This window comes from Danio rerio, chromosome 1, assembly GCF_052040795.2.
Source record: "Danio rerio strain M-AB ecotype USA chromosome 1, GRCz13ab, whole genome shotgun sequence".
Taxonomy (NCBI): domain Eukaryota; kingdom Metazoa; phylum Chordata; class Actinopteri; order Cypriniformes; family Danionidae; genus Danio; species Danio rerio.
The window spans coordinates 52868406-52940494 of record NC_141021.1 but is presented as its reverse complement, the minus strand read 5'-3'; the positions used below and the strand labels follow the sequence as shown (position 1 = coordinate 52940494).

The following is a 72089-nucleotide window of genomic DNA, read 5'->3' as shown; positions in this document are numbered from 1 at the left end:
CTCACAGACCCCATGTAACCTCACTCATATGTTCTGGTCGTGCCCTAAATTGTCTGAATTCTGGCGGTTATTTTTCAAGGCAATCTCGGATATCTTGGACATTAATCTAAACCCAAACCCTCACATCGCTATTTTTGGAAAACCCCCTGATGATCTTCATGTCACAAACATTCAAAATAATGTCATTGCCTTTTCCTCCCTTGTTGCTCGCAAAAGAATTCTTTTAATGTGGAAATCGAAACAACCACCCTCAATCAAAGTCTGGTTACACGACATCTTAAGTCTTTTGAAATTGGAGAAGATTAAGTTCTCTCTCAGAGGCTCGCCTCACAAGTTTTATATTCATTGGAGGCCACTACTAAATTATTTTGATGATTTAACGCCTCTGGAGGTGATTATTTAAGAAATCATTTTATGGTCGGAATTACTATTATTATTTTTTTTCTTTTAGTCTAGCATTTTTTTCTCCGGAACAGTCATGCCCTAAACTAGACGCATTGGTTTAACCTCAGCACAACTAAAACCATAATAACCAAGAAGTAGGTAGCACATCATTATTATTGATGTAACTAGCTAATGTATTTATTTTGTTTCATTTATTTATTTATTTGAAAGCATTTATGAATGTATCTTAAATTGTACTATCATCATTATTTTTGGTTTATTGTTAATATTTTATTTTTATTTATTTATTTTATTTATTTATTTTTTTTTCCTCCGTTTTCTGTTATACGTTTTACAAGAAAAGTGTTTGGATGGGTGGGGGGTTTTGGGGTTGAATGTTTACAAAAGTGTTCAAAAAAGAAAAGCAGAAATTGGACATTTGTATACGAATGCTTTCCACTTGTGTTCAATAAATAAAGTTTATAAAAAAAAAAAAATTCAAAGAGAAAATTCAATTTTTTTTTTCTAAAAAAAAAAAAAAAAAAAAAACTGCTGGTGCGTTAAGCAACATAAACTTAAATCCAAAGGAAAAACTAAATTATTTTGCTTACCTCATTGGCAGATTATTTTGCTTTTTTTAAAGGGGTGGTCCAGAGTGTATTTCAGGGCTTGGTTGTGTTTATAAGATGCAAAGCAATGTGTGCTCATGCTTCTCTTGTAGAAAATAAGGTTATGTTTTCATCTATGTTACTTTGATTACATACAGCTGCTCTGCTAACATGAAAATGACTCTGTTTGGTCCACTCTGGCCACGCTCCTGCACTGCGTAGGGCGTATGCGCGAGGTAAATACCTGCAACCGGAAGCCCTTCTGATTTCACTAGCCAGCATGTATTTTTTTGTAGTCTCCAATTCATTCGCTGTAGGCTTTGCTAAGCTAACTCTGTAAAAACAATTTCTCTCTTTGCCTTGAGCTTTGAGCGTCTTACATTCAGAGATGCTGTTTATGTTCACACAGCTACATTACACATCAACTAAATTTTAACATATAATATTGGACCACCCCTTTAAAGAAAAACTCACTTCATTTTGGCATATTATCTCTTAAAACAAGACAATATTTTTGGTTTATCTATAAAATGCTTCTTAATTTAAGAATGTTTAGATATTTGGACTATAAACAAGACAAAAACTTGTGTGTGTGTGTGTGTACTGTATATATATATATATATAGGTTTGGCATGTCGTCCCGGGCAGGGCCGGAGTGGGACTCTTTTTCAGCCCTGGAGTTTCAAGCCTTAGACCGGCCCACCTCAGTTCACCACTGACTATCTTAAAATAAGGTCATTTCCAATTCAGTTTCTAATTACACTATCATGTCTTTTTTTTTTTTTTTTTTTTTTTTTTTTAGAAAACAGCTGTTTTGGAACTTCAAATGTTCAACAACCCTTACAGTATTATATGTCTTAACAATAAAAATGAAAAAAAAAAAAAACCTTCATAGACGAGGACCGAACCCTGGGTGACCGCGTCTTAACCTAACGTGCTAACCACTGTACCACAACAGCTGAACGTTAGTTAGTGACTTATCTAGTTATATTATCATTAACCTGCAGGCTGCATCTTGCTCACGAGTTTACGAGAAAATAGATAACAAGAGCAGAGCTGCGGTAAAATAATAAATAAGAAGGCTGTGGTCAAGTAAATAAATAAATTATATTTAAAAAGTGTGACTGCTGAGAGCAACAGATTCTGGAGCTAGGGACACCGGCCCTCGCAGCCAAAAAACGGACCGGCCCACCGGGAATTCTCCCGGTCCTCCCGATTAGCCAATCCGGGCCTGGTCCCGGGAGAGAACCCTGAGCTTTGGAGATAGTTGAGCTCCCGCCTGGTCAATATAGCATGTAAGAGGAGTAGGAGACCAGGTGGTTCTCGAGAGCTCCTTGTGGTAAAGGAGGAAAGGAGGAGAAGGGGTGGATGGGGGGTTCCTTCGGAAAACGAAGGTAAGGGAGTAGTTCTAGCTAGGCTACTTATAGTGAGTTTGGATTAATCTGATTGGCTAACTAATGATTGTAGATGGGTGACCAGCTGCAGTCAATCATATCATGTGCTCCTCTCGAAATTAGTTTGTGAACTTCATTTAAATAAGATGCACTTATTTGTATGAAGTTGCAACATCTATTTATAATCAATGAATGAAAAAGGACTGCCGTATAACCAGTGCGATCACGTGCAGTTCACTAAACGGCCACTAGTACTCGCTATAAACAAGACTTTCCTTTAAATCATTCTGAAAAGCTTCAAACACATTTGGCATGTTTATAAGAATTCCACAGATTCCTCCATAAAATCAGCATGAGCAGCACAAATATATAAGCATCAGACTTGATAAAATTTGATTGAGCCAAACTGATGGCCGCTGATCACATACTTGATATAAGAGAAATGCACAAAAACACATGCAGTGCTAGTAAAAAAACAGAGCACACATAACCATGAGCGTATGCCTGATCTACATTTAAGGATCTGTCTGTCTGTCTATAATTAAAACCCTATTCCTGACAAACCCAATCAGCAATGTACACTGCTATAATTACACAACAGCAATTGCGCTCAAGTATGTTGTGTTCTGGTGCACTTCAGCATGCTATTAACATACCGACACGATAGCATTATGCTGTTTTATGGTTGACTGGATTGATTTAGTGGAATATTTGTAAAATCACAGTTTATCATGAGATCGGTTTGAGGATTTCATCGTAAATCCAAACTAACGAACCAACTCCAAGCTACAAGTCATATAAATGTCACTTCCTGTGATGGTCATTTATGTAGAGATGCCTGCTAAGTCCGAATTAACCTAGATAAGCCTTTAGATGTCACTTTAAGCTGTATAGAAGTGTCTTGAAAAATATCTAGTCAAATATTATTTACTGCCATCATGCGATAAAATAAATTAGTTATTAGAGATGAGTTATTAAAACTATTATGATTAGAAATGTGTTAAAAGAATGTTCTCTCCGTTAAACAGAAATTGGGGAAAAAATAAACAAACGGTCTAATAATTCAGGGGGGCTAATAATTCTGACTTCAACTTTACAAGTTATTAATATTAGTAGTAGTAGTAGTAGTATTAACAGTGTTCTGCAATTTAAAGGAACGTTAACATGAAATCTAATGTGAATGATGAGTTTCGGATATTAATTTTTGTATATGAATGTGTAAAAATGTTTTTGGTCAATAAAGTGTTTTTGTCTTTTGTTGGTTTGTTTTTATTTTTAAGGATGCGTTAAATTGCACAGAAGTGATGAGAAAGACATTTGTAAAGTTTCAAAAGCTTTCAAATGAATGTTCCCCTCTTAAGCTAAGAATTCAAAAATCCCAAACTAATAATTTATATTTTAGCATTTATTATTATTATAGTATGTATTTATTATTATTTAGTATTTATTACTAATAATTATACATGATTTTTTTTTGCATCACAGGAATAAATTATATTTTATAATATATTTCCATTAAAATACATGCCTTGATGAGCAATCATATACACAAACACATTTATATGATTTTTTTTTCTATTTTAAATATTTTCCAAATGATGTTTAACAAAGCAAGGTAATTTTCACAGTATGTCTGATAATATTTTTTCTTCTAGAGAAAGTCTTATTTGTTTTATTTTGGCTAGAATAAAAGCAGTTTTTAATTTTTTAAAAGTCATTTTAAGGTCAAAATTATTAGCCCCTTTAAGCTATATATTTTTTGAACGTCTACAGAACAAACCATTGTTATACAATTTCTTGCCTAATTACCCTAACCTGCCTAGTTAACCTAATTAACCTAGTTAAGCCTTTAAATGTCACTTTAAGCTGTATAGAAGTGTCTTGAAAAATATCTAGTCAAATTTATTTTTATTTTTATTTTATTTATTTAGTCATCATGACAAAGATAAAATAAATCAGTAATTAGAAATGAGTTATTAAAACTATTATGTTTAGAAATGTGTTGACAAAATCTTCTCTCTGTTGAACAGAAATTTGATTGGCAGCAAACATAAAAAAAGAGCTCTTCAAGGGATTTTCACAAAGTCCAATACAGAACTAAAATATGCAGCGCTGAAATCAATCTGTGTGAAACTCATGGAAAATCCCCACTTTATGCATTCTAGATCTTTTGGGATAACTCACCGAATATTTCCCAATATCTGGCACTTAAAGGTGACTTGCGTCTCATTGCATCTTCAAAGCCTGAGGCGAAGTGGTATTAACTGGATTGAGCTGCTCGGGTTTGAGTCAGAGACGATGCCTTTAAGGCCTGTAATTTAACAGCAGCTTTCCTTCATGTGGTTAGCGCTTCACTAAAGAGAGGTCACTGTTATCAATTAAAAAATCTGAGTCATTAAGAAGTCAAGAAGCAGCATTCATGCTTCAACCATTCGGTGACTTCTAGAGGAATGACCCAATCCATCTTCCGCAAACAAGGCGACACTGTTGGAGAGCTTATCAGATGGAGTGACCCGGTTTCTTCATGCTCAGCCTCCATTCCATTGAAACATTCCTACAACAAGAATTTCCTGGAATTGAGGAATTTTTAAAGGAACAAGTGATCTGAAACTGCTGACTGAGTCTGATGGAGGTTTGTGAAGTCGGAAACGCAACATATTGATATGTTAAATCAATTAGTTGCACAAAAGAAAATAAGAAAAAGGTATAAACTAATATATTTTTATTCATCTCTTTAGATGAGCTTAATTTAAAGCTTAATGTTTTCATCAATAACAAAATATTTATTTTTTAAACTGAGTATTTGATATATTATTAGTGTTGTTGTTACCATCATTATAAATATGTTAGTACAATATTTGGTATTTTTTATTTTATATATTTTTATTTCATTTAGCTTCTTAATGGCTAGTCTAAAATCTTAAAATTGATCTCATCTACTGGGATTTTTTTAGGGTTTACAGAGATGCCAGACGTCAAAGGAGAATGGCCAGACTTGTTCGAGCTGATAGAAAGGCAACAGTAACTCAAATAATCACTCGATACAGCTGAGGTCTGCAGAAGAGCATCTCTGAACACACAACACGTCCAACCTTGAGGCAGATGGGCTACAGCAGCAGAAGAACACACTGTGTGCCTCTCCTGTCAGCTAAGAACAGGAAACTAAGGCTACAATTCACACAGACTTATCAAAATTGGACAATAGAAGATTGGACAAACGTTGCCTGGTCTGATGAGTCTCCATATCTGCTGCGACATTTGGATGGTCGAGTCAGAAATTGGGGTCAACAACATGAAATCATGGATCCATCCTGCCTTGTATCAACGGTTCAAGCTGGTGGTGGTGTAATGGTGTGGATATTTTCTTAGCACACTTTGGGCCGATTAGTACCAATTGAGCATTGTGTCAGCACCACAGCCTACCTGAGTATTGTTGCTGACCATGTCCATCCCTTTATGAGCACAGTGTACCATCTTCTGATGGCTACATCCAGCAGGATAATGCTCCATGTCATAAAGCGTGAATCATCTCAGACTGTGTTCTTGAACATTACAATGAGTTCACTGTACTCAAATGTCCTCCACAGTCCACAGATTCAATCCAATAGAGCACCTTTGAGATGTGGTGGAGCGAGAGATTCACTTTATGGATGTGCAGCCAACAAATCTGCAGCAACTGCGTGATGCTATCATGTCAATATGGAGCAAAATGTCTGAGGAATATTTCCAGTACCTTGTTGAATCTATGCCATGAAGGATTAAGGCAGTTCTGAAGGCAAAAGGGGGTCCAACCTGGCACTAGTAAGGTGTACCTAATAAAGTGGCCGGTGAGTGTATATATATTAGTATTTTATATATTATTATCATCATTACTACGTATTTATTATAATAAATTTTATTATCTTTTTTGCCTCAACTTTAAGCTTAAAATAAAAAAACGTTGACTGTTTCATATGTGACTAATACTCCTCTGCTTGTTTAGTCATTTAAAGTTTTGTTTATGGAATGCAAATCACAGCTTCAGCTTTTCTTGTTGTTTTACTCTTGGCAAAAGATAAAACGCTTCTTTTGCGTATTCGCTTATCTAGATTCGCTGACTTCTATCAGAATTTTATGGGTAATTGATTTACAGAAATAAAACCAGAAACCGCACACCTGTTTTTCATCATTCGTTGAAAAATACATGCGGGAAACAACATGGTTTGAGAGCAGGATTTTCAAACAATTCAAGATTCTAGACATTTTCTGCGGTGACATTTTCGATGAATAAGAGATTGTTTTCATGCGGTTCTTCACACGTTGCCAAATAAATACCACAAAACAACTTAACTGTCCATAATTTCTTTTACACTATCAACTGAACCCCTGTGAACAAAACCAGGACCCCCTCTTCTCTCCCCCCACAACAACCCCAAACTGAGTGTGCCTCACACAGGTGAGTGGACTTGAGAAACCACCTGTAGAAATCACACTCTTTCATCTCTCTGTCACTTAGGGCCCTATCATACGCCCGGTGCAATAAGGTGCAAGACGTGTTTGGCGTGATTTGTTGCTATTTTCAGACCAGCGCAACTGTAATTTTCCTGTTTTCCGCAACGTTGTTTAAATTGCAAATCCATTTGCTCCGGATTGTTCCAGTCTAGAAAAGAGGTATGTTAAAGCGCATTGTTGCTATTTTGAGGAGCTAAAATAGACTGAAAGCAGGTCTAAAGTCTTGTGCGCCTCGCTTACACATTGCTTAATACACGCAGGATGTACAGCAATACACAAATATATTTACAAATGAAAAAGAATTAAAGGATTAAAAAATTACAAAAATTATTACTCTCATATAAAAGCAACTGCTTCCATGCCTTTCATCTTGGGGGGCTTTTTTTCAGTTTATTCATGACTATTTGCTTTTGTATCATGTTATTATTATTATTGCTATTATTAATATTATTTTTTATATTATTATATATTTATACATACATACATACATACACATATATATATATATATATTATGGAAAGGCGTCCGCTGCGTAAAAAACGTGCTGGATAAGTTGGCGGTTCATTCCGCTGTGGCGACCCTGGACTAATAAAGGGACTAAGCTGAAAAGAAAATGAATGAATGAATGAATGTTTATTTGTTTTATTAAAACAGGCTTAGATTTGTCCACCTGTCAGGTTTTGCACCATGTTGGGCATAGCATGCGCATTTGGATGGCACTAATTTTAATTTAGTAATGTAATGTGCGTTTTAAATAGCGCATTTATCATGTATACTTCTCTACTCTTTGGGATTTTTAAATACCAAAGAAAGTCAGGACCTCGGTTTAATATCATATCTGAAAGATAGCGCTCACTGACAGTATAGTGTCCCCTTCACTATACTGGGGCATTAGGACTCACACAGACAATAGGTTAAACGCCCTCTGCTGGCCTCACTAACACCACTTCCAATCAAATCAAATCAAATCAAATCAGGCCTTCATTTTTCACATACACTTTCGCATAGTGAAATTGAACCCCCCGACCGTACACAAACATCACAATTTTCAGGGGAAGACAGGTCACAGGAGGTAGCATTTAGAAAGGCAAGTATAAGGGTGCTTTCACACCTGTGAATCGATTCAGTTGTTCCGAAACAGAGATTACAATTGTTACATTGTCCCGCTCAGCTGTCAGGTGGTGGTTTGGTGGTGATTGACAGGGTGCGCGCGTGCGACGTGTCTGAGGAGAGATGCGGTGGGGAGGGGTGAGAAGGGTGTGCGACGTTGAGGACCGGGAGGGAGACGCGAGATTACCGGGAGATCATCACTCGTTTGCGGGCATCCGGAGACTCGCGAAACTTCCCGCCATACTTATGATTCTCTCTTCGTATAGCCGTAAGCCTATTACATGTTCATAAATAACTGTGATATAACCGCGCTCGGATCGGATCGCTTTCTCACTGCAATCGAACCGCTCCAGGGTTCATTTCAATGGAGCCGAGACCACCTCATTCAAGCAATCTCGGAGCGATTACTTTGGCGCGGAACAGAGCGCGATTGCCCTGTTCACATATGCCAAACGAACCGGGCTAACTGGGCAAACGAGACAGGTTCCGAAACAAAAGTTTGTGTGTGAAAGCACCCTAAGATACATCAGAAAGGTTAGACAAAAAAAAAAAATTCTCTAACCTTGCTCTTGATTAGAGCAAAGTGAGACAGGGAGAAAACACAGCCCATCTAGCACAAGAAAGCACATGCTAGACACAACATTGACAAATGGGATGGGAACAGGGGATATGGATGTAGTCCGGTGAGGGCTGGCTGCCGTCGGGTCTTGCAGCCACAGAGGCGCTGGTCGCAGACCCGCCTACCCCCTCCAGTGGGTGAAAGCACATGGAGGCGTTTGGATGAGGGGATCGGTGGTGACTGTTTATCTGTGGCTGTGTATGTGTGTGTGCGTGAGCCTGTAGAGTCCAACAGGTGTCCTAGACAGGGAGCAGGAAATTCAGTGCGACCTGGTTTACTAATTTTTTGACTAAAATAGTTATAATGTGACCCTAGATTACAAATAATTGTCAGTTGTTGTTTTTTTATTGATTACTCACATCATCTGTAAGCTGAACTAATACAGTTTTTAAAAGATAGATTAGAAAATCTGTCTAACTATTAGAAAATCTGGAACCTGAGGGTGCAAAACATGTTAATAATATGGAAAAATCACCTTTAAAGTTGTGCAAATTAAGTTCTTACCTATGCAGAATATTAATCAAACATTAGGCTTTAATATATGTACAGTAGGACATTTACTAATTATCTTAACAGGATATGATTGTTATTTATTGTTCTCATGATTTTTGCATATAAAATCAACCATTTTGCCTTATACAGTGTACTTTTGGCTATTTCCAAAAATACACCTGTGCAACATAAGACACACATACACAGTGTTGGAATATCTATCTCTATTCCATGCGTGTTCAATAAGAAAAGGTCTGGAGAGGTTTTTCTTCAATGTCAAAAATCGTAACAATTTATTAGATACAAATAAATAATTCGATGACAGAGCTCTGGGTTACATTACCCCAATGCAATACAAGAATTACATTCAAGAGGTTCGCAACTAACATACATTTCCTGACTTCAGCATATATACACAACCGATCTTAACAGGTGGAGTTTTGGTGTAACGTCACTTGTCAGTCATTGTTCAGTCCTCCATTGGCCGCACCTTCGACATACTTCCTCTTTTTCTACGAATTCTCTGCCCAACAACAAAGTATACATCTTTCTGTGTTCTGTGTTCAGTTTTAACGCCTCTCTTCAGACAGGAAGTTTCTGCAGAGCTGAATTTAATTTTGGACCCGCATCTATCTACTTCTGCAAAAATGCTAATTAGTATGCACAGCACTCACCCACAACATTAGAAGTTCAGTTAATATATGACCCTTACATGACCAATACAAACAATTGTTTGATTAAAAGAAAAAGAGACAAACATAATAAAAAATGGTTCCTATTATCCAATAACAGACAATGAAAATGCAGAATCATCGCCAACCAAACATGCACATTCTATACCACATAAATAACAGCAATGTTGTTTTGAACATTGTGCTTATTTTGGACACTCCAAATATCGTCAATGATTTTAGAAAATTCAATGGAGTCTTTGTTTTAGTTAGTGCTATGCAAATACTGACCTACAGTGTGCTTCTGAGGTATAAAATAAGCAGAAGCGACTGCAGTTTTGACGCAGAGAGAACGTGGTGGACACACATGTGATCAGAGTGAGGAGATAAGACACAACAGATGAATGATGTGTTTTTAATATCCCTCTCGCGGCATTATTTCTACTGGAATCAATCCAGTCATGATTAATACCGATATGGGATATTACTTGACATTTGAAATGAACTTCTGGGCCACTGAATTTGAATAATAATGATGAATTTGTCATACGATAAAGTTGTAATGTTGTCCATTCAAGCAAAACATTACATGGTTGCGATCAAAACCCTGCTGGCTTATTAACACTGCGGCGATGACAGAATTTCAGAACGCCACCCAGAGCTCTGCGTTAACCTCATTGGAACGTTTATTTTTCCACTGCTTATTCTCCCTTGAACCTGTTCCTGACTTTCATGTCTCGTATTTTCCACTCAGCTTACATTTTTGTGAGGTTTTGTTTTCAGCTTTATATATGTCGGCTGCCAAAAACACCATCCCTATGATTTCATCATCATAAAGCGTGACTGCATTACGGCATTACTATATTACAGTTCACCGACTTCCATTTAATTTATTTTAATTTAATTTATACCTCAAAGATCAGCAGACGCATGGAGCATACATATGTAAAGTGTAGTTTTCGTGTCAGTTGTCTTGATTCATGCTTCTTTTTTTAACTTTAAGAAATAGCATGTCTCTCCTCCTTTGCAGACAAGTGTTCTTGAAAGTCTTGGCTTTAAACAGCTGAGAAACTCACCGATTCCATCTTCTCACTGTCTGTGAGTTTAAGCGAGGACTTGTTCTAATATGACATATTTATATATAAAGTTTGTTTGCTGTTAAAACTATAGAAATGTCAACACTTTTTTACTTGAATAAAGCTAAAGGGTTGGCACGATGGTTCATTGGTTAGCACTGTCACCTCACCGCAAGGTCGCTGGTTTGAGTTCCGGCTGGGCCAGTTGGCGTTTCTGTGTGGAGTTTTATGTTCTCCCTGAGTAATCTCTCCGGGTGCCCCGGTTTCCCCCACAGACCAAAGATATGTACATAAGTATTCACAGCCTTTGGCATGAAGCTCTTAATTGAGCTCAGGTACATTCTGTTTCCACTGATCATCCTTCAGATGTTTCAGCAGCTTAATTAGAGTTCACCTGTGGTAAATTCTGGTGATTGGATATGACCGAAAAGGCATACACTTGTCTATATAAGGTCCCAGGGTTGACAGTGCATGTCAAAGCACAAGCCAAGCATGAGGACAAAGGAATTGTCTGTAGACCTCAGAAACAGGATTGTCTGCTCTGAAAGTTCTAATGAGCACAGTGGCCTCCATCATCTGTAAGTGGAAGATGTTTGGAACTACCAGGACTCTTCCTAGAGCTGGCCGGCCATCTAAGCTGAGTGATCAGGGAGGTGATCAATAACCCGATGGTCACTCTGTCTGAGCTCCAGCGTTCTTCTGTGGAGAGAGGAGAACCTTACAGAAGGACAACCATCTGTGGAGCACTAATTAGGCCTGTATGGTAGAGTGGCCAAGCCACTCCCTACCTGGAATTTGCCAAAAGGCATCTTAAGGACTCTCAGACCATAAGAAACAAAATTCTCTGGTTTGATGAGACTAAAATTGAACCCTTTGGAGTGAATGCCAGACATTACATTTGAAGAAAACCAGACACCGCTCATCAACCAAGCTAATACCATCCCTATAGTAAAGTATGATGGTGGCAGCATCATGCTGTGGGGACGTTTTTCAACAGCAGGAACTGGAAGACTAGTCAGGATAGAGGGAAAGATGAATGCAGCAATGTACAGAGACATCCTGAATGAAAACCTGCTTCAGAGTGCTCTTGACCTCAGACTGGGGCAATGGTTCATCTTCTAGCAGGACAATGACCCAAAGCACACTGCCAAATTATCAGTGGAGTGGCTTCACAACAACTCGATGAATGTCCTTGAGTGGCCCAACCAAAGCCCAGATCTAAATCCTATTGAACATTTCTGGTGAGATCTGAAAATGGCTGTACAGTGTTGCTTTGCATCCAACCTGATAGAGCTTGGGCGGTACTGCACAGAGGAATGGGCAAAAATTCCCAAAGACAGGTGTGCCAAGCTTGTGGCATTATATTTTAAAAGACTTGAGGCTGTAATTGCTGCTAAAGGTGGTGCAGGGCACTTGTCAATCAGGAAGCTATCATTAAAATTGGATGGCATTGGTCAGTGACATGATTCTGACTAGATTAAATGTTAAGGAAATGAACATAGTAGGCGACGCAGTGGCGCAGTAGGTAGTGCTGTCGCCTCACAGCAAGAAGGTCGCTGGGTTGCTGGTTCGATCCTCAGCTCATTTGGCATTTCTGTGTGGAGTTTGCATTTTCTCCCTGCCTTCGCGTGGGTTTCGTCCAGGTGCTCCGGTTTCCCCCCACAGTCCAAAGACATGCGGGACAGGTGAATTGGGTAGGCTAAATTGTCCATAGTGTGTGTGTGTGTGTGTGAATGTTTCCCAGAGATGGGTTGCAGCTGGAGGGGCATCCGCTGCGTAAACATGTGCTGGATGAGTTGGCGGTTCATTCCGCTGTGGCGACCCCGGATTAATAAAGGGACTAAGCCGACAAGAAAATGAATGAATGAATCTATTCTAGTAACTAAATAAGAATTAAAGTGTTGAAAACATTTTTTTTTTTTTTTTTTTAGATTTGTTTTGTTGTCCCACGTTATCAAATATGATTGATAATTTGGGACAGCATTGTTTGGGTGATCTGGGACTGCCTTCGAATGGTTAAAATATGCATTTAGAGACTTAACAGAGACTTTTAGAGACATTTAGAGAGTTTAGAGAAATTACGAAGTGACCAGATTACGAAGTAACCTGTCCCAGATGATCAAATTCAGGCAGAATTTTTTTATTTTTTGACACAAAAATGCTAATAGGTGTGGCTCATTTTTGTACAATATCTACATTATGTTTTCTTGGTTAGAAATCATCTTAGGGATTTCAGAAAAGTCTAAGATGTTGTTCTAATTAGTTAGATAGACTGTAAAACACAACACATTAAGGTAACTCAAACCATTTGATAAACCAGATCGCAACAAACCATTTAAAAAACCTAATGAGTACTGTGAACTTACTCCATTTGAGTAAACAAAGCAATTTGAGCACAGTAAACCCCAAAAAATGAAGAGAACTCAAACCAACTGAGTACAGTACAACCCAATAAGTTAAGGCAACTCAAACCGTTTAAGGAAACCGATTACTACAAACCATTTGAGTTAAACTAATCTATATGAGTACTGGGAACTTACTCCATTTAAGCTGAAGTAATGAGGTATTTAATTAACTCGTTACCTTCAACACTGAGTTCAAAACTCTTTTCAGGTGAGTAGAATTAACTTTCAGTACATTTTGAGTTAACTACACTCATTTGATTTGATAAAGTTGATTGTCGAGTTTTACAGTGTAGACATTGAAATACAGAGCTGAAGTCAATATGCGCAAAAACTGTCCCAAATTACTTGAATTCACCCTGCATGCTCAAACTGATGGAAAGAAAATGCCATCATTTTAAACGAAATCTCTTAAGCATCAATCTCTGCAGTCTGAGCCAGTAGGCTAGAACGGGGGCGGATCTAAACACAGACATCCTATAAAAAGAAGGTATCCCACATCATGCAACGCCAGCTTCACCAACACTCACACGGGCACGAGTCCTCCTCTCCTCTCTGCTGCTCTGATTTTTTTTCTCTTAGTGCAGCATCCTGGTGCCTTTTACATTCCTTCAGTTTTTTGTGTATTTTAAATTGTATTGCATTTCAAAGCTCCTCTGCAACAGCTATATACTTTTTTTCCCACATTTGATGTGTGATGGACACTGTTGAGGGGAGTTTATGCCTCTTTTAAGCCGAAGTGCACTGATCAAAGCGCATACAGTAGTGGTTTAACAAATATTTCGCCAAGAAAGCAGCACGTTCTTGTTCAGAGCAAGAAAACAGACTGAAAGGATGCTCACTGTTACGAGGAGTCGGTGCTGTTGGATGTTGCCGCTGATCGTCGCGTTTGTGCGGATGGGAGAAACTCAGGGGATCGAGAGCCAGGCTCAGGTGAACTCCATCAAATCTCTGGAGCCGCAGCCCGCCGCCGCTAACCGCTCCGGGGCTTCATACAGCGGCATCCCGAAGAAGAGCAACATCCCCGCTCAGGTAAACCTCATTCATTCACCAGTCAACTCCAAAAGCTTTTCATCACCACTTATTTATGATTAATGAATCTTTCTGTCGTGTTGCTTTGTACAAATTTGTTGATTTAGCTTGCGTTAGCTCTGAGGAGACAAACAGTTTGTCCAAAGTAAGTCTCACACATCTAAGATTAAACACGTGTTTTCCTACTAAAATTGTCCTACTAAATAAAAAATGTATTCTAAGTAGTTAAATATGTCGAGTTAATTTGTTATTGTCGATGTGATAAACAGAAATCACACTTTACATGAATAATGATGTATTAGTATAGACTAAACATTGCTTTATCATGAATTAGTGACCTAATCATGAACTAATATTCAGGCTAAGAGTTCATTATTAAATAATGGCTTCCTTATTAAACCTTCTTGTTAGTACATGTTGTTAATTAATGTGTGAATTGTCATTTAAAATGTAACCAATATGAACCGATGAGCTGTTAATGTATGATTATGTCATGATTTTACTTAGAGGGGCACATTATCATTAACTCATGCTGTACTACTTATGAACTCCTGTGTTTAAAGCTATACCAGAACACTTGTATATTGTTTATTCAGTGTAAATGAACTCGACAGAAGTTCAGAAGGAGTTCATAAGTTGTTAAGAATGGGTTAATGATGTTGTGCCCCTCCAAGTAAAGTCATGATATAATTATACATAAACATGTCATGAGACCATAATGGTTCAATTATTCATTAACTTATGTGGTAATTAATACATTAATTAACATGCATAAACAAGTGATTAAGGTAGTAATCATGTGAATCATGTTGAAGTTAAAGTTAGTTCATGATTAGCGCATGCATTAACTCATCATTAGTCCGTAATAAAGCAATGTTTAGTTTACATATTAATGCATCATTATTCAAGTGCGGTTATTGTATTATGTGTCACCCAGAAATCTGTATAGCGGCAAACTGTTGTTGCTAGAGTATACATCCTCATGGATTTTTTTATTGATTAAAAATATTTTTTTATGATGGGCATACTTAATTCATTTTCAAATCAGACTTTACTGAGCGCTTCTGTACCAGGGGTAGATCTCGAAAAAATCTGAAAGTATTGGTTGGGAGGTTTAATTCTCATAATTTGATTTGTTGTGCAGGTTTTAAGGTGTATATCCAACCAAACTAGCTTGGCTGTGGAGTCTTAAGCCCTTTACAAATCCAGTTTAATCTAGTTACATCATTTTATCATTGATTTAAAAAAAGCTTTTTAATCTAACTTTTTCCTCATTAGTCTACTTACTTCCTTTTCAAATCAGACATTATTGAGTGTTTTACTTGTATATTACACTGCAAAACGTCTTATTTTGCTTACCTGTCCATAAAAGGCTTAAGGGCTTGACATATTGTTGATTTACCTTGATTACATCTCTTACTGTACGTTTAAACTATTACCCTGACAAGCACCATGTGATATACATTGCTCATCTACTATAAAAAAAGTGTGTACAAGGCTCTAACATTTGCATTTTTTCAGCATATTATTATTATTATTATTAAATACAGTTGAGTGCTGTTCTTTAAACACAAAGCAAATCTCAGATTCACAGCAAAGTTCAAGATTTCAGATATTTTAAATGCAAAATTATATGCATGTTCAGTGTAAACGCCACAATACTGATGATTCAGATTAAAGTTCTCTTCGCTTTTGGGTGTTTCCCCTCAGATTAGCTGTTTTTAATTGAAAGCAGATGCAAGTTATTGGACAATTCGGTGTAGAAAGGGGATGTGATGGGAGTTTTCTCCCTCTCGCTTCCTCTTGGATTGGAAATATCTCTCAGTTCCCTGCCAGAGCCTCATCTAAACAATTGCTCTCAACTGCACCATCTCCATAAACGCAGGTGGTCTGGATGATCAGACCGCTGCCATACATGTGGAAACCACTACAGTCCAATATTAGTTAAATGTCATGCTACATTTAGCTGCTTATCCAAATGTAGATTGCGAACAACTTTCTAGATTGCTAACAGAGCGGCTGTTGTCTCATTTGGAAGTTTCCAGTTGCAGATGTTGCAGATATTGTGGACAGATCCCAACTTTCTGTACCTGGGGCGGATGTTGAAATCTGAAAGGATTGGTCGGGAGATTTAATTATGTTTATGAATTATAACAGAATTAAAAACAAAAACAAAAAAACAAGGCAAACTTGTTCTGCATATTTTTAGATGATTTAAGGTCTAACTTGGCTGTGGAGTCATGACATTATACAACACCAGTTTAATCTGAGTGTTTCCTGGATAAGAGTTGGATGTTTTGCTGCATAATGTTTATTAATTGAACAAGGAAGTGTGTAGTTGTGTGTAGATGATATACACATAGGGTTGTGTCGGTTATGTGTACCTTCATTCATAGCTATTTTTTGCTGATAGTAACATTTAGAATTGCCACAAAATCCGCATTATTTGCATGAATAATAATGCATGAATAATAATGAAGTCATTTTTGCCAACAGTGATCAGATTACACAACCAAAGTCATACTAGATGAATTATGCTGAATTATAATAGCATTAGATACAGACAAGTGTCTACTCGTTGTTTGAAACTAAGGTGTGCATATGAATGTAATTTTATTATTGTTTATATATATATATATATATATATATATATATATATATATACATATATATATGTGTGTATATACATATATATATGTGTGTATATATATATATATATATATATATACATATATATATATATATATATATATATATATATATATATATATATATATATATATATATTTTTTTTTTTTTTTAAAATCTATCTTTAGTATGAAGAGCTCTGCTGTGACGACGTGAATTTTCCTTTGGGATTAATAAAGTCTAACAAACAAACAAAACAGTTTAGAGATAGCAAAACAATTACACTATTTCACATAGGTCATGTAGATGCAAATTTATTTCAGATGTAGCTTTGAATTTGTAGTTCTAGAGCCCTCTTATATTTAAAATCAATCACATTTAATAACCTATTAACATATTTGTACAGTTAACAGTGATATTGACTGATTAGCATTTTTGTTTTTTGTTACAACCCAAATACATTTGGACAAAGCCAACGGCTGGGTTAAGTTTATAAATGGAAAAATTTGTTCATTTTCCTTCGGGTTAGTCCCTTATTTGTCAGGGGTCACCACAGTGGAGTGAACCGCCAACTATTCAGGCAGGAATACACTCTCGCTTTCACACACACACACACACACACACACACACACACACTACTGCCAGTTTAGTCCATCCAATTTACTTATAGCGCATGTCTTTGGACTGAAACCGGAGCACCTGGAGAAAATCCACACCAACACGGGGAGAACATCAAAACTCCACAACAAAATGCCAACTTGTTCTGCCAGGACTCCTTTATGCTGTTAGGTGACAGTGCTTACCACTGTGCCACCCATTTTTGTTGATTTGTAAAAACCCAAATAAATATGGCAAAGCTAATAGCTGGGTAAAGTTCAAAAATAAAACGAATGCTACCTTCTTTTACTTAAAACAACTTGTTTTTAAATGTGTTATATTCTGACAAAATCTGTCATTTATTTCATGGTGTTAAAAGCGATTAGTTACTTTAAAAAAGTAGAGCAACAAGTTGATTTTACTTAACGTCAGTAACATTGACTTAACCTTTATAAGTAAACTAACCACTTAATACAGTGTGCAATGCTACTATCAACCTTTGTTCAAACTTTTATAGGCAGTACTTTACAAACATATAATTTAGACAAGTGGTTCCCAAAGTTGGGGTCGGAACCCCCGGAGGTCACGGGACAATGAGGTTGGTTTGCTTGTCTATTTCCAAAAATCTAATTCATTTTTATTAAACTATTAGAATGACCATATTTTATCCATAGCTCCTGAAGAACATAATAGAAGTTAATAGTAACATTGTTAAAATTATTTTAGCCTTAGTTGCTTTTTTTGTAACTTGTGGGTAAAAAAAACACGCAAACACTGGGAGAACATGCAAACTCCACAGAAATGCCAACAGACCCAGCCGAGCCTCGAATCAGTGTCCTTCTTAACATTGTTAACATGTTAAAAATAAACATTGTAAAAGTAACATGCAAATAAAAAGCCATCAGCCTTTCAATTATTTTGCGAACCCTGTGGGGGATTACGTTATATTAAAGACAAAGCAAAAGCGTCAGATGCAGCAGATTGATTTTACGGCACAGGTTAAACTTTCTAACACCATAAGCGACACTCTTGTACATTAAAAATAAACACAGGCCACAACTGAACATAAAGGATAGTCTCCAAGTGGCGATCTCCGAAATTAGACAATGAGTAGACTTGGGCCCAATGGTTATGTGTGCGCCATTGTGTGCTAGGTTGATATATTTATAACCACCTCAATGAATGCTTTGGTCTGAGTATTTGGAATATTCTGGAAACTACTTCAAAACTCTAAACTGTTAGTCTAAATCAGGGGTTCCCAAACTTTTCAACCCACAACCCTGAAAAATAACAACGCCAGTGACCCGCGACCCCCAATATTCTCTATTTTCAATAGGTTTGGATCATTCAAATTCAAATGAACTTATTGTAGTAGTAGTGATGGATCGTTCTTGAATGATTCGTTCATTTTGAACGAATCTTCACTGTGACTGGGAAACTACGAGTCCTTTCAGGTAGTGATTCGTTCATCCGCACGTGCGCACATTTGTGTAGGTGGTATCGTTCATTTCAAGTCTTTTGAGTCGTTCATCGCGGAAAGGCAGAAGCCAATCATATGCGTTTAGAGCTGGAAAAAGAATTGATCCGTTCAACTCTCGAGTCCTCAGGTTTGAATTCTGTCACGTGATGAACGAACGAATCAAGAACCAATAGACTCGAAAGGTGATTTTATTAGCATGGCTCCTATCGGCTCAGACTGTGTACATTGGTTAAGATTATATGTATGTGACTGTCAGTGTAACGTGAACGAACCACTGACATTTAAAGGCATGAAGAGATGAGCTGAGCAAAGAGACAACAATACCTTCATAGGCAAAAGAGCAGGTAAACATTGAATTATTATTTTCTCCTTCTTATAGTGTTCTTTTTATGAATTATTTGTCGTGTGATCAAGCTTTTGGGCTACTTGTAGATGTGTTTGGAAGCAATTTGTAACATTTTAATAATATTTTGGCAAATTAAATCAAATGAACGAAATGACTAAAAAAAAAGAATCGTTCATCTCGATGTACGAGACTCAAAGATCCGAGTTAGTAAGATGATCCGAACTTCCCATCACTAGGCATGGGATGATGACGGTTTTCAAGGCGGTTTTAAAATTGGCTAAATTTTCTGCTATACTGTTCCTCAGGTATTTTTAAGGAAAGATAATTAAAGATGCCATTTTAAATCGTAAAGAAATCTGTTTGAAACTAATGAAGACTGCTGAAGTCAATGACTCGTTTGAATTATTTAGCCTGACATGTTTACTGCGCCAATATATTTTAGATGTTGCTCAAAAAATTATATTGTGTTCAAAGGGGGAAAAGTAGTTTATTTTTAATTAATATATTTTAGAGAAATAATCACAATACCCTAAAATGTTATATTTTTATCCAAGGTAACCATACCATCGGAATCTTATACCAGCCCATTCCTAATCTACAGTAAGATTGATGCGTTCACACTTGCTGAAGTGGTGTGATATGTGGTCTAAACAATTTTATTGCCCAGACACATTTAGCATAGAAAAAGCATGTGGAATGATCCCTATTAAGCTCTGCAAGTGTTTAATAGTGTAAAGATATAAGCGCTGAAAAAGATTTAATGATGGCACCCAGAAGTGCGCCTGGATTTAATTTACCGCGACGTCCTTGTAGTCACTTTTCCTACATTTTTCACTCCCATCTGGCGTGAGCTGTCTGAAGAATGCTTTACATTTTTATATGTCATTACACAGCTGCTGAAATGTTTCCTCTTAAAGTCCTCTAACTGCTCAAGGATATGGTGAAGATTATAACACAAGCTCCCAATAAATCTCCCGCACTGGCGTACTCCCAAGTGCTGCAAATTAGGGAAGAGAAACGGCCACCCAGTTTCATACATCCATCCCAATCGGGGACAGGCAGAAATTCGGTTTCTTGCTGTAAGCAAAGCTGGCCCGCGGCCACCACGTCAGAGTTTTATTAGTAGCTACAACTTCATTTAACTCTTTGACAAAGTCAGATGCCGGCCACAAATCATTCCGAACCTACCAGTGCAGTCGAAACAAACCAAAATCACTCACTTTAGATGATTAGAGTAAATGTTCAAGGGGGGTTAATAGTGGTTTCCCAATTGTGGGCAACCCAAAAAGAGGGATATTGGGATTGGCAGAAGGCGTTCACCACATTAACCTCAGCACTAAAGGGGAAGAGGCTAGTATTGCGCAGGAACACGAGAGCTGTTTCACATCAGTGCCGCTGCTTTGGGACTTTTAACTTTTCCTCTTATTTAATTTGATACTGAGGGTTCGTTAACGAGTAGGGACCGGGACGGGGATTGTTTGGGTCTGGCTTGTAAAGAGGCGACTCTCCTGCTCCCTGTGAGGTTAAGTGACTGTTTAGTGATGCTAACGAGCTGAGAGGGGGGAATAAAACAGGCAAAGGTGTGGCGGAGTTTTTTTTAGCGCTTACCAGGCTAATCATCTGTGCAGACTGAAAGCTGTAAGAGGTTTATGAGTAGGATTTCAACTATGAGTAGGATTTCAACTGGGCTGTGGCATATGATATTGCAGCATTCCCAGAATTCCGATGGTTAGCGTCCAATTAGCCTTGCTCATTGAAAAGAAGCCATGTGAACATGCATTCATCCAATTTTTTTCAGCTTAGTCCCTTATCCGTCAGAGGTCACCACAGCGGAATGAACCGCCAACTATTTCAGCATATGTTTTATGCAGTTGATGCCCTTTCAGCCACAAACCAGTATTTGGTAACACCCATACACTCTCACATTCACACACACACTCATATAATATGGCCAATTTAGCTCACCCACACCGATAAGCGGAGAACGTAAACTCCACACAGAAATGCCAACTGGCTCAGCTGGGAATCGAACCAGCGACCTTTTTGCTGTGAGGCGACAGTTCTAACCGCTCAGCCTTTGAAAATCCCCAAAAAAGAGAAGGTTTTCTTACTTCAGTCTATAAATTGCTTGTGTTTGGTTTGTCTATGCTTGACCTGTTAGGTTACAACCCCCTGCATGTTTTCCAGTGTCCCCATTTATTCATTTTCTTTTCGGCTTAGTCACCTTATTAATCTGAGCTCACCACAGTGGAATGAACCGCCAACTTATCCAGCATATGCTTTACGCAGCTGAGACCCTTCCAGCTGCAACCCATCACTGGGAAACATCCGAACAATTTAGTTTACCCTATACCATATGTTTTTGGACTTGTGGGGGGAAACCGGAAAACCCGGAGGAAACCCACGCGAACACAAGGAGAACATGCAAACTCCACACAGAAACACCAACTGACCCAGCCGAGGCTCAAACCAGCGACCTTCTTGCTGTGAGGCGAACATGCTACCCACTGCACCACCGTGCAGCCCGTGTAGTTACTAAACTTTCTGTTTTTTTGTGTTACTGCATGTTCACATGGCTACTTTTCATTAAACATGGCTATTTGGGTTCAAAAGCCCAGCATTTGTGGCTATTTGGGTTATAATTAACCCAGAGTGCGTTTTTTTTTTAGCTCTTTTTCTATTGTCCATGTGAAAAACGAATAAATTTTTTTCAGGCAAAATACATGTTGAAGCTGTAAATCTTAATAAAATACATTTGGAAATTGAAAGCATATTTAATTCCACCCATCATATGCTAAAACTTATGTATGGTCAAAATGTTATTCATTCATTCATTTATTTATTTTCCTTCAGCTTAGTCCCTTTATTTATCAAAGGTCGCCACAGCGGAATGAACTGCCAGCTTATCTAGCATATGTTTTACACACCAGATGCCCTTCAATCTGCAACCCAGTACTGGGAAACATCCATACACTCTCACTTTCACACAGATAAACTACGACCAATTAAGTTTATTCAGTTTATGCCGCAGCGCCTGAGGGAAACCCATGTCAACATGGGGAGAACATGCAAACTCAACACAGAAACGCCAATTGACCCAGCTGCGGTTCGAACCAGTAATCGTCTTGCTGTAAGGCGATAGTGCTAACCACTGAGCCACTTAGTTGCCCCATCAAAATTATATTTAAAGAAAAAAAATAAATGCTTCCCATTATATTTTTAAATACAGTTGAAGACAGAAAGTCATGGCATCTTTGCCATGATGACAATAACTAATATTTGACTAGATATTTTTCAAGACACTTCTATACAGCTTAAAGTGACATTTAAAGGCTTAACTAGGTTAATTAGGTTAACTGGGCAGGTTAGGGTAATTAGGCAAGTTATTGTATAACGATGGTTTGTTCTGTAGATTATTGAAAGAAAGTATGGCCTTAAGGGGCTTATAATTTTGTCCTTGAAATGGTGTTTAAAAAATTAAAAGCTGATTTTATTCTAGCCAAAATAAAACAAATAAGACTTTCTCCAGAAGAAAAAATATTATCAGACATACTGTGAAAATGCCCTTGCTCTGTTTAACATCATTTGGGAAATTCAAAGGGGGGCTAATAATTCTGACTTCAACTGTACATTTTCGAAAGAAATCAATAACAACAGATGAGGCCTATATGAAAGAATATTTTATGCATTAATAATTTTTATTGGTACTTCACAGGTTATTTTTACTAATACAGTACAGTTCTGCTGTTATTATGGCTTAAAATTTCCTAGATTTATAATATAAACATGAAAGCACAACAAAAAACTTTCCTCCTATGAACAGATGCTCTAATATAGAATTTGCTGAGCATTTGAAATCCCACTAACACTTAGCCACTATTACACTTACAATTACAACATCGCAATGTTATAAATGCCATTAATAAACTCCAGATTTTTCCTTACAACCTCAGTCTTGGCCGGTTGAATGAATGAAGGTTATTGCTGATTGTTATTGAGCCATAATAATGTTGACCGACGAGCTTAATTTCAGTTTGTGTGCACTATTCATGATCAAAATTAGCGCCAGAGAAAATACTTAATATATACTGATTACATACTGATATTATACTGATAAATACAAAAAAATCATCAAAAAAAGATTGACAGCTGTCAGCGAGTTTCCTTAGCATGAATGTAGCTGATTTATTTGACCAATTTGTCTGTAATTCTGAACAGCAATGATAAAACACATAGATCAAGCAGCAGTTACACATTTATTGCACATTTTTATTCATCATTTTGTTGTACGAGAACTAAATTTAGCACATAAAGGAGATGAGTTTGTTGGAATGTTTTTCTCTATTCCATGCGTGTTCAATTCAAACTCAGGAGAAATTGTTCAATGCTTAAAAGAATAGTAATTTATTGAATACAAATGAATAATTCGATGTTCAGAGCTCTGGGCATACACCAAGATAGTCTAACAGTTATACAAGGCTAAGTCAGGTGCTCTGCACTTGCCCGGTGTCTAGAAACCCAGTTTTATAGACAGCGGGAGTAAAGAGGGTGAGTTCCAGGCTGCTCCTCTGCATATTTGGTATTTCCTCCTTCACCATTCTCTTTCTGCACAGAAGATTTGTATAGTTAATTGCACCTTTCACATATTTCATAACTCGTGACAACCATACCCTTCTTGTGACCCTGCACATCTTTTTTGGTAGAGAGGAAGTTTGGACCAAGGCCCCCCCTCTTGCAATATCTTGCAGCCAATTTCTCTTGTCAGCAGAACTTTGAACAAGATGTTCCAGTACATGACCCCATAATAAAAGAAGAACTTTAGTTAGTATAGCATATCACATAACGAGAAAAAGATTGGTTAATCGGTTGCTAGTCAAAACCTTTTTTCTAATGAACACAATCAATGTATTCGTGTATTAGTCTATTAGTCCATGCTTTATATATGTTCCAAAAAAAATATGAAGAGATTTAATGTGAGTACATAAGGTGTATGGAAGATTTTCTTTAGTTTTCCTCCAATAAGTTCCAGCATTAAAGGGAAAGAGAAAACATTAAGTCACACTGGTCATTGAATCAATAAATCATTCAATGAATAAACTGACCTTGTTAGTACTTTTTCATTAAATACATTAACTACTACAAGCTTATTGTAAAGCATGACCAGATTTTTATATTAATTTATTATGCATTTATCACCTTATTTAACCATGTTTATGTCAATAGTGTCTGTAAGGGGTAGTTGGCGATATGTTTTGAGTACTGCTGAGATTATCCTTCAACTTGCGCTTCAAACAGGGGGAGAACGTGCAGCTTTCCTGTGCAATTGGATACCCATAAGGCCATGCCCTTTGAGGGCGGATAAGGTTTGTTTGTTCAGTGACATAGTTTATTTTACTCTCAAAAAGCGTCTCGATTCACTAACACCATTCATGGTGTCAGATGTCAGCTTTACTTTGGCAAGGTCAAGTTAAGCTGGGCCCCGGGGCCCTAGAGGAACTTATGTATGAGACACGGGTTTTATGTGTGAAAAACCCTATTCACGATTTCAGAGGATGCTGCGGAGACGAACACGGGTTCAAAGAACTTGCAATTCTACACTACCTGACAAAGGTCTTGTCGCCTATCCAAGTTTTAGGAACAGCAAATAATAACCTGACTTCTAGTTGTTCATTTGGTATCAGAAGTGGCTTATATGAAAGGCAAAGGCCTCTAGATTACGCTTATTTTACCAAAATAAAATATGATCATGCCTTGATTTCTAATGATTTAATTAGGACAGTAAGGTCTGACTTTGCTTAGACAAAAGTCTTGTCATATAACAGAAATAATGTACAGTATAGAATATAAAGTCATGGTGCAGTGGAGAAAGAATGACTATTGTGTATGACTCCCATGAGCTTGGAGGACTGCATCCATACATCTCTGCAATGACTCAAATCACTTAATGAAGTCATCTGGAATGGCAAAGAAAGCGTTCCTGCAGGACTCCCAGAGTTCATCAAGAGTTTTTGGATTCATCTTCAATGCCTCCTCCTTCATCCTACCCCAGACATGCTTAATAATGTTCATGTCTGGTGACTAGGCTGGCCAATCCTGGAGCAGCTTGACTTTCCTCGCTTTTAGGAATGTTGATGTGGAGGCTGAAGTATGAGAAGGAGCGCTGTCCTGCTGGAGAATTTACCCTCTCCTTTGGTTTGTAATGTAATGTGCAGCACAAACACCTTGATACCTCAGGCTCTTGATGTTGCCATCACTCTGCAGATCTCTCCAACCCCAAACCATGATTTTTCCTTCACCAAACTTGACTGATTTCCGTGAGAATCTTGGGTCCACGCTGGTTCCAATAGGTCTTCTGCAGTATTTGTGATGATTGGGATGCAGTTCAACAGATGCCGGAAAAATTCCACTTTTCCAAATGATTAACTAGAAGTCTAGTGAATATTATTTATTATTATTACTGGGGTCGACGACAAGACTTTTGTTAGGTAGTGTAATTGTTGTAGACAGAATGTTGACTTTTTCTTTTGTAAGCTTTTGTGCACAATCCATTTTAGTCCAAAACAATACAAATACATTGCAAATGCAAGACCTAAGATGACTTCAAAATGGTTTATTCTGATAGTATTCTGTATCTACTGTATACAGGGCTTGACATTAACGTTTTTGATCATCAGCTACTGTGGCTAGTAGTTTTCCAACGTTACTAGCCACTCGCCATTTTCACTAGCCACAATTTTATTGTTGGGAAAAAATATTTTATATATGAATCTGACTCGGGCATGCTAAAATTACTTGATATAGATGTTGTGTTATGTCCACATGCCTCCTCGTTAATTTTTTGTGTGTGTTGCTCAATGAACATGAGCAAATTGGCTTTCAGTGTCGCATTGCAATTAGTTTTATTTCACATTTTAATAAGAGTACTGAAAAATCATACTCAATTAAAAGTACTACTACTTGTGCAACAATGTAGTGCAAGTACACTGTGAAATGAGTGTAGTTAACCTTAAAATATACAGAAAGTTAATTGTACTCAATCGAAAAAAGTTTTGAACTCAGTGTTGAAGGTAATGAGTTAATTAAATACCAACACTAACAGTTAGCTCACAGTACTCATGTAGATTATAATTTTTTGACTCAAATGGTTTGTTACAAACGTTTTCCTCAGATGGTTTGAGTTGAAATTATAATTTTTTTTTCAGTTTCTAGAAAAGTTGAAATTTAATACAGGTAGCATTATGAAAGGAAGTAGACTGCAAGTTTACAAATCCCCTTGCTAAAGTACTGCGCGCTTATCAGTTACGGCTAACAAGATAAGACTTGACGCAGTTTGGGTATTACACTGATATCAATCCTTAAATGGTTTCTGAAAGCATGAGGGAGAATACAGACAGATAGCGAGATGGTTTTTAAAGGCATGGCACGTTTAGTCTTCAAAGTTCTGCTTTTTTTGCTAGCTAGGAAGTGGTGACACAAGGGCCACTGGGTTTCCCTCATCACCGTCTGTCTCTGAGCTTATCATCCTCACACTTATCTCACACATGAATGTATGGAGGTATAAAAAAAACACAGTGTGGAATCAATGAGGGATGAGGATCAACGAGACGTAGCCAAGCGTTGGCCGGGTCATTAAAATCTTGATGCGATGGCTTTGCCAGATTGTGTGTAGACACCATTATGGATCCGGCGGGTTTATAAAAAGCAGTTTTTTTTATGCGGGTGTCTCTCAACATCAAATTTAAGTTCATCTCGTTCACTTTGTACCTTCATAATGACATGATGTTGTGGAAGAACACGTTGCCAAAGTCAATCATGCTACTCAAGAGGATGAGACATTCAAAAAAAATTAGGTTTGCTGTTTGTTCAAACCGCTTTTTTATAATGAGCTGAAACAACACAATTATTTTTTTTATTCTAATTTTTTTAGAGGTTTTCACCTTTAATGGACAGGACAGTGGAGAATACATTTAGGAAAGAGTAGGGAGCAGACAAAAAGGTAGGACAGGCAAAGGACCTTAAGCTGGGAATCGAACTCGGGTTGCTGTGAATACATTAGTGATATCTGTTGACCAGTGCCTAATTTGTAAATTGCAAGGTTTCAGAATAGGCATGTGTTACCAGAGGAGGGAGAGATGACGTAGATGAAATTGAAGAGGGTTAGGGAATCGTGAAAGAAAATGAAGAGCAGGGTAGGGTGGGGGTGCATGTGAGGAGTGGCAACTATTTTCAATGAAAAGGCCCTAAGCTCTGCCAAAAAAGTTGCTAAATGTTGCTATATTCCGTCATAATTAGCATAATACCAACTTCGCATATTTCTGTCGTTTCTGTTTGTTTAACAGCCAATGATTAATAAAGGGGTATTTCAAGAGTTCACACTTAGATATTGCTTGACAACTGTTAGCAGGTTTGGCATGCTGTCCCGGTAGAGAACCCTGAGCTCGGAGATAGTTGAGCCCAGGGCTCCCGCCAGGTCCATAGAGCATGTGAGGGGAGTACGAGATCAGGTGGTTCTCGAGAGCTCCCCTTTTTTAAAGGAGGAAAGGAGGAGAAAGAGGGTGGATGGGGGGTTTAGTAGAGTAGAGGTGGTAGAGTAATATCTAGCTAGGCTATTTATAGTAAGTTAGGATAGATCTGATTGGCTAACTAATGAGTGTAGATAGGCGGCCAGCTGCAGTCAATTATATCACGTGCTCCTCTCGAAATTAGTTTAAAAACTTCATTTAAATTAGTACTATGCTTTATGTAAGCTTGTCAGTTTAACTGAATTTATTGCTGTTTGGCGTGGGTTTCCTCTGTGTGCTTAGGATTCCAGAGACATGCGGTACAGGTGAATTGAATAAGCTAAATTGGCCATATTTTATGTGAGTGTGAGCGAGAGTGTGTGGGTGTTTCCCAGTGTTCCTTGTGGCTAAAAGGGCATCCACCGCGTAAACATGTGCTCGGTAAGTTGGCAGTTCATTCAGCTGTGGCGATCCCTGGTTAATTAAGGAACTAAGCCGAAAAGAAAATGAATGAATGTTGCTGGGTGTTAAGGGGTGAAATTACTGTATTTTCCGTGAGAAATTACAAAACGGGAGATGGGTCTGAAATACAGGACACTCCCGGGAGTGCTGGCAGGTATGGTCGCCACGGCAGAATAAATCGGCAACTATTCAAGCATATGTTTTATGCAGTGGATCCCCCTCCAGCCGCAACCCAGTACTAGGAAACATCCACACACTCTCACATTCACACACACACATATACTCATACACTACAGCAGTGTGCGAATTATACATTGACAATCAACAATCACTTTTTCAGTAATGTTACTGTAGATTGTGCAAGCTTCAGTCAATTATGTATTTACTTAAATTGCATGTAATTTAATAATAAAATGTATTTAAGCGTTCAGTGTTTTGAGGGATAGTTAGTGTCTGACCTACAGTATCCTCTGATTAGTTATTTCAGAGGTTACTCAAAGTCAAACTATACAAACTATGCATCTATTTTACTGTATTTTAAGCTATATGTTGATGATCCCAACACCAACACATCTAGTGTCTTGTGAACACTATTGTCGCTCTAAATCTGCCGGTTTCAGACTGTTGAATGATTTCTTTTTCATTGACCGATTGGCGTGATTGTGGATCCACAGTGGTATTATTAACCATTATAGGGGTGGTCAAATGGATATTTACATTATCTGGAATTTTAATCATTACATTATTATTTAAAATATAAAACTATTTCTAACTATTAAAGGGGTGACCCCTTCATATATCTTGCTTTGATGTCCTTCAGCGGGGTTCAAGCAATAGTTGAGGGGGTCAATCTCCCCCAATCCCTCCTGTGATTCACACCCTGGACTGCAGTCAATCTAGCTCATCCAATTCGCCTATACCACATGTGTTTGGACTGTGGGGGAAACCTGAACACCTGGAGGAAACCCACGTGAAAATGGGGAGAACTCCACCCAGAAACGCCAAGTGGTCCAGCTGGGACTGCCACCCTTTTTTGTTTTTTTAAACCAGGGGTGTCCAAACTTTTTGGGCCGAGGGCCAGATGCAAAAAAAAAAAGTTGTCCCGGGCCAAATTTTACATACATCACACAGTGTGCGTGTGTGTGTGTGTGTATTATGGAATTATTTTAATTATTTCAACTGTTTCTAGAAAGATTTACGTTTTTAAAATCTTGAATCTTCTTTGGGCAAATTACAGTTGCAACACTCATCAGACACTCCTATAGACTATATAAATTCTCCTTCAGTGAGGGGTTTCCTGTGCATAACTAGCCAGCGTAGAATTTTCTTGCACTTTATTAGCATGAAAAAACTGCTGTTGTTGAGCTGATAGGGCAGCTGCTAATTGTTTTACTTTTTGATCTCGTTCGGCACCAGTGTAAGAGCTGAAGGCCTGATGTTTTATTTTATAATGTCTTTTAATATTATATTCCTTCATTACTGCAACTGATTCCTGGCAAATTAAACAGACACATATTCCACTGACCTCTGTGAAGAAATAATCTTTGCCCCATCGTGACTGAAATTTCCTGCACTCAATCATATCAATATCAATTATGTTTCCTTCAGTTTGTTCGGTTTGTTTTACTTCATAACAGGAACTGCTGCCTAATTGAAGGCATGTCATAGCGACACCTGGTGGTATAGCGGGCCAGATTCTATTAATATTTATAAACAGCCTCGCGGGCCGCCACAAAACTGATTGCGGGCCGCAGATGGCCCGCGGGCCGTAGTCTGGGCACCCCTGGTTTAAACTATTTATTTTAAAATTAAGTTGTTTTTGGGAGAACTTATTTAATCCATCTAAAATTGTAAAAAACTAAGTTAACTTAACTAATCGATGATGTCTCAACACAAATCATGTGCGGGACCCAGCATTTTTTACACGTAGGCATTACATGAAACAGTAGGTCATGAAAATGTACTTGGAAGTAAAGTCATTGAATTTTAGTGGTTAAAATGTGTATGAATCCTGACAATAAAACCAAAATCTGACAGGAGTTGTATGTTTTAGCACGGTTCATGCATCCACTAATGTAATGTACTCGATAACTTTCTAATGATGCAATATACTGCTTTTTGAGGTCAGCGACTTAGTATTTAAACATGTTTTATGGGCTTCATTCATTCTTTATTCCTCTCATGAACGTATCATTGGTGGTTTGGCCGGCTTTCATCATGTGTTTTCAATGTTACCAATTGTGTTTCTTACATAAGAAAGGAAGATCGCCCAAAGGTCCGTCAATCTACGGAACAAAACCTTTTTTTTTTTTGCTGTTGTTGTTTGTTATTAGATATTGAGATATTCTTCTGTCCTTGTCAGAACAGATGTTTCGCATTTGACGCTAAACTGAAGATTGTTACGGGTGATGTAATGTTAATCTACACTAGCTGGATTCTGTTCTGGAGGTTGAGATTTGTAAAAGATTGTCATGGTCTCAGTTTCAGCTTCGACTTTTGAAGGTAATTTAAGCTTGTGTTGAGGAAGCTAGTTTGGTTTGGTTGTTCTGAAGGGATTTTAGACACCACTGTCATGGCGTAGCTTATTATTGAAATCATACTAAAGTGAAACACATATTAACACAGCTATTTAGTGTACTCTTATGTGTAATTTTGCAGCAAAGTTGTTATAATAAAACCACGAAAAATGACTTGAAATATTTAATTATGCATGCCAGGCCAGTAGATGGCAATATCACTATGTAAATGTGACAATGCGAATACGTATATGTAAATATACCCTAAATTTTAAAATTCCTATATGACTGTCGAAACTAATTATATCTGTTAATGATGCAGAATCATCGCAACTTCCTTTTATTACGCAGTTCTCTGAAATTCTCAATTCCGATTGGTCAGGATAGCACAGTCATGTTTTATATTAATTAAACTTCATGTTTTAAGCCAGTAATATGTCATGTACATTGAAAGGACTTGTATAAGATTAATTTGATTCAACTTATACAACTTTTATACTTGCACACATGCATTCATCTTTTGTATCATCTATGGATTATCAGTAAAAATGACCGTAGATTAGTTTAGAATTATTAAATGATCAATGGATTATTCTATGGATTATTCTATATTTAGTTTTTTAGCATATACAATATGATTGTTAAGATTATAAAACAATTCCAAAGTCTGAAATGATCCCAGCGATCTCGTATAACAGTGGTCCTCAACCGCACGCAAGAAATCATTAATTATTTCTGTTTATTTTTTTTATCTGAGTCTGAATGGTTTTTTTATTTTGAAAAATGTCTGTATTCTTTAAGGAACAGGTATCTTTGGTCAGCACAATAGGCTAGGGGTTAGCGCACTGACATATGGTGCAGTAGCTCTTTAGGGTGTCTCGGGTTCGAATCCTGGCATGAGGACATTTCCCACCCTTACCTCCTTTTTCTCTCTCCCACTTCACTTTGCTATCTGAATTAATGTCCTATCCACTTAATGAAGGCCAAAGATTAATCTTTAAAAAAAAAAAAAAAAACAGAGGAAAGTTGCTTTGCTAAGAGGAAAAGGCCCAGTGAAGGACCCGCGAACTGCCAAGGACTAGATCCGCAACCCATTTGTCAACAAATCAGGTTAATCCAGCATGTCTGTGCAGGAAAATCAACTGCTGGAGAATGCAAATGACGGCGGGCTTTTAGGTGTTTTGTTACGTCTTTTCTAGAGTTTGCGCAAGTTAGTTATTTCCAATGGAGGTGCACAGCTTAAAGGCTGACAGCGAGTCATGTGACAAGAACTGACCGATCAGCTTCAGCTTGTATGGAATATACACAAATCGGAATAATTATCTCTTACAAACACAGAGCACCCCAATACTACAATGCTTTGTAATTTTCTCCATAAATAACTGTTGTATTATAGTGACAGCAGTGTTTTGTCAGCTTGTCATCCTTTTAGAAAACGGTTAAGCAACCTTTGAACGACTTGCTGCTTGTTCAAATTACTTATTTAAAGTGAGAACAACACAGTTCTGGAGATTTCTTTGGCAAACCTAATTGTTTTATGTTCGATCTATTTAAGTTTGTTACATTAACTTAATGGTTTTGTGTGTGGAACCATGCTTTTTTTTTTACAGTGTACGTACTGTATAATTTCTTTATGTTGTCTTAACACAAATTGATTAAGTTAACTAAATCGTTTTTACAAATTTAAGTGGGTTGAATATAATACAGTTAAGTTGTCCCAAAAAACTTATGAATTATGTTGTTTCAACTCCTTTTAAACAAGTAGTTTCAACAAGCTGCAAAATAATTATTTTGACTGTGTGTTGCAGAATGCTGTATTTTCATCACATTACCGTCATTAATAAGCTTATTAGGGGAAGCACAGCATATGTTATGAATGTGGTTTCATCCAAAAGTTTCATCCGTCACATAAAAGATGAAATAAAATATGACTGGCGACAGAGATGAGTAATGGCTGATACTGTGGTTCCAGAGTTGGAGTAATCGAATCTAATAAATTTGATTATTTTCTGTTTTTGATGAAATTACTTCATCGCTTATCCTCTTATTTATAAGACAGTTTTTACTTCTGTGACCTGTTAGTGCACATCATGTTGACGGGTTAAAAAGACTCAGGCAGAAATCGCTTCCAAACCAAGTAGAACAGCATGAACTTAAATCTGTTTTGAAATGTGTGTGGGGAAATTCCTAATTGAGTGGATTTTGAGCATGAACATTTGCAGAACAACCGTAAATATGACTGCATCTTCAGTTGCAATGCACAATTTATCAAATATCATTATCGCGATATTAGCAATGCAATAATCATATGGCAGCAAAATGCAAGCATTTGTGTGCTGCTGAATAGGTAGTTTATCCAAGTCTAAAAAAAATTTAAAGTCGTTTCGACAGGGGAGGAAATGCTATTAGAAAAACAACACAGGCTCATTCTAAAAACGTACCCCTATATACATTTCTGGAGATCGCAAATTATGTAGCCAGAGATACATATGTCTACATTTCATCTTTAAAACGAACGCTATGTGGCGGTATGATGTTGTTTCTTTTTGCGATTACTGTTTACCTCTGTGTAGACAGCTTTTCCACCAGTACCAATATGTCCAGTCAGCCAGTCAGTCGACAGCGGCCTCTGGTGGATTTATGCGAGAAGAGCAGACGCGAATGACACTCATGGAAGAAATTTGAGATCTCAAAAAGGGTGCACAGCGGCCTCTTTGTGGAATTGCGAAAACAAAAACTGCAAAAAAATCTACCTCCATCATATAATTATCGTGATATTAGTATCGCAATAACCATATGGCAGCTGCATAGATAGTTTATCCAAGTCTAAAGAAAATTAAATGTTGTTTCGACAGGGAGCAATGTTATGATATAAGCAACATTCTGAAAACGTAGCGCTATATACAATTCTGGAGATCGCAAGGTATGTAGCCAGAGGTACATATGGCTGCATTTAAACTTTAAAACGAACACTATGTGGCGGTATGATGTCGTTCCTTTTTGCGATTACCGCTTACCTCTTTGTAGACGGCTTTTCCACTATTATCAGTATGTCCTGTGGCTCGCCGCATATTTCAGGGAACTTGTTAGGTGGAACTGAGTTGACCGCAACGATAGGGTTTGAGTCTGGCAAAGAATGGTTTCAGAAAGCAGGTAAGACAATAACTAAAGCCAAAAAAAACTATTAAACAAGTAAATAACAGGGTGAGAATGTGGTCAAATCTAAAAACGTGGTAAAAATCTGCTTATTATTGAATGCATTTGAAAACACTATTGGTTGGGTGTAGGGAAGTGTCGCCCACCACTGTCAATCGGTGCTTTTGAAAACACTATAGGTTGCGTTTAGGGAAGGAGGAGGGTGGGTCAGTCGATTGGACAGTCAGCCAGTCAGTTGACAGCGGCCTCTGGTGGATTTATGCGAGAAGAGCAGGCGCGAATGGTACTCTTGTGAGAAATTTGAGATCTCAAAAAGCATACACAGCGGCCTCGGGTGGATTCGTGAAAACAAAAATGGCAACAAAAAAAAAACATACCTCCAGTGACGTATTAAGCGATCTCCAGAAATGTATATAGGGGTACGTATTTTAGAATCAGCCTGAGGACAAATACATTTTCACAAAATAATGTAGCTTGCAGATACATACTTTAGTTTATAACAAGCATTACAATATTGATACAATAGCGGACGCAGCCGTTGGAATCTTCTTAGCTCGGGACTTCTGGTCTCATTTACTTCCATTGATATTTAGACATTAAAACGGTTTTTAGTTCGCACCCGACTCCATTTCGTATTGCTAGACCATACGTAAAAGATTCAAATTGTGGATTTGCTTGATTGATTAATGCATAAAGCTTGTAAATCAGCAGTTTATTTGTTTGTATTATTGTTTTAAAAAATATGGGTTTTCTGCGTGACTCTGTCATGACATCCAGTGATCATACGAGGCTTTATGTGAACGAGTGGGCTAATCGCACACGCGCACATGCTTAATTCTAATGCACTGCAGCAATGCAATAATTTGAATAGATGAAGATATCCGTTTCATGGAAAAGAAAACTTGATTAAGAGTGTCGACAGTTTAAAGTTGAACAGATAAGTATGAGTTCTTGGGTGCGTTTTCCAAACAACGACGTAACTCGAGGCTGAACTATCATAGTTCGATGCATCATTTGGGAAAAAGAACGATGTAGTGATGAGTGTTTCCCAAAACCACTAGTTTCTCTGTCGCAGATCCATTGCTTGAACCAAGTTAGTTATAGCGTAAAACGCCCATAGTGATGCTCCTAACGGGGTGGAATAACAACTTTAGAGTAGAACCCCATCATTTCTTTGTGCAAATTATATTGTTTTACACACACACGCATTTAAAATAAAATCCAATATTAGATTTGGTAAAAACATGCACTCACTTTCCATATAAATTGAAATACATGTGAATGGCACAAATAGGGCCTGTGTTTTCTTTACAAATATTACTGAGAACATTCCATATTATATTCTAAAACATAAAATCACTTACAAAAGCTAACACGTATTCTAATATCAAATATAAATCATATAATACATAAATAATGAGGCGATTTATTATAAATATATTTACTTTAATAACAATATTAATAATATTGATGATGATGATGATTATTAAGTAGGATATTGTTTATTTATTTTATTAGATTTTTTTAGAATATTTTTTTTTTTTTAGAAAAGTCTACTTTTACAATTTGACATGCAAACCACAGCAGAAAGTTCTAACTAACAGGTCCATGTCATATACAGTACAGACACTTAATAAATAGTCTACTATAGCTTAAAAGCATCAACGAATGATATGTTTTTTGTTTTCACAAGCTTTGGAGATGTATCATAAATTCCGCTTTTAAATAATAGGTCGCCTATAGCTTTCGTCACGAGGCTGTGTTCAAAATGGCATCAATGTTTTCGAAGTGCACTGCGAAGAGAGCACAATTGTAAACACGAAGATCGCTAAAACTGAACTGTAAAAATAGTTTGAAAGCAAATTAAAGCTAAAAGATGACTTTAATGCTTTTTTTATTTTTAATAATAGCAACTTTGAATGTTAGAATGTTCTAAATGAATACGGCATAGGGGGGATAAGTGGGAACAGAACACAGCCAGGAACTATGTTTCTAACTACAGCTCCAGAGGTGTAGATTCAAGTGCTCAAGTTTGCAACGCAGTTTGCGAATGTTCATTGGAGCGATGGATTTGAAAAAAAGGCAAATCAACGAACTATGTTTGTAAGAATGGAACTTGCGACCTTAATTGGCTAACGCTGCTTTTGGGGAAACGCACCCCTGCTTGATTTCTAATGAGACAATTGGAGTTGTAAAGAGTGGAAATGTAAAACGCCACTATGAAACGAAACACAGACATTTTGAATGGCAGTTTCCACAAAATATAGACATAAGAACCGCAAAACTACAACACCTAAAGTGTTTATTACACACCTTTTGCATTTTTTTGGAGAGAGTTCTGGATGCAGACCTGGTGCAGTTGGCCTGCATGCAATGCTTTTTAATGCCCACACCTAACCCTACCCCTCTCAGTGACATCACTAGCTCCTTGAGTGCATTGTGTCTGACAATGCATCACTGAGATAAGCAATCTCAGCTTGCATCATCATGGCTGCATCCAGATACTTTAGGCCTGGTCTAAGTGTTGTCATTAATACTTACAAATCTTTACATGTAACTTTTTAAAGGGACAAGTATGCACAAATATGAAAATTCTCTCATCGCTTAACCTCTGTTTCAAACCTGTTTGTTTCTTCACTAGAAGCAAAAATAAGATATTTTGAAGAATGTTGAAAACCAGCAGCCATCGACTCTTTATTGAATGTTTTTAAACACAACTTTGCAAGTCAATGGTTTGCAGATTCTGCAGAAGATTTTCTCTTGCGTTCAACACAGAAAATAATTGACTTAGAGGGTGAGCAAACAGGGATCCATTTTTAAATTGTATTTTGGCGAACTATCTCTTTAAATACGAGTTTTGTGTTGCAAAAAATTATTTATTAATTGGATTAAAATTAATTGGGAAAATTAATTTTTGTTGTTGTTGAGGTAACTGGTTGCAAACTCTTTATATGGGCTGAATTTAAACAAATTAAGTTGAGCATTACTACGTTTAATTTTGTTTATGTAAATTCAGCCCATATAAGTAGCTTTATTCAGTGTGCAAAAAAGCCACAGCTGATGTTTTCGTCTGCTTCTCAGGGTTATCCATGCAGCAGTGATAAAGAGTGTGTGGTGGGAACGTACTGCCACAGCCCTCAACACGCGCCATCCCGCTGCCTGTCATGCCGCCGGAGGAAGAAGCGCTGCCACAGAGACAACATGTGTTGTCCGGGAAACCGCTGCAGCAACTGTACGCTTGTTCAATTGACGTATGAATACTGCTAATGTCTTCAAACCAACCTGGAGAAAGCTACAGTGGATTTGTTTTTTTGTTGTGTTTCTTTAGACATCTGCATTCCGATCTCAGAGAGCGCCTTGTCCTCGCACAAATCCTCTATGGATGAGAACAACAAGTTTTCCATCAAAGAGAAGAACTGGAAGAAGAACGGGAAAGCTCACGCCAAGATCTCTCTCAAAGGTGAGCAGCTTCCAATAGCACAACAAATGTGGTGATGATTTTTTTGCTCTGTCGAGTTTTTTTTTTTTTTTTTTTTTTCATTTTTGTTTGTAAATTTATTCATCTTTTTTTTTTATTAATGTTTTATTTATACATTATGAAACATTACAAAAATTTACAAAGACATAATCATGTAACAATATGCAAATATACTGAAGAGTATTTTGAGCAAATAGTAATAATAAAAATAAATAAACAGTAATAAATAAAAATATGATAATAAAAATAAATAGATAAATAAAATAAAAAACAACAACACTAGTGCAATCTTATATACATAAAAAACAAGTCTACAATGTGTTGACCAGAAGTAGTTTCCCATAAAAGCTGGGCATTAGGGGGTGGGGACTCAATCAGAAGGAGCAGGGTCAAGCTGAAGAGTTTGGACATATTTGCGAAGGGGTTCCCATAAATTAATAAAAATAGTGCTAGTTCGGTGAAGAGAGTACCTAATTTTTTCTAATTTCATAAAATAAAGAACATTTCTTATCCAACAAGAGTGAGAAGGAGGGTGTGGGCTCTTCCAGTTCAGAAGAATTAATCGCCTAGCCAGAAGAGTTAAGAAAGCTACAAAGTCTACAAAATGAGAGGGTAAAGTGTGGTCGGGCGGAAGAACCCCAAATAAACCAATAATTGGACATGGTGGGATATCAACAGTGGTAATAGCTGATAGCGAGATAAATATTTGTCTCCAAAAGGAAAGCAGGGAAGGACAGGACCAAAACATATGAAATAAAGTAGCTGTACCAGAATGACACCTGTCGCACTCAGGGTCTATAGACGGATTGATGCGAGCTAGCCTGCTTTTGGACCAATGAGCTCTATGCACTACCTTGCATTGTATAAGCCTGTAACGTGCACAGATTGAGGAGGAGTTAACCCTGTTCAAGACCGCTTTCCATGTCTCCTCTGTAATCTCAATTCCCATGTCTTGAGACCAGGTGGTCCGTAAGTTATCAGAAGAAAATTGAAGATTAACAATTATATTAAATAATTTAGAAATTGAACCTTTAGCACAGGGATCTATGCCCAGTATTGTGTCTAGATCTGAAGTTGGCGGTGCATTTGGAAAGTTAACAAATTTTTTGCGCACAAAATCTCGAGTTTGTAAGTATCTGAAAAAATTGGATTTAGGGACATTAAATTGAGAGGCCAACTGACCAAAAGAGGCAAAAACACCGTCAATGTAAAGATCACCAAAAGAAGCCAATCCAAGATCTCTCCATGAGGCATAAGCACTGTCCAAGATAGAAGGGTAAAACAGAGGATTGGAGTGTATTGGGGATAATAAAGAGATATTATGAAAACCAAAATGGCGCAAAAATTGGGTCCAAATTTTGAGACTGTTTTTTACAATTATATTATTTGAATATTTAATTGGGGTCATTGTATGTGGGAGGCATAAAAGAGCAGCCAAAGAGGACGACTTATTGCACGAGACAGACTCAATGTGCAGCCAAGAGGGGGGATTCGCTAATTTGCATGAATGTAGCCAATATAGAGTAGAGCGTATATTTGCTGCCCAGTAATATATTTGGAAATTTGGAAGAGCTAGACCACCCAATTGTTTTGTTCTTTGAAGAATACTTTTACGAATCTTTGGGGTTTTTCTGTTCCAAAGAAAACTAGAAATAGAGCAATCAAGTGAAACAAAAAAAGATTTTGGAATAAAAATAGGAATACATTGAAATAAGTAAAGAAATCTAGGAAGTACATTCATCTTAATACAGTTAACCCTACCGATCAAAGATAAGGGGAGGAGAGACCATCGATTAAAATCCTGTGTAAGATTATTCACTAATGGGACAAAGTTGAGGTCAAATAAGTCCGAAAAGCTTTTTGTGACATTTATGCCCAAATATTTGAAACTTTGTAAGGAGGATTTGAAAGGTAGAGAACCTAATGGGTAATCCAAGGCTGCTGTATTAATAGGCATCAATTCACTTTTACTCAAATTTAATTTATATCCTGAGATCAGGCCGAAGTCTGCTAGCAATTTCAAAACCAAAGGAATAGAGGTACAAGGGTCAGACACGTATAACAAGAGATCATCGGCGTATAAAGACAGTTTGTGCTCCAACTCCCCCCTTTTTATGCCAGCCATTGCACTGGCTCTTAGAGCAATTGCCAACGGCTCAATGGCTATTGCAAATAGTAAAGGGGAGAGTGGGCAGCCTTGTCTAGTACCGCGACCAAGTGAGAAATATTTAGAATAATTGTTATTTGTTCGTACACAGGCCATTGGAGATGTGTATAAAAGTCTAATCCAAGTTATAATTTGATCCGGAAACCCAAATTTCTTCAGTGTGTAAAGCAGATACCTCCACTCGACTCTATCAAATGCCTTTTCAGCATCCATAGAAATAACTAATTCTGGAGATGCATTTGAAGAAGAAGAGTAGAGAATATTTAAAAGGCGTCTAATATTGTGAAAAGAGTGTCTATTTTTAATAAAACCTGTTTGGTCTGGTGAGATTATAGCTGGGAGAACAGTCTCTAAACGTCTTGCTAAAACTTTAGCTAATAATTTGACATCAGAACAAAGTAAAGAGATGGGACGATAGCTACTGCACTGGGAGGGATCTTTATCTTTTTTAAGAATAAGGGAAATAATAGCCTGTCGGAGAGAAGGAGGAAGGATACCTGAACTGTAAGACTCATTAAACATGTTAAGTAAAAGAGGAGACAATTTGTCAGAAAATGTCCTAAAAAATTCTGCGGGAAAGCCATCAGGCCCTGGGCACTTGCCACTCTGCATGAAATTTAGAGCAGTCTTAATTTCTTCCAATGCAAGTGGAGCTGCCAAATTAGAGGAGATATCAGAATCAATACAGGGTAATTTTAGAAATTTGAAAAAAGTGTCAAATTGAGCCTCTTCGACTATATTTTCCGAAGTATATAAAGAGGCATAAAAATCTTTAAACATGTCATTAATAGTTAGTGGGTTGGCTGAAAAACCAGTGGGGGTGGAGATTTGAGTAATATGATGTGAAGCTGCAGACTGACGTAACTGATGAGCAAGCAATTTACTTGATTTATCACCGAATTCATAATAATTGGAATGAGTTTTATGTAAAGCATCAATTGCCTCATCTGTGGTAAGCAAATCAAATTCCGTCTTTGTTGTGAGAAACCGAGCGAAAAGGTCAGGGTCTGTTGAGTTAGCACATTTAGCCTGGAGGTCTGACAACAAATTAAGAATCTTGACCCTACTTTCGTTCATTATTTTTTTCTTGTATGCTGCATATGAGATAATTTCTCCCCTTAAGTAAGCCTTGCATGCCTCCCAAATAGTCTTAGGTGAAACTTCTGGAGAGAGATTTGTAGAGATAAATAGATCAATACGATCATTAATAACTGCTATAAACTCAGGATCTTTTAGTAAGGAGTTAAAACGCCAGGGTGGCCTAGACATTGAAAAGCCAGGAAGAGCCAGATCAAATGTAACAGCGGCATGATCTGAAATTACTATAGCATTATAAACACATGAACTAATCAATGGAAGCAAATTATTATCAACCAAAAAGTAATCTACACGGGAAAAAGAGTGATGGACAGGAGAAAAAAATGAAAATTTTTTTGTATTCGGATTTAAAAAGCGCCAAACATCAGAAACAGCATATTGCTCCATAAAAAGCTGAATGATCCTACTAGATTTAGACTGTGCACAGAGTCTGGAAGATGAGCGGTCTAGAAGAGGGTCTAAACAACAGTTAAAATCCCCACCTAGAATTAGTTGGTTTGAGTGTAAATCAGGGAGGGAAAACAAAATTTTTTTGAAAAATGCCTCATCGTCCCAATTAGGTCCATATACGTTTGCCAAAACCAAGCGAGCTCCGTTTATTTGTCCTCTGAGAATAACAAAACGCCCATTAGGATCCGAAATAACCTCAGAGACTGAAAAGGGAATCGATTTGTGGATGAGAATAGCTACACCTCGGGACTTACTCTGAAAACTAGAATGGTAAAGCTGACCTACCCATCCCTTTCTTATCTTTAGATGATCGGCAGGCATAAGGTGTGTTTCTTGGATAAAGGCAATGCTAGTATTTAAATGTTTTAAGTAGTTAAGAACTTTATTTCGCTTCACCGGGGAGTTAAGCCCCTTAACATTCCAACTAGTGAATTTTAGTACACCACGCGTTGCTACCTTGTTACTCATGAGAGATATTAATAACAAATACTATAAGCGTGATCGAGTCTTTGAGAACCCACCCCCAAGTATGCACAGCCAACATAGCAGGTGGCTAGAAGCATTATGAGGATACAAAATGCAATAAAAGTGATTGCACACAAAAATACAAAAAGAAAAAAAAAAGCACAACAAAAACAAAACAACAGTAACAAAGGGAAAAAAAGAAAGAAAGGGAAAAAAAGATAAACCCACTCCTAAACCCACCCTTTCCCCAGCTGACAACAAGAACTGCAGCTGAACCCACTTTACCATAACAGGCAAGTTTCCTAACTCCTGGACCTCCCAAACATAATAGTTACATCAGTAATATTAAATTTCGATTTTCATTCAATGCTTACTGACAAACTTAGACTGCAAAACAAATTGGTGGAAGAGAAAAAAGAAAGGCGAAGCAATCGCACACAAAATACAAAAGGGCAGTAACACTATGCCTCACAAAATAAGCACAAATCTAAGTAGATTGCATTTTAACATAACATAAAATAGTCTGCAGTAAGTTTTTAACTAAGCAACATCAACATAGTTTTATCAAATTTAACAATGTCCAATATAAAAACCGCTGGGCCAACCTCCCAGGCTGTTCTTTAAATAATAAAAAAGGTCAAAAAGTAAATTCTGCTTGCAGTATAAAAAAGCCTGACTGAGCTTATTGTCCAAGTACTAGTCATCCCTTATTTAGATCGATATAAAAAAAACAAAGCAGCATAATATGCAATGTAAAAACAAGGGGGAAAATAAACTGCAAGCCTACAATTCAACCTACTATAAATAAAATGAGCTTTTAAGTTCAAGCACGGAAAAGTCTTTATACTGAGCAGGTTTATATCTCAAATCCACAGGTACATCCTATAGCATCCTTGGAGAGGGAGGCGGCCAGAAAGACATTAATGACTGTACATAGTAGAGTCTAATTCAACTCGTTTGCTACTAGCTCGAACTCTGGATGAAACTGTTGGCTTCCGAAACCGAAGCAAGCCATTTCTTCTCACCGTTTGGAAGTGTTATTCGAAGTCTAGCAGGGTAGAGAAGCGCAGGCTTGAGTCCTCGTTTGTAGAGTGATGACATCACGTCTTTATACTCGGCGCGAAGTTTCACAACATCAGGGCAATAATCCTCAAAGATACGAATCTTGTGGCCATCATACAGCAGCTCACCCTTTTTGCGAGATTCACGGACGACCAAATCCTTCGTTTGAAAGCGATGAAATCGCAGGATGACAGGTCGCGGTCTCTGGCCTGGTGCAGGTTTAGGCGCGAGGCTGCGGTGAGCTCTGTCCAGCTCGGGCGGCGAGGTTAACACCTGGGAGCCAAGGACATCGACCAGAAGCTGAGAGAAAAAAGCCGTCGGTCGCGGCCCCTCGACTGATTCGGGTAAGCCGACTATTCGAATGTTTTGGCGCCGGCTGCGACTTTCAAGATCGGAAACTTTAGCTTTTAGCCACTCGTTGTCCTTCTGGAGCCGCAAACACGTAGCGTTGAGTTGATCGAGTTGCTGACTAAACTCTGTAGCACCGGACTCGAGGTTTCCGATGCGAAGGTCATGATCAGCCACCGTGGATTGAATATTATAAACTTTCAAAAGATGTTTTAAAATCCTCTGCGATCGAGGCTCTAAGGTCATCATGTAGCGCGCGAATCTCGGCCAATGTGACGTTAGCATTCGGCGAAGGAGAACCTTCTTTATCGACCTGTCTGCCCCTTCCTTTTGACATTTCAAAGATAAAATATGTCGCAAAACAGTAAATAAACGAATACTGCCAGAAACGAACAAAATCACTGATGTTAATAGACAAAACTGAAAAGTTTTTTGGGAGCTGACCACGCGCACGTCTACTCCTCAGGCGCCATAACCGGAACTCCCTGCTCTGTCGAGTTTTGATGTTGAAAATTCAACTCTATAGTTTAACTGAAAAAAAGAGACTTTTATTGACATTTTAGTAGTTTGAAATAATATAATATATAAGTAATAACATAAAGAGAAATAAGTCTGTTAGTAGCTAAATGGAATGGCAGTTCATTACAGTTTATTAAAGGTGTTTGTCCAATTTTTACCAGACAATATATTGCTTTAAAGGGCCACAATACAGCAAAAGCATTTTTTGAGCTGTTGACAGTCATATATATGTCCCACGTTGCTAAAAACACTATTAGGACACATATATTTTACTAACAAGTGAATGAAATTGGTTGTTTTTGCATTGTTTAGAGAAAATTCAATTATCCGGTTAAAAAATAAATTTTCAAGCAACGTCACGGCAATGAGATTAGGTGTGAAAGGTCCTGAAAAACCATACTCAAGTAAAAGTACCATTACTTGCCTAAAAACATAGCACAAATAGAGTATCTGTAAAGTATCTGTTGTAAAAGGACTTTGTTTACTCAAAGTGTGAGTAATAAGTAGCCCTTTCAAAAGTACTCATGAGTAGTGAGTATTGAGCAGTACGCTGTAAAAAGCTGATGCATTTACATCTAATTTGTGCATGTGTGTGTAAACGTAACATTCTGTAGAGGCTTTAGTTATTGCCCAGCAGGCACACAACATCATAAGATGTTAATTATTGGATAGATTTAGGTTCTATTAAAAATATAACTTTAGTAAAAATAGAGCATTATGGAAATATATTTCAACATTTAAATCAGCCCCAGAAATAATCGGCATGTGTGTTACTCTCGATTGCTCACTGAGAAAAACCGAAAGTAACCAGAGCATATTTCCGTACTTTAAACGTCCAGTAGGAGGTGGGTCAAAACGATAAGTGCCTACATGTGACTACGCACCAATGATAGTGATTCAAAACTATATTTTTTGTGGGCCAATTTTTTACGTAAGTTGCACGGGCCGCAGGGAGGAGGAGGAGGGGCAGCAAATGGCCCGCGGGCCGGCAGTTTGAGACCCCTGGTTAATAACCATGGAAACTTGTCATTGTAGTCAGGGAAAGTGTCTGTACATCAAATTTAATTATCTGACTTTTATTTTTGTAGCTTGAAATTTATTTATTTATTCTTTTTTTTTCTTTTCGGCTTAAGTCCTTTATTTAATCAGGGGTCACCACAGCGGAATGAACTGCCAACTTATCCAGCATATGTTTTACACAGCGGATGCCATTCCAGTTGCAACCCATCACAGGGAAACATCCACACACACTCATTCACACACATACACTACGGACAATTTAGCTTTCCCAATTCACCAAAGCCCATGTTTTTGGACTGTGGGGGAAACCAGAGCATGCGGAAGAAACCCACGCCAACACGGGGAGAACATGCAAACTCCACACAGAAATGCCAACTGACCCAGCTGAGGCTCGAACCAGCAACCTTCTTGCTGTGAGACAATCATGCTACCCACTGCGCCACCGTGATGCCTTTATTATTATTTTTATTTGTATTTTTTTTTTCTATTTAATAAGGTATGGAAAGTAATAAAAATGCAATTGTGGACTTTTTAAAATTGATTTATTTTTGGTAATGTGGAAAATGGAAATGCAAAATGATATTTGCTGTAGTTTGAGCTCACCCCTATAGACGTTTAGCCAATTATGATTAAAATACTACTCTCGAAATCTCAAAAATGAGAGTAAATATTCAAATTAGCATCAACTTTAAAGATTTTAACTAATCGAACGTAAAATTATACTGAAATTGTATAAATTAAAACTATAACTAAACTATAGACTAAATTAAACCATTAATTATAATTTACCACCTATAACTTAAACTAGAATTTAATAACTTGAATTTAGCTTAGTTATAAACTAAAGTCATTCATTCATTTATTTTATTTTCAGCTTAGTCCCTTTATTAATCCAGGGTCTCCACAGCAGAATGAACCACCAACTTATCCAGCACATGTTATACACAGCGGATGCCCTTCCAGCTCTGGAAAGCATCTATACACACTTATTCACACACATACACTATGGACAATTTAGCCTACCCAATTCACCTATACCACATGTTTTTGGACTTGTGGGGGAAACCGGAGCATCCGGAGGAAACCCATGTGAACCCACCAAGAGAACATGCAAACAGAAATGCCAACTGACCCAGTCGAGGCTCGAACTACAGATCTTCTTGCTGTGAGGTGAAAGTGCTACCCACTGCGCCACCGTGCAGCCTTATAAACTAGCTTACAGTATAACTATATTTGAAGTAAAACCTTTTCGAATGTCATCCCCAATCTGTCAAACTTTCTCCAAATGCACTCACTTTGCACCTCATGTTCATTTATACCTATAATTTCCATCAAATCAGTATTATCAAAGCACATGAGCGTCAGTCCAGACTGTGTGTGCGGTCTGAAACGAACGGAGAGTGTTTCATATCGGTGCTCACTTATAAACTATGTCTGCAATGAGTTGATTCACTGGATGTGGTCGCACGCATGTGTTGAGCGACTGCGGGCCACAATTTTGGCTGTAACTACACGCAGCTCGTATATCTTGAAGACTAAACCACAGCGGGGAGGCCTGTTTAGACGGACCACAATGCACTGCTGTTCCCACACCTCTGTATTCTCACTGCAGGCTGACAGAACAGTCACGCTCAAACATAAATTACACCACACAAGATACAGACGGAGACGTTTGAGGCGGCCTGAAGGCCACTTACTGTAATTTATGGACTCCTCTGTTTATTCATGAGTAAACGTCGATGTTAAACGATATGCGGTAAATAAATAAGTGTTTTGTTATTATGTTTACTTAAAAAAAATTAAAGCTCTGGTTAACAAAAGTGTAATAAAATGCACTGTAATCAAGAAAGTGATTTAAGATTTAATTACTGTTTAATAATGTTTTCAAACAGCATTATGGGATGCAAAATCCATCTTGACAGCTTTTGATTTGTAAAATTTAATTGTATAGTTTAACAAATTGACTTTGTTTTATATAAAAAAAACATGTCTATATTCAGTTAGAAAGGGCGATTTTAAGGGCCCACGCCATTTTGGGGCCCCCAGAGTTCAGGAATGTTGCCATAGGACCCTTACTGCGCGTTTACATCGAAGCCAGCAAGGGTGTCCAAGAGTGCTCTGCCCGCCCTGCCAACAATGCTGTCTGCTTTCACAGCTCCAGTGATGATAGCGTCAAAATTCGCTACATTGATGTCGTATTTAAAAACATTGTCGTATATTAAAAACATACTTTCTAGTGTGAAAATGTTACACGCCTTTAACATATCCATTCAACTATGGAAGATCCAGTTGCTGCATGTGCTTTGGCTTTGCTCTACTTATCCAATATGGGTCTATATGTCTGAAATATAACCTATAAATATAAAATATTAATATAACATAACCGTTGGGCGACGCAGTGGCGCAGTAGGTAGTGCTGTCGCCTCACAGCAAGAAGGTCACTGGTTCGAGCCTTGGCTAGCTCAGTTAGCGCTTCTGTATGGAGTTTGCATGTACTTCCTGTGTTCGCATAGTATTCTTCCGAGTGCTCCGGTTTCCCCCACAGTCCAAAGACATGCAATACAGGTGAATTGGGTAGGCTAAATTACCCGTATTGTGTGTGTGTGTGTGTGTGTGTGTGTGTGTGTGTGCGTGCGTGCGTGTGCGTGCGTGTGTGTGTGTGTAAATGTTTCACGGAGATGGTTTGCAGCGGAAAGGGCATCTGCTGCGTAAAAACATGCTGGATAAGTTGGTGGTTCATTCCACCGTGGCGACCCCGGATTAATAAAGGAAATAAGCCGAAAAGAAAATGAATGAATAAATGAACATAACTGTTTAAAAAAAAAAAAACATATATAACATTTAATGCTCATCAGTTATTCGCCAGTAGCTTTTTTTTATTTTTTATTTGAGTCCCTGTAAATCATTGTATTTAACTGTAAATCTGGCGACTGCAGTACTTAAACCCCCTTTGGAACAAGTGTATTTGTCGAACTTTAGTGAGTTTATTGATCAGCTGTCATTCTATGTGGACGGAGTAACACAAGCGTGAAGTGTGCTGTTATTATTATTGCAGAATATTTTTTTCTTTATTAATCTGGAGTCACCACAGCGGAATGAACCGCCAACATATCCAGCATATGGTTTTGCAGCGAATACTCTTCCAGCTGCAACCCATTACTGGAAAACATCCATTCACACACATACAGTCAATTTAGTTTACCCAATTCACCTATAGCGCATGTCTTTGGACTTGTGGGGGAACCCACGCCAACACGGGACGAACATGCAAACTCCACACAGAAACTCCAACTGACCCAGCCAAGGCTCGAACCAGCGACCTTCCTGCTGTGAGGCGATCAAGCTACCCACTGTGCCACCATGACGCCCATTTATATATGATAGCCATGCTATATTCTGCAATAACAGCACACTTCCCCCTTGTGTGTTACTCCGTCCACATAGAATGACAGCAGATCAATAAACTCACTAGTTTGACAAATACACTTGTTCCCAAAGGGGGTTTAAGTACAGCAGTCGCCAGATTAGCACTACCTACTGTGCCACTGCGCCGCCTACAATTTATGTATTCAACTTTTGATCTTCAAAAAATAAACAATAAAAGCCATTTTGTCAAACGTTTTGACATCAGTAGTTGTTGGGCAGAGAATAAGATCCCATTTATTCAATCATTTTAGCTTCAATTCAATAGGCCCAATTCACCTATAGCGCATGCCTTTGGACTGTGGGGGAAACCGGAGCACCCGGAGGAAACACGCCAACATGGAAAGAACATGCAAACTCCGCATAGAAATGTCAACTGGTCCAGCCAAGGCTCAAACCAGCGACCTTCTTGCTATGAGGTGACAGTGCTACCCACTGCGCCACCACGGCGCCTAAGATCCCATAATGCTATATTAAAGTATAAACACATAGAAAAGCGATCACAGAAGACATTTCTTATATCTGTGTCTGTGTAGAGACACGTTTAAATGTTGAATAGCATAAATATGATGATGCATTTCCATAGTTGTTAGGGAAAACAATATAAGTTTGTATTTATTGCAGTTATTTCTGTTCTGAGGTATTGTTAGGCAGCACAGTGGCTCAGTGATTAACACTGTGCAAGAAGGTCACTGGTTCGAGTCCGAACTGGGTCAGTTGGCATTTCTGTGTGGAGTTTGCATGTGCTGCCCATGTTGACGTGGGTTTCCTTGGGGTGCTCCGGTTTCACCCACCGACCAAAGACATGCGCTTTAGGTGAATCGAATAAGCTAAATTAGCCATAGTGTATGAGTGTGTGTGTGAATGTGAGCGTATGGGTGTTTCCTAGAACTGGGTTGCAGCTGGAAGGGCATCCGCTGTGTAAAACATATGCTGGAATAGTTGGCGGTTCATTCCACTGTGGCGACCAGTGATGAAAAAGGGACTAAGCCGAAGGAAAACTTATTTATTGTCACAAAACACACACACAAACCAGGTGGAAGCTGATGTCCTCCTCCATCAGACTCCAAAACCAGAGAAAAGGGAGTCAGGAAACTGCGGTTCCCCTTCGGGGGGAACTTCAGCACTATAAGTGGATTTGATTGTAAAATCCACGCATTGGGAGGTTCGGTTCAGAAGCTACTCGTCTGAAAGAGTATTGAACGGGCCAATTAAGAATGAATTGGCAGCGCAAGCCTGCGCAGGTGAGCGGCATAAGCAATCAACTGAGTATATAAGCTCACCTGGCGCAGCAGACGCTATCCTTTTCGCTTCAGAGACTTTCTGATCGAGTCGATGAGGGTTCCTCCTGCTGTGACCAGCGATTCTGAGCGAACGAGAGCATTCTCCCGGTCCAGAGTGTGTACACGCAGTGGCAGACGGTCGAGCTGGGTTTCTCCCTTGCCTGGCGTTCTTTGGGTCCGGTCCTCCAGAGCGGTGCGTATAAAGTTGCAAACTTCACAGAAAGAGCAACACAGTCGTGCAGCACGTCCTTATCAGGACGGCGCTCCGACTGTGCGTTTCTGGATGCGGTGGTTTCCTGTCCTCGGATGATGGGCGCGGGCACTGTGTTACATGTCTGGGGGTCCAGCATGTTAATGCGCTGCTCGCGGGCAGTTCATGTCGTCATTGCGATGCCATGACTGTTGCGCAAGATCGCGGTTAGCCTTTGCAAAAAGGCGAACCACCCCAGTTGTCCCCTGCTCTGCAGCGGGCACTCGGGCAGATCTGAGGGTTTCAGCGAGAGATAATCCGTCGCCCACGGGCCCGCGGACCTCCCGCTCCTCTAAGCGCTCCATCCAAGCTTCGGGCGGAGGAAGCGATCCGTCTAACAGATGGTAGCCCTTACGCCCGATGACACCGGAGACCAGATGTCCACCGCGGCATCGGAGGGTGGGCTTTCATTGTCCGATGATGATCCAGACCCGCTCGCCCCCTTCGGGCTGGTGAGCGCTGTCACTACGGATCCTGAAACGGACATGTTAGCCGTGCTTTCCCGGGCTGCTTCGGCCGTGGGTTGGAGATGGTTTATCCCCCAGCTCCGCGGCCGGACCGACTAGAGGGGCGTTCCCTTCTTCCCGGAGGTGCACAGTAGGCTCACGCGGTCTTGTAAAGCACTTTTTTCTGCTCGTGCTGCGTGTTCCTCCACCCTAACCACTCTTGACGGTGAAACAGCCAGGGGGTATGTGGCGATTCCTCAGGTTGAGTGCGCGATGGCGGTAAATCCGCGCGGCGCCTCTTCTTGGCGGGGTCCGCCTCGTCTCCCATCCAAAGCCTGTAAGTTATCTACCTCCCTCGGGGCTAGAGCTTACATAGCTGCGGGCCAGGCTGCTTCCGCCTTGCATGCGATAGCCACCTACCAGCGCTACCAAGCGCAGGCGCTGGCCGAGCTGCACGAGGGTGGGTCCAACCCAGGCTTACGAGCTTCGCACCGCCGCCGACTTAGCTCTTCGGACTACTGAGTCCGCTGCGTGTGCGTTGGGGAGGACGATGTCCACATTAGTGGTCCAGGAGCGCCACCCCTGGCTGATATGCGCAAAGTCGACAAAGTCCGCTTTCTTGACTTCCCCATATCCCCAGCCAGGTTCGGCGACACTGTCTGTGAATTCACCCAGGAATTCAAGGCGGTGAGAGAGCAGTTGGTGGGTGATGTCTTATCGGCGGTCCGTAGCCCGCTCCGCCCGCCGTGCCATTCATACCTGCTCCTCGCCGAAGGCGTCCGCCTACGAGAGCTGCTCCGCCCCCGCACACGCCTAAGGCGAAGCGAGCGCGTCGGGCACCTCGGAAGCAGGCAGCCCCCCTGCCCAGAACGCCGCTAAGTCCGGCAACGGACCGCGAAGCGCCCCTGGGACAGGCCATCTGGAGAAGAGGGAACTTGCTCTTTCCCCGCTGGAGGGCGGGGCCCCATTTCCAACGGCACTTTTTACTGCCATGAAAACATTATGAAAGGGCACTTTTCACTTCCCCAGATGTGACAGCCCGAAATCTGCCAGTCTGGGACGCTATGCTTTCTAGCTTGCAGATTCGGTGCGTTTCGCCAGTGGCTCACGAGCGCTGGGAGGACGGTCTCCTTTCTCCCACCCCTCGAGCCTCCCCTCCGGAGCTCGGGTTTGGAGTGAGAGCAAATATCTCACCTCCAGCTTTTCCGTGGGACCCGCGAGCTTCCCGGATCAGCACACCCACTCCGCGCTGCCCCACTGCTGGTACGTCAGCGATTGTAGCGATGAGTCCATTAGCGAGAGCTCTGCCTGCCTGGTTAGCGCGGGCCAGCTCTTCGCGGTGGCTCATACGCACAATCAGACTCGGCTATGCGATTCAGTTCGCGAAACGGCCCCCCAAGTCACGGGTGTGTATTCACCAGGGTCAGCCCCCTGTCCGCCCCTGTCTTGCGAGAGGAGATTGCTGTCCTCCTGGCGAAGGATGCAATCGAGCCGCTCCCTCCAGCCGAGATGGAGAGCGGGTTTTACAGCCCACGCTTCATCGTGCCCAAAAAGAGCGGTGGGTCACGGCCAATCCTAGATCTGCGCGTTTTGAACCGCTGCCTGCACAAGCTGCCGTTCAGAATGCTCACGCAGAAGCGCATCCTCCGGTGCGTTCGTCCTCTGGGTTGGTCTGCAGCATTAGACCTGATGGACGCGTATTTCCATGTCTCCACTCTTCCTCGCCACCGACAGTTTCTGCGGTTTGCGTTTGAAGGTCGAGCTTGGCAATACAAAGCCCTCCCCTTCGGGCTCTCTCTGTCTCCGCGGGTCCTCATCAAGCCCGCGGAGGGTGCCTCAGCGCCCCTTCGGCTCGCGGGCATCTGCATACTCAATTTCTTTACGACTGGTTGAATTGCCCTCTCTTTTGATTATGCACAGAGTTGATTATGCACAGAGACAAAGTGCTCTGGCACTTCCACCTGTGGGGGTTTCAGGTCAACCGAGAAAAGAGCAAACTCGCCCCCGTGCAGAGGATCTCTTCTCTCGGGCTGGAGCTGGACTCGGTCACCATGGCAGCGCGCCTCTCCGGAGAGCGCGCTCAGCTGATGCTGTACTGTCTGAGAGAGCTCGACAGTAAAATAGTGGTCCCACTGAAACAATTTCAGAGGCTCCTGGGGCATATGGCATCCGCAGCCGCTTCATGCCGCTCGGATTATTCTATATGAGACCACTTCAGCACTGGCTTCACGATCGAGTCCCCAGACGCGCATGGCACGCGCGCGCACACCGAGTCTCTGTTACTGCGCTGTGTCGCCGCGCCCTCAGCCCTTGGAGCGACCCCTCGTTCCTACAGGCCTGGGTGTCTCTAGAACAGGCGTCCAGTCTTGTTGTCGTTTCAGCAGACGCTCCCAACACGGGCTGGGGGGCTGTGCGTTGCGGGCATGCGGCTGCGGACCTGTGGAAAGGTACCCAGTTGCATTGGCATATCGCCTGGAGCTGTTGGCAGTGTTCCCCGCTCTCCACCGTTTTTTTTCCGGTGTTGGAGCGGCAACACGTGCTGGTCAGGACGGACAGTACGGCGGCGGTGGCGTATATCAGCCGTATAGGGGGTATGCGCTCTCGCCGCATGTCTCAGCTCGCCCGCCGTCTGCTCCTCTGGAGTCATCCGCGGCTGAAATCGCTGCACGCCATTCATATTCAGGCAAGCTCAACCGTGCAGCCGATGCGCTCTCACGGCAGCCTTGCGTCCTGGAGCATGGAGACTCCACCCCGAGTCTGTTCAGCTGATATGGGCGCGATTCGGGGAAGCCCAGATCGATCTGTTGCTTCCCCCGAGATCGCTCATTGCCAGTTGTTCTTTCCCTGACCGAGTGCTCTCGGCACGGATGCACTGGCTTACAGCTGGCCTCGGGGCACGCGCAATACGCGTTTCCCCCAGTGAGCCTGCTCGCGCAGTTACTGTGCATGGTCAGGGAGGACGAGGAACAGGTTGCTGGTTGCGCCCCTCTGGCTCAACCGGACCTGGATGTCAGAGCTCTCCCTCGCGATAGCCCTCCCCTGGCAGTCCCTTCGAGAGAGCACCTACTCTCTCAGGGACAGGGCACCACCTGGCACCCTCGCCGATCTTTGAAGAGATTTTAGACGCGAGGAAGACTTAGGTAACCTCCGATTGCGGTGGCTAATACCGTCACTCGGGCTAGAGCCCCCTCCCCGAGCGCGCCTATGCCCTGACGTGAAGTCTATTCACTGAATGGTGTGTCTCTCGCTGAGAAGACCCCCGTAATTTGCCAGATCAGCGTTGTGCTTTCTTTACGCCGAGAGAAGTTGGAGAGCAGGCTGTCGCCCTCCACACTCAAGGTTACGTGGCTGCCATCTCCGCTCTCATAACGCGGTGGCTGGCAGCACCGTGGGAACGCATAACCTCATCATCCGGTCCCTCAGGGGCGTTAAGCGAATTAATCCACCCCGCCCCCTCTCATGCCCTCTTAGGATCTCGCCCTCGCGTCAGATCCCTTCGATCCTCGACTCAGTATATTTCTGTCCCTGAAGACAGCTCTGCTGGTCGCGTTGATATCGATTAGAGGGTCGGGGACCCGGAGGCATTTTTCGGTCAGTGACTCGTGCCTGTAATTGGGCTGGCTTCTCTCACGTATGAGACCCCGCCCGCGATATGTGCCCAAGGTTCCTACCACTCCGTTTTAATACGAGGTAGTGAGCCTGCAAGCGCTGCCCTCGGAGGAGGCAGACCCAGCCCTTATTTATTGTCCAGTTCGCGTTTTGCGTATTATCCGGACCGCACTCAGAGTTTAGATCATCTGAGCAGCTCTTCGTCTGTTATAGCGGTCGGCAGCAGGGAAGTGCCGTACCGAAATAAGTTCCCACTAGATTGTGGATGCCTTTCTTTCACTATCAGAGCCGAGATGAGCCGCGTCCCCCGAGAGCGCGTGCGCACTCCACTCGGAGCTTCGCATCCTCTCGAGCGCGCGCACGCGGCGCCCCTCTAACAGACATCTGTAGAGCTGCGGGCTGGGTGACACCCAACACATTTGCAAGGTTTTACAATCTGCGAGTGGAGCCGGTTTCCTCAAGGGTATTAGGTAACCCTTGGTGATTGAGGAAACAATTCGGTAGGGTGTTGAAACACGCTTGCTGCGCCATTTTCCCTAACACGGAGATACGTGCGCCTTTTTATCTGTCAGTAAAGTTCCCCGTCAGGTGAGCCCTGCAGATTCCTCCGTGGCCCCCAGCACTGACTCAGCGGAGGAGTCACTTGCTGGCCCACTACGTTGTAGGTCTGCCCGCTGGTCAGCCCGCGTTTTGGGTAAAGGTGTCTGCTATGCGTGGTCCCCACTAGGCGATCCCATATGCTTATTCAGCCACGGTTAAGTCCCCCCCCCCCTGGGCGGACCCGTGTCTTCCCTCCCCGCTAACCACTCTTTTGCTATGCGTACTCCCCCTTTTTTAGGGCTAGTCCATATGTAAATTCTGCCATCTATCCCCCCTTGGGTAACGGATGGCCTCCGCAGCGTCCTCCCTATCGGGATTGCACGCTTCCCAACGTACTGTCGTATTTCCTAGAATTATCTAGATGCTCACGACACCCCAAAAAATATATATAAATCCGTAAAACTTCTGTTGAAGTAGGATAAATTAGGGCCAGGGACACGTTGGAGGACCGCGCCCCCCATGATGTGGGTGCGTCACGCTTGCTTGACTATCTCCTCATCGGGGGTGTTGGTAAGGTGCAGTCATTATGGCGCTTTCAATGGGCTCCCAATGCGTGGATTTTACAATCAAATCCACTTATAGTGCTGAAGTTCCCCCCGAAGGGGAACGTTCGAGGTTACTAAAGTAACCCTTCGTTCCCCGAGGAGGGGAACGGAAGCACTATACTCCGTCGCCATAATGACTGTCCCTTAGCTGTTGAAAGTCTCTTCAGCTTAAAAAGGATAGCGTCTGCTGCGCCAGGTGAGCTTATATACTCAGTTGATTGCTTATGCCGCTCACCTGCGCAGGCTTGCGCTGCCAATTCATTCTTAATTGGCCCGTTCAATACTCTTTCAGACGAGTAGCTTCTGAACCGAACCTCCCAATGCGTGGATTTTACAATCAAATCCACTTATAGTGCTTCCGTTCCCCTCCTCGGGGAACGAAGGGTTACTTTAGTAACCTCGAACGTTTTATTACAGGAAGGCTATTTTCCGAGTTAGCATTTTCTCTGGAAAAGCTTTTAAGTCATGTTTCACACAGACACACACACAAAGAAAGTAAAAATCCCTTGCATGAATAAATATCATTTATGTTATATGTAATGTTTGCTTCGCTAATTGTCCCTTTGAAGACTAAAGCAGTCTGTTAGCCAAGCATATCATGTTCTCTACAAATTACTTGGGCCAATTACTTAATATACTGGATCCGGAAATGATTTGCTCGAACCAGGACTGCTAACACTCTTTCTGTATGCAGGCCTGGTATAATGCAATGCAGAAAATGCCTTAGCGCTTAGGCTACAGTGTGAGAGGGTCCAATTTCCCATCGAATATATTGCCAAGGGGGCGACACGGTGGCTCAGTGGTTAGCACTGCAGCAAGAAGATTGCTGGTTCGAGCCTCAGCTGGGTCAGTTGGCGTTACTGTGTGGAGTTTGCATGTTCTCCCTGTGTTGGCGTGGGTTTCCCCCACAGTCCAAAGACATGCACTATAGTAGAATTGGATGAACTTAATTGGCCGTAGTTTATGAGTGTGAATGAGTGTGTATTTCTGTTTCCCAGTACTGGGTTGCAGCTAGAAGGGCATCCGCTATGTAAAACTTGCTGGATAAGTTGGCGGTTCATTCCACTGTGGCGACCCCTGATCAATAAAGGGACTAAGCTGAAGGAAAATGATTGTCAATGCATTGGCAATAGTTGTCGGTTCATTCCACTGTGGTGATGTTTAAACTGCAGTTCTGCGATGTCAAGTAGAAATACAATAGTCTATTTTGGTGCTGTGCTATTGTTAGAAAGCCGAGCTCCAGCTGTTTTGCATTTGTTTGTGTTGTCGATGCGTATCTGTGACAGTGACGTATTCCGTTGCACTTTATTATCTTTATTTCACTTGAGCGCTGTCCTGAATATTTGCATGAGAGATAAAACGTGTGCGTAAGAGTTTTGCAATTTGCACATGTAACAGATGTGGTTTCCATAATCTGACGCACAGCGTGTGTGAGTGAAATAGTTTAAGGAATAAGGGGAAGAAAAATCACATGGCTGTTGGATGGAGGCCGATCTGAATGTGAAGTAAACATGTGGAGAAATCCCATCACAATATATATTCATTCACTCATTTTCCTAGGCTTAGTCACTTTATTCATTAGGGGTCGCAACAGCGGAATGAATTCATCCAGCATATGTTTTACGCTGCGGATGCCCTTCCAGTTGCAACCCAGTACTGGGAAACATCCATACACACTCATACACACACATAAACTACGAACAATTTAGTTTATTGAGTTCACCTATAGTGCATGTGTTTGGACTGTGGGGGAACTCAGAGCACCAGACGGAAACCCATGCCAACACGAGGAGAACATGCAAACTCCACACAGAAATCTTCTTGCTGTGAGGCGACAGCGCTAACCACTGGGCTACCGTGTCGCCCTTCTGCGGAGATATCCGAAATAATTTCGAGAGTATAGTAACTAAAAACTTAACACATGAAAAAAAACCCTCATATTTAAGGTTTACAGTGCAAATCCAATTAGAACCACTTGTTTGGTGGACAAAGCAAGTCATTCATATAATATATATGTGAAAAGACAGAAAATATGACTATAACAAACTACAAAAACCATATAATTATTGCGTAGTACTCAATAATAGAACTGAAATGAATATTCATATATTGACTTTCCTTCAGCTTAGTCCCTTTATTAATCTGAGGTCACCACAGCAGAATGAACCGCCAACTTTTCCAGTACATGTTTTACTCAGCGGATTCCTTTCCAGCTGCAACCCATCACTGACAAACATCTATACACTCTCATTTACGCACATACACTACAGACAAATTTAGCTTAACCAATTCAACTATACGGCATGTCTTTGGAGTTGTGGGGGAAACCGGAGCACCTGGAAGAAACCCACACCAACACTGGGAGAGCATGCAAACTCCACACAGAAACGCCAACCGACTCAGCCGAAGCTTGAACCAGTGTCCTTCTTGCTGTGAGGCGAACAGTAATCTCATAATTATGCAGATTACTGTGCGCACAGATTTTGGGCCCTATCATACACCGAACGCAATGCGGGACGCAATTGTTGTTTGCTAGTTTCAGCTTGGCCCAAGAGTCGTTTTTAGGTTTTGCGCCACGCTGCTTAAAAAGCAAATGCATTTGCGCTCATATGTGGGCTCATAGGCGTTCTGGTCTAATAAAGGAGGCGTGTTGAGGCGCATTGTTGGTGCATGGCTATTTTGAGGAACTTAAATAGACGGTACAATTCATCAGATCAAAGCTTGTCTAATGTCCAGCACAGAGCGCATTAGTTGTGCGCCTCGCTTACACATTGCTTAATACACACAGGATGTACAGCAATACACAAATATCTTTACAAATTAAAGAATTAAAATATTACTAAAAATATTATTTTCTAACCTACATAAATATAAAAACCCTACTTTCATGCCTTTTTCATCTCTGCTGGCTTTTTCAGTTCATTCATAACAATTGGCTTTTGTTTAATGTTATTATTTTTAGTAGTAGTATTTATTATATGCATATTTATTTTTGTTTTATTAAAAACAAGCTTAAACCCTTAAACCCTATTCATACTTTTAACTCAGTATTTAAAATGATAATGTCAGTCGACACAAAGGACATTCTTCACTTGAGGTTTCCTAAAATGCCTTTTTGATGGCAATAACTGAAATCTTATATTTAATCGATGGGAACAATCTTCAATAATGACAAATTCTGTATTTTGTGATTGATGTTTTGATTTTGTCCTGTTTATTCATGTGTTTGAATAGTCTTTGGGAGCTTGATCTTTCTTCCAACAACTTTTAACCTTGAAACATTTAAAAAAAAAAGGGACATTTTTAATAGTTTAAGGTGAAATATTGTCTGGGTTGGTGTATAAACCTTGTAATATTTATTTTATTTTCTGTTATTTTACAGACTTCTTTCTCTAAATAGTGTGTTATGCACTTCTAAAATGTCAATAAAAGTCACTTTATAAACTGTAGAGTTGAATTTTAAACATCAAAAGCTGACAGAACAAAGGTCAAGCTCCCATCATGCAGTTCACAACTGTAAATAAACCAAAACACCTGTGAATCACAAAATAAATAAACTGTTTATTAACAGATATACAGCTGAAGTCAGAATTATTAGCCCCCCTGAATTATTAGCCCCCCCCCCTGTTTATTTTTCCCTAATTTCTGTTTAACGCAGAGAGATTTTGTTTAACACATTTATAAACAAAATAGTTTAATAACTCATTTCTAATAATAACGATGGTTTGTTCTGTAGACTATCGAAAAAATATAGCTTAAAGGGGCTAATAAATTTGACCCCAAAATGCCTTTTAAAAAATCAAAAACTGCATTTATTCTAGCCGAAATACAACAAATAAGACTTTCTCCAGAAGAAAAAATATTATCAGACATACTGTGAAAATTTCCTTGCTCTCTTAAACATCATTTGAGAAACATTTAAAAAAGAAAAAAAAAATTAAAGGGGGCTAATAATTCTGACTTCAACTGTATATATAATACAGTGTGGCTATAGAGGAAGCCAATGCATTTGTATTTATAGAACTCAACAATATTGTCTATTTCATTGTCGATTTCAAGTGTTTGACACTGCTCTTGTCCATTCACGTGCAGGTCACGAAGGCGACCCTTGCCTGCGATCGTCCGACTGCTCGGAGGGCTACTGCTGCGCCCGCCACTTCTGGACCAAAATCTGCAAGCCCGTCCTGCGGCAGGGGGAAGTCTGCACCAAACAGCGCAAAAAAGGCTCCCACGGCCTGGAGATCTTCCAGCGCTGCGACTGTGCCAAAGGACTAGCCTGCAAGGTATGGAAAGACGCCACCTCATTCTCCAGATCCAGGCTGCACGTGTGCCAGAGGATCTAAGAAGGGACGTTCCATACAAAACAAGCAGCACCTTGAGGGCCCTGCGTCGGACTCCTTTTCTGCAGGACTTACTTAGCTGTGATAAAGAGTGAGATACAGATGAATGTGTGCCAGAACAGGGTGGGTTTAGGACGGGAATGAAGCGAAACAGCGGATACTCAGTGTGATGCACTCCGGGCATCTTTTCTGGAGGTTTCAATGATTTACAAGCCATATTTATCTCTGGTAGAGGGCTGGGATTGATGGTTTTAGTGTCTTCTCGGATCTGAATGCTCTGATTTGTTTTTGTTTTGTCAAGAAAAATATTCCATGCACATTTTTTATTACATAACCACTTTAATATCAAGAGCGATTAGTTACTTTATTTTAAAAAAAGAACTGAAAAACTGTTTTTATTAAAAGCGACAAGTTGATTTTACTTAAATAAGAATAAAAAAAGAAAATCTGTTGGGACAGATCAGATCAGTTGACTTAATTTTTATAAATATGCACGTAGTTAATTGAACCTAATCTTTTTTAATGCAACTGGATTACTCACTTTTTATATGTTAAGTCGACAAATCACTTTTAAAGCAATAAGATTTCTTATTTTCTTATTTTAAAGCAACAAGTTTTCTCATTTTCTTTAGCCAAAATCTCTTAGATAAAGTGAAAAAATCGAATATATCTTGGAACAGTTGAGTTGGCTTAACTTAATCTTTATAATTATGCACACTTTATTTACCTAATTATTTTAATGCAACAAAATTACACACTTTTATTATGTTAAGTCAACTAATCGCTTTTAAAGCAAAATGTTTTCTTATTTTCTTTAGCCTAAAGTCAATTTCTTGCTTTAAAAAAGTGAGAAAATCTGTTGTATCTTAGAACAGTTAACTTAATATTTAGAATTATGCATATATTAATTTACCTAATCGTTTTAATGCATGCAGATTACTCACTTTTATTATGTAACTCAACTAATCGTTTTTAAAGCAACAATTTTTTTAACTTTTTTTTTTGAGTAAAGCCAACTTCTCGCTTTAAAACCCTAAGAAAATCTGTGGATACTTACAACAGTTGAGTTGACTTAATTTTTGTATTTATGCAGTTCTTTAACCTAATCGTTTTAAGGCAACAAAATACTCATTTTTATTATGTTCACTCAATCAATTGTTTTTAAAGCAACACGTTATCTCATTTTCTTTAGCTGAAAGTCAACCTATCTCTTAAAAAAGTGAGAAAATCTGTTTGGAATTGTTGAGTTGACTTAATTTTTATAATTATGCTCATAGTTCATTTACCTAATCATTTTAATGCCATGAGATTACTCACTTTTATTATGTCAACTAATCGCTTTTCAAGCAACAGGTTTTCTCACTTTTTTGAGTAAAGTCAACTTATCGCTTTAAAAAAGTGAGAAAATCAGTTGTATCTTGGAACAGTTGAGTTGAATTAACTTAATTTTTTAAATTATGCACAGTTCTTTAACCTAATTATTTTAATACAAGATTACTCACTTTTATTATGTTAAGTCATCTATTTGCTTTTAAAGCAACAGGTTTTCTCACTTTTTTAAATATCACATCATTTTAAAATATTGAGAAAAACTGTTGTGTCTTCACTGTAAACATTTTAAGGCAACCAGCTTTAGGACATTTGAGTTTACTCAACCTAAATCGAGTCAAGTGCAGTACTTGGGTTGAAAGCTGGTTGCCTTAAAATTTTAAGCTGAGTCAAAAATATTTTTTAGAACTTATTTTTTAGAATTATGCACAGTTCTTTAACCTAATCATTTTAATGCAACGAAATGACATACTTTTATTATATTACTCAACTAATCGCTTGTAAAGCAACAGGTTTGCTCACTTTCTTTAGAGTAAACTTAACTTACTGCTAAAAAAAGTGAGAAAATTAGATGTATCTTGAAACAGTTGAGTTGACTTAACTTAATTTCTATAAATATGCACAGATTATTTACTTCATCGTTTTAAAGCATGGAGATTACTCACTTTTATTATGTTAAGTCAACTAATGGCTTTTAAAGCAACCGGTTTTCTCACTTTCTTTAGAATAAAGTCAACGTATTGCTTTAAAACACTAAAAAAATCTGTAGTATCTTGGAAAAGTTGAGTTGACTTGTGAAGTTTCATAAACTAATTACGAGCGGAGCACGTGATATGATTGTGCACCACTGGCCACTCATTTGTAATCAGTAATAATCCAATCAGAATGATCCTAGCTTAACATAAACAGATCACTTTCTCCTTATTGCTCTATCTTCGTTTTGGAAGAATCCCCCCTTCCACCCCATCTCCTCCTTTTTCTCCCCTTCTGAAGGGGGAGTGATCGAGACCTACCTGATCTCGGATCTCCTGATATGCTTCTAGACCGGGCGGGAGCCCTGGGCTCAAATATCTCCAAGCTCAGGGTTCTCTCCCTGGACAGCATGCCAAACCTGCTGTAAATGTCAAGCATATCTAAGTGAAATACTTTTGAAAGCTTAATTTTTGTAAATATGGACAGTTAACCCTAGTCATTTTAAGGCAACAAGATTACTCTCTTTTATAATGTTAACTCAACTAATCGCTTGTAAAGCAACAGGTTTTCTCCTTTTTTTTTTTTTAGAGTAAAGTCAACTTATCACTTTAAAAGCTATTTTTTAATTCATTTTTTAAGATTAAAGTCAACTAATCGCTTTATACAGCAAAGTTTTATTTTTGCTGCATAAATACACATCGGGTCTCGTTCATTATCATCGTGTTATGAAAATGCCGTTTTAACTTCCTTTATTTTAGTTTGGTTTTTGTAGACTAGAATTCAGACATCTGCCCTTCTGAAAGTGCACTTTTGAGTTTGCTTGTGTGACGCATAAAACCCAAACCGAAGAATATATGTTCAAGATACCCTCTTGTTAGGAATATGATCATTAGATTTGCGCAATAGTCATAGATGAGATCAGAAATACTAAATCAGTTCTGATAATCGAGGAAAGTTGTTTACAGATTGAATGCTGTTCAGTGAATGTGCAAATGCTTTTATGACTTCATGAATCATACTCCATACTTTTGCTCTGTAAAAACTCTACACCGGCTTTAGCTAGAATATTAAAAAAATACAAAATAAAAAAAACTAATAAGCTCTTATATTGTAAATAAAAAACAAATTTCAAAAATGTATTTAAGAAAAAGTTGTATATCATGTATATATTGGTAAAAAGAACAGAGGGGGACGTGAATAAAGTAGCATAAAACACTTGTTTTAAACTTTTTTACTTGTCATAGCATGGTGTTTTCTGTTTTATTCAGTTTTTTACAGCGCAGATATGAAAATCCACATGCAGAATTATTTCTATTAAATTATTTTCAAGCCATGTTCCTTCACAGAGCTCATGTTGTATGTGTGTTCAATGTCTGCTTTCCGCCATGTAGAAATTTGATATATGGTAATATATGCAAATCACATATGCTAAATAAACATGTTTGTATTTCGCATATATAAAATATCTATATATATTTCAAAATGTTGCAAAAAATGGGTATTTACAACATATTTTGTATATATGTGTTCATATATATTAGCTACAGTTTCATATATATGTTCATAAATAGCCATATATCAGATTTCCATATGGGCCTGGCTTAGTCTTTATTTGTTTCTGTTTTAACAGTGCTGTTATGTCTTGTGTATTTACAGTGATTAAAGCAGATTAAAGAATGTATTTTGTATTACAAGCATTCTGCTGGTCTTGTGTTTACAGCTCTGATTTATACTGATATGAATGATGTCTGTTTACTAAACTAGAACCAATTAATATAAATGCTGATATGTATTCTGGTTACAAAAACAAAAGGCAAATATAGAAGATAACTACCATTATTTTTAAACCTAAAATGCAGAATACAAAGAAACTACCCAGCACGTCAACGTAATGTCAGATTGATATCGTGGGGAGGTTGCATTTTGGGTGGAAATGAAAATCAAGTTGACGTCAGAACCCAATGTCAGGCCGACATCAATATCCAATGTCAAAAATTATGGTCACTTTCCACTGTAACCTAAAAACAATCAAATATCAACGTATAATGATGTTACGGCTTGGCGTTTGGTGAATGTTACCACTATGACGTCTATCAGACGTTGGGTTTTGGTTGCCATACTTGACGCATAAATCAATATGCATTTGACATCAATATGATGTTTGTTTAAGATGTTGACTCAACGTTAGATTTTGGTCACTTTCCAATGTAACCTGAAAACAACCAAATATCAACGTCTAATAATGTTACAGCTTGACGTTGTGTGGACGTTACCACTATGACGTCTATCAGACGTTTGGTTTTTGGTTGCCATACCTTATGCATAAATGTCAGTATTTGACATCAGTATGTTGTTGGTTTAAGATGTTGGCTCAACGTTGGGTTTTGGTCACTTTCCAATGTAACCTGAAAACAATCAAATATCAACGTCTAATGATTTAACAGCTTGACGTTGTGTGGACGTTACCTCTATGATGTTTATCAAATGTTGGATTTTGAGTGCCGTACCTGACAATAAAATTCAGTATTTGATGTCAATATGACGTTGGTTTAAGATGTTGGCTCAACGTTGGATTTTGGTCACTTATCAACGTAAACTAAAAACAACCAAATATCAGCGTCTAATGATGTTACAGCTTGATGTTGTGTGGATGTTATCACTAAGACGTCTATCAGACGTTGGATTTTGCTTGCCATATCTGACGCATAAATCAATATGTATTTGACATCAGTATGACGTTGGTTTAAGATGTTTTTTCTATGTTAGATTTTGGTCACTTACCAACGCAACCTAAAAACAACCAAATATCAACGTCTAATAATGTTACAGCTTGACGTTGTGTGGACATTACCACTATGACGTCTCTCAGATGTTGGATTTTATTTGCCATACTTGATGCATAAATGTCAGTATTTGACGTCAATATGACGTTGGTTTAAGATGTTGGCCCGACATTGGATTTTTGGTCATTTACCAACACAACCTACAAACAACCAAATATCAACATCTAATGTCGTTACAGCTTGACGTGTGGATGTTATCAATATGACGTCTATCAGACGTTGGATTTTGGTTGCCATACCTGACGAATAAATGTCAGTACCTGACATCAATATGACATTGGTTTAAGATGTTGGCTCAACGTTGGATTTTGGTCACTTATCAACGTAACCTAAAAACAACCAAATATCAGCGTCTAATGATGTTACAGCTTGATGTTGTGTGGATGTTATTACTAAGACATCTAGCAAACGTTGGATTTTGCTTGCCATATCTGACGCATAAATCAATATGTATTTGACATTAGTATGACAGTGGTTTAAGATGTTTTTTCTATGTTAGATTTTGGTCACATTCCAACGCAACCTAAAAACAACCAAATATCAGCGTCTAATAATGTTACAGCTTGACGTTGTGAGGACATTACCACTATGACGTCTCTCAGATGTTGGATTTTATTTGCCATACTTGATGCATAAATGTCAGTGTTTGACTTCAATATGAAGTTGGTTTAAGATGTTGGCCCGACATTGGATTTTTGGTAATTTACCAACACAACCTACAAACAACCAAATATCAACATCTAATGACGTTACAGCTTGACGTGTGGATGTTATCAATATGACGTCTATCAGACGTTGGATTTTGGTTGCCATACCTGACGAATAAATGTCAATACCTGACATCAATATGACGTTGGTTTAAGATGTTGGCTCAATGTTGGATTTTGGTCACTTATCAACGTAACCTAAAAACAACCAAATATCAGCGTCTAATGATGTTACAGCTTGATGTTGTGTGGATGTTATCACTAAGACATCTATCAGACGTTGGATTTTGCTTGCCATATCTGACGCATGAATCAATATGTATTTGACATCAGTTTGACGTTGGTTTAAGATGTTTTTTCTATGTTAGATTTTGGTCACTTACCAACGCAACCTAAAAACAACCAAATATCAACGTCTAATAATGTTACAGCTTGACGTTGTGTGGACGTTACCACTATGACGTCTATCAGATGTTGGATTTTATTTGCCATACTTGATGCATAAATGTCAGTGTTTGACTTCAATATGAAGTTGGTTTAAGATGTTGGCCCGACATTGGATTTTTGGTCATTTACCAACACAACCTACAAACAACTAAATATCAACATCTAATGACGTTACAGCTTGACATGTGGATGTTATCAATATGCGTCTATCAGACGTTGGATTTTGGTTGCCATACCTGACGAATAAATGTCAGTACCTGACATCAATATGACATTGGTTTAAGATGTTGGCTCAACGTTGGATTTTGGTCACTTATCAACGTAACCTAAAAACAACCAAATATCAGCGTCTAATGATGTTACAGCTTGATGTTGTGTGGATGTTATTACTAAGACATCTAGCAAACGTTGGATTTTGCTTGCCATATCTGACGCATAAATCAATATGTATTTGACATTAGTATGACAGTGGTTTAAGATGTTTTTTCTATGTTAGATTTTGGTCACATTCCAACGCAACCTAAAAACAACCAAATATCAGCGTCTAATAATGTTACAGCTTGACGTTGTGAGGACATTACCACTATGACGTCTCTCAGATGTTGGATTTTATTTGCCATACTTGATGCATAAATGTCAGTGTTTGACTTCAATATGAAGTTGGTTTAAGATGTTGGCCCGACATTGGATTTTTGGTAATTTACCAACACAACCTACAAACAACCAAATATCAACATCTAATGACGTTACAGCTTGACGTGTGGATGTTATCAATATGACGTCTATCAGACGTTGGATTTTGGTTGCCATACCTGACGAATAAATGTCAATACCTGACATCAATATGACGTTGGTTTAAGATGTTGGCTCAATGTTGGATTTTGGTCACTTATCAACGTAACCTAAAAACAACCAAATATCAGCGTCTAATGATGTTACAGCTTGATGTTGTGTGGATGTTATCACTAAGACATCTATCAGACGTTGGATTTTGCTTGCCATATCTGACGCATGAATCAATATGTATTTGACATCAGTTTGACGTTGGTTTAAGATGTTTTTTCTATGTTAGATTTTGGTCACTTACCAACGCAACCTAAAAACAACCAAATATCAACGTCTAATAATGTTACAGCTTGACGTTGTGTGGACGTTACCACTATGACGTCTATCAGATGTTGGATTTTATTTGCCATACTTGATGCATAAATGTCAGTGTTTGACTTCAATATGAAGTTGGTTTAAGATGTTGGCCCGACATTGGATTTTTGGTCATTTACCAACACAACCTACAAACAACTAAATATCAACATCTAATGACGTTACAGCTTGACATGTGGATGTTATCAATATGCGTCTATCAGACGTTGGATTTTGGTTGCCATACCTGACGAATAAATGTCAGTACCTGACATCAATATGACGTTGGTTTAAGATGTTGGTTCGACTGTGGATTTTGGTCACTTTCCAACACAACCTAATAACAACCAAATATCAACCTCCAAAGATTTTACAACTTGACGTTGTTTGGACGTTACCACTATGACATTTATCAGACGTTGGATAAAGGTTGCCATACCTGACGAATAAATATCAGTATTTTATTTGAATGTGATGTTGGCCTGACATTGAATTTTGGTCAATTACCAACGCAAGCTAAAAACAACCAAATATCAACATCATTTGACGTTGTAATCACGTTGTAACCACGACCTGAATCTAACCTAATGTTAACATCTTACGACATTATGTGCCTGCTGGATGTAATCATTTATTGACATTTATATATCAACCAAATTTTCTTTTTAAGCTTATAATGAGCATTCAGTGTTTATCGGCCGATACCGATAAATATGTGATTTAGTTTAATACAGCATGAGAATATATAGGCGTAAAATACATATTAAATGCGAGACAAATGTCTGCTTTAATAATTCAAATATTTTTGGCAAAATAAAATGACAAAACATTGTATTTAAAGGAGTAAAGCAAAGTGTTTTGAAGAATAGAGGTGAAGTAAAAAAAAGGATTAAAGTATTTTAGGGCTGCATTGTGATCCCTTTAAAATGTCATCAAATTATTCTCATCCTGACATAATTTTTGGCATATTTATAAACACGTTACTTCATCAAATAACAATCTTCTTTAAAAGTCTCGGTAGCTTTATACGTTTTGTATTTCTGTGACGTTATCTGTGATGACATTTATTAGCTAATACGCTCAAGGGCTCTTATGTTAAAAATAACCCACTTGCATTTCATTTTCCTTTTCTTCTCAATAGCCGTTTCAGGATTAGCTTAATGGCCTAACATGTTAATAAAACATGAAGACTGAGCTCTTGTGTTTCTGGCAGACATGTTACGAGTAGACGAAAGAATATAAAATGTCTAAGGCCGTTAACATGACAAACCACTAACAAAGTGGCTCATATAATGCTCCTGGATCACGGAAACGGCTTAATGTTGTCCATCCCACACTTAATACCATGGAGTCCTTCAGGAGTAAAGAGAATGGTCTTAAAATGTGTGTATGTTGGGCTTATTAATGATCCACACTTCGTCAGAACTGTAAATCACAGGGTTCACAAAGTAAACCACATCAATTTTAAATCATATGTTAGACTTCGGCGAGTTTTTCCCTCAGCAATGTTAAGAAACACTTCTCTTTGCTTCAGAAAGCATGGCTACCACCAGGATTGCTCCTAGAGTACACACTTATACACTCAAAGCACAATGTCATTCGCTGCTTGTTCAAATTACTTATTTAAAATGAGCTGAAACAATGCGATTGTTAAGGTTTTTTTTGGGACAGCTTAATTTTTTTATATTCAATTCACTTAAATTAGTAAAAACTAGTAAGTTAACTTCATGTTTAAGCCACAGTGGAATGAACCACCAACTAATCCAGCATATGTTTTATGCAGCGGATGCCCTTCCAAAACGCACCCCAGTACTGGAAACTATGGAAATGCCAACTGATCCAGCTTGGACTCGAACCAGCGACCTTCTTGCTGTGAGGCGATCATGCTAACCACTGCGCCACCATGCAGCCCAATTTAACTAATATCTATGTTTTAAAATTGTGAATATTTAAGGGGTGGTCCACTACGATATCATATGTTATACTTTAGTTGATGTATAATGTAGCTGTTTGAACATAAACAACATCTCTGAATGTAATGGGGTGAAGGGGCGTGGCCAGAGGCGCTGTAATGGTTCAGCAGAGAAAGCTAAAATGTGGTCCAAGTGCTGCTATTTCCACAGAGCTTGTTCTGTTTCTGTATTTGGGCCTCCAAAGGAGACGACACAGAGAGAAGTGCTTACAGTTTAATTTAAATTATGTTCCTGAGAATTATAAAAAACCTATAGCTAGCATTTGACAAAGAAGAACTTACAGAATCTCTCCCAATTCAGAGCTCGATTAAGCTAAAAACTCCTCAAAGGAGCAGCTCCAACAAGCAGAAGCTGTGGATCGTGAGTCACAACCTGTATTTTTATTTGTTACAAATTGATCTTTACTTTGACGATTGATAATTACATGCACTGTGTCTAGCATTAACTGTATGTTGTAGCGAAGATGTAAACAACAGAAAAATTTTGTTTACCACCGCTAACAATTTAGCTACAAATTCATATTTATCAGTCTATTCACACTCTTCACCAGTGCTGCAGTGTCTCTATGCGCTCTATGCTAGTTCGAATCACCAGTAACTTTAACAACAAGCGTGTCAACTTTCTATCTTCTTCTTCTTCCGTGTTACAAGCTGGTGTCAGAAGTTGTGTAGCGCCCTCTAACATCAAGGAGTGATTTTGCAAACTCTTCTGCTCGACGCCAGTGAAAATTGCTTGGGTTTGAATCTGGAAGAACGTCTCGAAAAACTCTGACGATAAGCGCAAACGAAAAGTGCTTCAGTGTACGAGCCTTTAGGCTCAAACGAATACTGCTAGCAGCTAATCTGACTGACAGTGTTTCAGACATCCCAAGTTGGGCAAAGTCATTTCCAGGAGAGACTGAGATGGTGAGGAGGTACTGACGATGTGGTGGAGAGGGGTGCACGAGATATTTAAAAAACTCGCGATTCCGTGAGATTATCATTAGTTTGCCGGCAATTGATAAAGACTCCCGGTACTTCTGGAGGACTTGGGATGTCTGGTACTTACACAGCTGTGGCAAAGCACATGCTTGTGGAGGCGTGACGCTTTACTGGTGAAGTAGAGCCGATCTGCGAATCACAGCACATCATGTTAGCTGACCAATCAGAGCCTCTTGAGGGTGGGCCTTTCAGAGGAACTATGAAATATATTAGTCATTTTTATGTTAGCAGAGTAAGTGTATATAATCAAAGTAAGATGTATAATAAAATAACGTGATTTTCTACAAGTGAAGCATGAGCACACATTGCTTTGCATCTTTTATACACAACCGAGAATTAAAAAAACACCCTGGACCACCCGTTTAGGTTATATTTATGGATAGATTCAAGATGCATTTTGTTAAGTGTTGACTGTTTTAGATCAGTAATTATGCCTACATAGCCATCAATAATAAATAAAAATAAAATAAATAAAAATGTATTATGGTGTGTTCACTTTAAGGAAGTTTTCTACACACATCTTATTCACCTTATTCTCCGCATATGAGCGGGCGCAGCCATTTAAATCTTTTTGGTTCGAGACCAGTCTCATTCACTATCATTCATTTTTAGACGTCAAAAACAGTTTGTTACACTGCAAACTGATATTTTCTTATATTAATCTACTTTGTCTGTATAATCGTGCAAACACTTGTTTTGTAGAGCAAGTAGTTTGACCGTTTTCTCGCAGTTTATTATTACAAGTCATTTCTCCCATAGGGAACTTAATCGAAAGTTCTAAAACAATCGCGAAACAAGCACACGTCCGCATTGAAGAATAAGGTCAATAGATCAGAACCCTGAAGCTAAGTGTGTAGATTTATTTTTTTTCCCAATTTCAGTTTAACGGAGAGTAGACATTTTCAACACGTTTCTAATCATAATAGTTTTAATAACTCATAACTCATTTATTATTTTATTTTATCTATTTTATTTAATCTTTGCCATAATGACAGTAAATACTATTTGACTAGATATTTTTCAAGACACTTCTAAACAGCTTAAAAAGACATTTAAAGGCTTAACTGGGTTAATTAGGTTAACTAGGCAGGTTAGGGTAATTAGGCAAGTCATTGTATAATGATGGTTTGTTCTGTAGACAGTTGAAAAAAAAATATTTAAAGGGGCTAATAATTTCGTCCCAAAAATATATATATATTTTAATTAAAAACAGCTTTTATTCAAGTCACAAAAAAAAAAGACTTTCTTCAGAAGAAAAAAAATTTACCAAACATACTGTGAAAAGTTTGAGACAACACCTAATACTGGGAAAAATGCACGTTCTTTTGTGTGTCAGCTGTGAGTTTTGACTTTTTTTTGCTTTCATCCATCAGATATATTGACGAAATTCTTTTATGGTTCTTTGGGAAATTTTGGATGCTGTGTGAGAGCCGCAGCTCAATATGTTAATGTATATTATGTAATTACTGCAAGGCCACAACTTTTTTCTGTTAACTCAAAAGTATTGAGTTAACTTAAATTAGTGGTTTAAATCACGTACGAATGTAAAGTTTTTGTTTACGGCTCGATTCAAGATGCATTTTGTTAAGCAACTTACCCACACATGACACACATTTTACAGCAAGAATATATTTAAATTACTGGATAGATGTAATGTTGTAAACAGACTATGGATGGATAGACAAATGGATTAGATAGATAGATAGATAGATAGATAGATAGATAGATAGATAGATAGATAGATAGATAGATAGATAGATAGATAGATAGATAGATAGATAGATAGATAGATAGATAGAGAAAAGGGGGGGCTAATAATTCTGACTTCAACTGTATATGAATATGATCAAATTTGCAAGAAAAATCTGCCTCTGCTCCTTTACACGTGGCAGCTCTACAAACATGATGTTTTATTTCTTTCATCAGCTCAGCGTTTTGAATGCTTTCATTGGAAGTGATGAAATCACAGGGATTTTCCACAGCCATTCCTTAAAAACACCTTTAGCACAGACAAAAAAAGCTGTATTTCTTCTTTTCCCCTTGGATTTTCTATTTTGAACAGATCAAATATTGTCGTAAAAAACAATTGGTCACAGCGATCCAGGGCTAGTGAAAATCATTCTGGCCGGTTTACTTTTACAGACCGTTAAAGGGCCGAGCGTCTGATGTTGTAGCCCATAATAAATCATTTTCTCAAATGTTTTTTTTTTTTTTGGACAGTCTAAGAGGCACGACCTGTAATAATTATGAAATACTACAGGCTTTCAGCTCATGGTCAAACGGTCCAGGCGTTGGTGTTACATTTCACATGTGTTTTTAATACTAAATAATGACTTGCGTCTCAAGCATTGGGTGGGCTATTGGGAAGCTATAGGTAAGCATTGTTCTATCAACTCAGATTCATATAGAAGTCAAGCGAGGCAGAAAGTCCCTTGATGGTCATCGAGCCTTAAATCCGAGCTCTAATACCGTATAACGTTGACTTTTTTCGAACAGTACTGGGATATTAGCAATGGTCGGCCACCCACCAGCACTAAGCAGCAACCGTAATCTGCTAATTGGTTCAAAGTGATGTCTGCGGCCCAAAGCGGCTCGCTCCTCTGAGACAAATGTGTCATCGTAATCCAACACAGTTGTTAGCGTTGGCCCTCAGTGTGTCTGTGCGTGTGCCAGCAGGCTTTAGTGTCGTGTTGATGGATGGAAGGCTCTGGTGGTGTGCCCGAGGTAGCATGTGGCACACTTTCCTGGACATCACATGTGGAATAATGAAAGTCAAGGCCACACAAGAGACCCCACCTAATACTGGGAAAAATGCACGTTCTTTTGTGTGTCAGCTGTGAGTTTTGACTTTTTTTTCTTTCCTCCATCAGATATATTGAAGTAATTCTTTTATGGTTCTTTGGGAAATT

At 39.0% G+C, this 72089-nt stretch overlaps 1 protein-coding gene across 1 annotated transcript; it reads left to right on the top strand.

Annotated features, from left to right (window-relative positions):
- The first annotated feature begins 13753 nt into the window (after positions 1 to 13753).
- Positions 13754 to 59368, top strand: dkk2 (dickkopf WNT signaling pathway inhibitor 2). Its single transcript, NM_001111209.1, is given in 4 exon segments — positions 13754 to 14279; positions 37047 to 37197; positions 37294 to 37425; positions 58821 to 59368. Coding segments are annotated over 4 exon segments (732 nt in total). The 5' UTR covers positions 13754 to 14081; the 3' UTR covers positions 59072 to 59368.
- The last annotated feature ends 12721 nt before the right edge of the window (positions 59369 to 72089 follow it).